Source organism: Gopherus evgoodei, unplaced genomic scaffold (genome assembly GCF_007399415.2).
Source record: "Gopherus evgoodei ecotype Sinaloan lineage unplaced genomic scaffold, rGopEvg1_v1.p scaffold_47_arrow_ctg1, whole genome shotgun sequence".
NCBI classification, from domain to species: Eukaryota; Metazoa; Chordata; order Testudines; family Testudinidae; genus Gopherus; species Gopherus evgoodei.
This window is the reverse complement of record NW_022060068.1, coordinates 1,851,663-1,923,292: the sequence shown is the minus strand read 5'-3', so window position 1 is coordinate 1,923,292 and position 71,630 is coordinate 1,851,663. Positions and strand designations below refer to the sequence as shown.

The following is a 71,630-nucleotide window of genomic DNA, read 5'->3' as shown; positions in this document are numbered from 1 at the left end:
TACTGAGCCCCTGAAACCCACTGTGGAGAAAAGCTCTTGGTGTAAAATAGCCAACACCGCTGGCCCTTTCAGTCAGGGGCTGCGCAAGCTCCCAGTTAAGGGCTAAGATCCCGTCACAGGTCTAAGACCTCTAGCAAAGCCCAGACAGGAAATACCTCTTCTTTCCGGTCTCCTTTGTACAGGGAACAGTAATTGTTAGGTATCAGAGGGGTAGCCTGTTAGTCTGGATCCGTAAAAGCAGCAAAGAATCCTGTGGCACCTTATAGACTAACAGACGTATTGGAGCGTGAGCTTTCGTGGGTGAATACCCACTTCATCAGATGCATGTAGTGGAAATTTCCAGGGGCAGGTGTATATATATGCTAGCAAGAAGCAAGCTAGAGATAACGAGGTTAGTTCAATCAGGGAGGATGAGGCCCTCTTCTAGCAGCTGAGGTGTGAAACTGGTGAAACTGTACTTGGCAAGCCATTCACAGTCTTTGTTTAATCCTGAGCGGATGGTGTCAAATTTGCAGATGAACTGAAGCTCAGCAGTTTCTCTTTGAAGTCTGGTCCTGAAGTTTTTTTGCTGCAGGATGGCCACTTTAAGGTCTGCTATTGTGTGGCCAGGGAGGTTGAAGTGTTCTCCTACAGGTTTTTGTATATTGCCATTCCTAATATCTGTTATAATGGTTAGAAATACAGATAGTTGGATTTGTGCTGCCCAGGGGAAGTACCTGCTGGGTGTGAAAGTGGGGAACCAAGACATCTTGACATACTTATGTACAGGGCTGGGGACGAGCCAGTGGTCTTGGTACAGGTAGGTCCCACTGACATGGGAAAAGGAGGAGAGAGCCCTGGAGACCAGATTTAGAGATTGAAGTCCAGGACATTCTCTGAGAAGCTCCCAGTTCCATGGGCAGGGCCAGTTAGACAGGCAGAGCTGCAGGGTCTCAATGCGTGGAGGAGACAATGGTGTTGGGAGGAGGGGTTTAGATTTATTAGGAACTCAGAAATCTTTTGGCAGAGGAGGAGCCCATGCAGGAAGGATGGGCTCTGTCTCCACTCAGACCAAAGCAGAACCAGATTGCTGGCATGTAAAATTAAAAAGGTCCTAGAGCAGTTTTTAAACAAAGTGCTGGTGGAAAGCTGACTGGTGTGGAGGGGCACATGGTTTGGACAGGGGACGTCCCTTAGGGGAGGAACTATTAAAGGGGATACTCTGTATCCTAGGAAAGAGGAGAGGACAGAAGCTGATAAAGTACAGGTAGGAACAGAATAGAAATAGCCAAATGAAAGCGTCCCATTCAGTTCCATCACATGAAGGCGAACTAAATAGTGACAAATTGCAGATGTGCTTATATTCAAATGCTAGAAGTTTAAATACTAGGATGGGTGACCTAGAGTGCCCAGTATTAAATGAGGATATTGATGCAATAGGCATCATAGAAGCCAGTTGGAATGAGGATAGTCAATGGGACATGGTAATACCGGGTACAAAACACAGGAATGATGGAGTACGTCGTGCTGGTGGGGGAGTGGCACTATATGTGAAAGAAATCAGAGTCAAATATAGTAAAAATCGTCAATGAATCAAACTGTACCACAGAATCTCCAGGATAGTAATTCCATGCTCTAACAAGAAGAATACAGCGGTAGGGATATATTACCGCCCACGTGACCAGGATGGTGATAGTGACTGTGAAATGCTCAGGGAGATTAGAGAAGCTACAAAAACAAAAAACGCAACAATAATGAGGGATTTCAGCTATCCCCATATGGACTGGGTATATGTCACCTCAGGACGGGATGCAGAGATAAAATTTCTGGACACTATTAATCACTGCTTCTTAGAGCAGCTAGTCCTGGAACCCCCAAGGGGAGAGGCAATTCTTGACTTAGTCTTAAGTGGAGCACAGGATCTGGTCCAAGAGGTGAATATATCTGAACTGCTTAGTAATAGTGGCCGTAATATTGTAACCCTTCTGCCCCTCTGAGTTGGCAGCAGCAAGGGCCGGGTTCAGTATCCAGGGGTTCCATTTCAGTAACGCAATGCAAAACCGGCTCGAGCCCCCACCCAGTGACCTGGGACAATTACATACCACCCACCAGGCACCTCTAAGAGGCAATACTTCTCTTGCAAGCACGGAGTCTGAGTCTAGCAAAATCTTTTTAATAAAGGAGGGAAACAATGTGGCATCATATTGGGGAAACACCACAAACAGGATTCACAACGTAAACCATGACCAAAAGACTCACCAAATAAGTTTTGGCAATGTCCTTTTGCCCTTATGGTCTTAAGTCCAGTCACCCCAAAGTCCAACAGCCCAAAAGTCTCTGTCCCTGATCAGTGCCGCCCCAGAATTCAAAAGTTTATCTGCAGAGTTTTACCCCCCCTAGCCTGGGTGGAAATGAGGGGGGGCACACAGAGTGTTCAGGGGCACCTTACGTGGGCCGGGGCCGACTGCTCCACATCTCCGTGGAGTTCTGCTGCAGCCTTCACCACGACCAGCTCCACTTCACCAGCTGTGCTGCTCCTCCAGCCGACCCGTGAGCTGCTCCAGCCATCCCTGCAAACCGCTCCACTCCGCTCTGCTCACTGTACCATGGGCCGTTCCAACCATGCTGCAAACTTCTCTGCCAGCCGCTTAGCGATAGATCTTCAGGCTCCCCCACTAGTTAACACAGCACTCAATGATTTCAGCTCTTAGTAGGGGAGCCCCAGTGCTGGTGCATCATTGGCCCAACGAGAATTCAGCTCAGCAGCCTCTAGATGAACTCCTAATGGAATCAAAATTAGCTCTGCTCTTCAACAGTGGAGAGAGGAGGATGTGCAATTGGCCACTTTAAGGTCTGCTATTGTGTGGCCAGGGAGGTTAAAGTGCTCTCCTACAGGTTTTTGTATATTGCCATTCCTGCTATCTGATTTGTGTCCATTTATCCTTTTCCATAGAGACTGTCCAGTTTGGCCGATGTACATAGCAGAGGGGCATTGCTGGCATGTGATGGCGTATATTACATTGGTGGGCATGCAGGTGAATGAACCGGTGATGGTGTGGCTGATCTGGTTAGGTCCTGTGATGCTGTCGCTGGTGTAGATATGTGGGCAGAGCTGGCATCGAGGTTTGTTGCATGGATTGGTTCCTGAGCTAGAGTTACTATGGTGCAATGTGCAGTTACTGGTGAGAATATGTTTCAGGTTGGCAGGTTGCCTGTGGGCGAGGACTGGCCTGCCACCCAAGGCCTGTGAAAGTGAGGGATCATTGTCCAGGATGGGTTGTAGATCCCTGATGATGCATTGGAGGGGTTTTAGCTGGGGACTGTATGTGATGGCCAGTGGAGTCCTGTTGGTTTCTCTCTTGGGTTTGTCTTGCAGTAGGAGGCTTCTGGGTACACGTCTGGCTCTGTTGATCTGTTTCCTTATTTCCTCGTGCGGGTATTGTAGTTTTGAGAATGCTTGGTGGAGATTTTGTAGGTGTTGGTCTCTGTCTGAGGGGTTAGAGCAGATGCGGTTGTACCTTAGTGCTTGGCTGTAGACAATAGATCGTGTGATGTGCCCAGGATGGAAGCTGGAGGCATGAAGGTAGGCATAGCGGTCGGTGGGTTTTCGATATAGGGTGGTGTTAATGTGACCATCACTTATTTGCACCATGGTGTCTAGGAAGTGGGCCTCCCATATAGATTGGTCCAGGCTGAGGTTGATGGTGGGGTGGAAGCTGTTGAAATCGTGGTGGAATTTTTCCAGAGTCTCCTTCCCATGGGTCCAGATGATGAAGATGTCATCAATGTAGCGTAGGTAGAGAAGGGGCATGAGTGGACGAGAGCTGAGGCAGTGTTGTTCCAGGTCGGCCATAAAAATATTGGCATATTGTGGGGCCATGCGAGTGCCCATAGCGGTGCCACTGATCTGGAGATATATATTGTCATCAAATTTGAAATAGTTGTGTGTGAGGATAAAGGCAAGAGCTCAGCAGCCAGTTGTGCTGTGGTATCATCAGAGATACTGTTCCTGACAGCTTGTATTCCATGTGTGTGTGGGATGTTTGTGTAGAGAACCTCTATATCCATGGTGGCTAGGATGGTGTTTTCTGGTTAGAGACAAAATGACATCTTTTTAAAAACTGGAAGTCAAATCCTAGTAAGGAAAATAGAAAGGAGCAAAATCTGGCCAGTCGAGTATAATTAGTGAGGCCAAAAAAGAATTTGAAGAACAACTAGCAAGACACAGAAGTTAACAGCAAATATTTTTAAGTATATCAGAAGCTTGCAGTGGGGCCACTGGACAATCGAGGTGCTAAAGAAGCCACTCAGGGAAGACAAGGCCTTTAAGGAGAAGCTAAATGAATTCTTTGCATCTATCTTCACAGCTGAGGGTGTGAGGGAGATTCCCACACCTGAGCCATTCTTTTCAAGTGATAAATCTGAGGAACTGTTGCAGATTGAGATGTCAATAGAAGAAGTGTTGGAACAAATTGGTAAAATTAAAAAGTAATAAGTCACCAGTGTGATGGGTTTGGTCATAGAAACCCCCTTGGGACTGTCAACTGATGTGCTGGAATTACCTCTGAGCTTGTTTTCCCTGCCATCTTGGGACTCCAGAACCCTGCCTTGTTGAGCCAGACACGCTAGCCTGCTGCAGCACAGACTCAGGGTTTGGGCAATGCCCCCAAAAGCTGCTGACTTTAATCAAAAACAGTTCAGTGGGTCACCTCTCCAGCACCCAGACACTCAGCTCCCAATGGGATCTAAACCCCAAATAAATCTGCTTTACGCTGTATAAAGCGTATACAGGGTGAACTCATAGATTGTTCACCCTCTATAACACTGAAAGAGGGACATGCACAGCTGTTTGCTCCCCCAGGGATTAATCACTTACTCTGGGTTCATTAATAAACAAAAGTGATTTTATTACGTCTAAAAAGTAGGATTTAAGTGATCTCAAGTAATAACAACCAGAACAAAGTAAGTCACTAAGCAAAATAAAGCAAAAACATACAAGTCTCAGCTAATACATTAAGAAACTGATTACAGGTAATATCTCACCCTGAGACGTTCCAATAAGCTTCTTTCCCAGACTAGACTCCTTCCTAGTCTGGGCCCATCCTTTCCCTGGTACAGCCCTTGTTAGTTCCAGCAGACGTCTCAGGTGGTAAGCAGGGGCATTCCCACGACTGACAGCCTCCTTTGTCCTGCTCCATCCCCTTTTATAGCTTTGGCACAAGGCGGGAATCTTTTGTCTCTCTGAGTCCCCATCCCACTTCTAAATGGAAAAGTACCAGATTTAAGACGGATTTCATTATGAAGTGACATGGTCACATGTCCTGTGAGACCCCAGCCTCCAGTCTTCCTGGGCTGGCGCCCACGTACACAGGAAGATTTGCAGGTAAACAGAGCCATTTACAGGTCGTTGATTCTGAAGCACCCTTAATGGCTTCCACTTAATATGTTTACATCAGTGATACAAGTTTATATCTTATTCTCCTAACTCCAGACATAGAAATACTACATGCAAACAATCAATAGATTATAAGCTTTGTAATGATACTTACAAGAGACCTTGTCCATAAAGCATATTCCAGTTACATCATATTCACATTCATAAGCATATTTTCATAAAGCATATGGAGTGCAACGTCACAACCAGGACCAGATGGCATTCACCCAAGAGTTCTGAAGGAATCAGGTATGAAATTGTAGAACTACTAACTATGGTATGTAACCTATCGCTGTACCAGATGACTGGAGGATAGCTAAGGTGACATCGATTTTTTAAAAAGGCTCCAGAAGTGATCCTGGCAATTACAGGGCAGTAAGCCTAACTTCAGTACCAGGCAAATTGGTTGAAACAACAGTAAGGAACAGAATTGTCAAACACATAGATGAACACAATTTGTTGGGGAAGCATCAACATGGTTTTTATAAAGGGAAATCATGCCTCACCAATCTACTAGAATTCTTTGAGGGGGTCAACAAACATGGGGACAAGGGTGATCCAATTGCTATAGTGTATTGTGATAAACTCAGGACAGACAGCTGCAAGGGAGGGGTAGGAATCAGTCCCAGAGGGTTAAAAGGCCCTCCTTCTTATCAACTGGGAGGCAACTAAGGTCAATCAAGTTCAACTGAGAAAGGGTTACCAAGGTAGCAATTAGAATCAGCTGAGGGGGAGCTACCTGAGGTTAATTAGTATCAGCTGATTCCAACTTAGGGCTGCCTGAGACCTTTTTAAACCCTTCCCTAGGAGGAAGGAGTCGGGAGGGCAGAGAGAGAAGGAGCCCTGCTGCCAGGAGCATAGGAGCAGCAAGACAGCGAGCCTCACCAGGAGGAGAGGCAGTACTCTCTCCCACAAGGGAGTAAAAAATACTCTAAATAGGACTAGTGGAGATACGGGGAGCAGATTTCCCCCGTGTCCCAAGGGGGACCGCATTACCCAAGCCTGTCTCACCAGGGCTAAAAGCAGCAGATGCTGGGGAGACTGAGAAGTTGCCTTGCCACAGTATGTAGAGACTTTCAGAAAGCTTTTGAGAAGGTCCCTCACCAAAGGCTCTTAGGCAAAGTAAGCTATCACGGGATAAAAGGGAAGGTCCTCTCGTGGATCAGTAACTAGATAAAACACAGGAAACAAAAAGTAGGAATAATGGTCAATTTTCAGTGGAAAGAGGTAAATAGCAGGGCCCCTCAAGGATTTGTACTTTGGTCTGTGCTGTTCAACATATTCATAAATAATCTGGAACCATTAGGAAAGGGATAGATAACACTGGTCTACAATTTTTGAAAAGTCGTCTGCTTCAGAGATAAAATGTGATATTTATTATGTATTTTGATGTGCTGAATTCAAATATGACAATTAAAACAACTGATTGGCTACTGTTTCTAAGATATTTAAGTTTTTACATTTTATGTCTATGTATATTGTGTAGATAGTAGAGTTTTAATCATAAATTGTAAACCTAGGTCTTTTCATGTGTTTATGGTTGCATTACATGATAATATTTCACCTGTCTGTAGATTGCCACGTACTTTTAGGGGTGAAAGAAAAATGCAGAGCTGTTATTTACCAGGGTGCACGTGGCAATAGACTGTATAGGTAAGGGATGCAAGGAGGGTCTGGGTCACGATGCAAACTGCAGGCACGCACACAACTAAAATTAATTAATTAAAAGTTTTATTGGGGATAGTTACAAGGGGTAGGGGAGCAGTGTATGATTAGCTAATAGGGTTAATGGAACTTAAAACATACAATGGCTAAAGTATTTACTATTAAACAATATTTATAAACAAAGATGCAGTAAACAATATTTATAAACACAGATGCAGCATTTAGTAATAACCAATACTTACAAATACAAATCAACTCATAACGACCGGCAAACGTAGAAACTCTGCTTAAAACACGTGAGCTGAGAGAGGCTTTGAGGTGATCAGGCTCAGTTATGGGTGTGCACACGGTACACAGGATTTGTTTTTCTTTCTCCTCTTCTGCCTGCACATGGCAGACCAGCCTAAAATACTCACTATGACATCATAGAAGTGTCATAGGGGACGGGGTCCAAAAACTGTTTGTGTTCGTTTCTGATTGGTACAAGCAAAGTTTACACCAAGTAGGGGAGCAGGTGCCTGAAAGTCTGGCTTCACCCCCAAAAGGTGAGGAAATGCATATAGTTCAGAATGCCTTTAACACTGACTGACAAAGGAAGAGGCCAGGACAATACCGGTATGGGCATCTTTAGGATGCAGACAGGAACTTATCTTAACATGCCCCCGTGCCCTGGCCGAAATAGTTTGGCCGAAAACCTAAACTTCCGAGTCCGACTCCTCATTCCCACCTACGAGGGGATGCGCTTCGGGGGTGGAAGCGATGTAGGCCGAGGCAACAAACTTGTGAATGCAGGCTTTAATGAAGGCACATCCAAGACAGAGAAGAGCGAGCCCAACCAGAAGGGACACAAACAGGGATTGGAAATAGGATTTGTAGGGCGCAAGGCCAAACCAATCGAGCCATGACCAAAACTGGAAGGACTCTCGTGACTCTTTGACAGTAGAGCTCAACGTCTGCAGGTCTTTAACAATTGAGGACAAATTAGGAGAAATAGAAGGCAAAGAAACACAACATTTATCAGCAAACTCGGGATATACTTCAGCAAATTTAGTACAAAATGAGGGAGATTGTAACAAATATTGAATCATTAATCTATTTTGAATACTATACTGAACAAGGGAATTTAACTGCTGATTAACTAAGGAGAGGCCTTTGGCCGTAGTATTAGCAAGCATTTCAATAGCAAGGGATTGAAACAGCACTTGAACATGTAACATCATGGTTAAAACTAACAACAGAGGAGGCGAGGGAGGAAGCTGCTGTTTGCAAACGAGTCCAAAATGAGTGGGTACTACGACGGTGTCGGTGGCTAGATGGCAAGGTATAAATACCTCCCCCCTGTAGATACAGGGTGCCAATGGTGCATATACCCCGGGGGTTGGGAGGAAGCACAGCAAATGCGACATTACCGAAAATCCAAAAATGACCGGGTCTTAAGGAAGAAATTGTGGTATGGCTCCACCTATTATTATTCACGGAGAAAAAGCTGGATGCACGATTGATACATGCAGCCTCAGCATGATGCATATGCTGGGCATGGAACAGATACGTATGTGTTATGGAGGTATAAAAGGTTCCAAAAAGAATGTTATCATTAAGACGATAAGAACAATTAAGGGGATGGGGGTAGGTGTAAGTAAGAGTGGGTTTAGTTAGGGAGCTATTAGCATAAGAGAAACTCCACATAGAACAATTCGAATAAGTACCCACCCAAGTAGGGGCTGGGGTTAAACTATTACCAACAAAAACCCAACAATGAGATGCTGGAACTCTAATACTATCAATTAAAGGAAAGCTATGATCACTTCGATCTGAAGCATTAAGAACTGGAAACACATAAGAATTAAATTGTGAAGAACAATTATTCCAAACACTAGAAGCAGCCCATTGCACATAGGGGGAAGAACAATTTACATTAGACAAATTAAATGAAGAAAAATTATAAACTATTGGTACAAATTGAAAGGGTAATGGATATTTAGGTGAGAACTGAGTAGAGCAAACAAGACAATCTTCTGGATTCAGCGCTGACAGGGACTGGTTTCCGCTGACCTCCTGCACCCAGTAGGCGGCGAGCCATGTTTGTAGTCCACCTTCTCCTAAGGGTTCCGTGGGCAAAGATGTTGTGAGGAAGGGCAGTATAACCTGTAAAAGAGAATAATAGGAGCCCTGCTCAGGGGCATTAGTTTGTTTATTAAGAACTACATTTGCCGAGCCAGTTATGATGAACTAGCTTGTTACCGGGGGTACTTGTAGCCACTAAGTAGGTGTTAGGGTACTTGTCGGCCCGGAGAATGGTGGTTTTTATAGGTTTTCGATGGCCAGAGGCTTGGGGTTCTGTAAGCCAAACCAGTTGGCCAGTGTTAAACATGGGGAACCAAGGCGGCTTAGGTGCAGGTGAAATGTGAGGCCAGCAAGAGTAACTTTTGTTGAGTGCGATAAGTACCTGGGGTAAAAATGAGCTCCAGTTTTTAAAATCAGGGTTGGGGTTTGCTGTTCGCAACATAGTTTTAAGGACTGCGATTTTTCTCTCTACCACACCATTGCTTTGAGGATGATATTTAGTATGGATGTGAAGGGAAGCCCCCATCCGAAAATGAGCTGTTTAATGCTTTTGCTGGTAAAGGGTGGTCCACCATCTGCTTGGACTTCAGTGGGAGTGCCCCAGGCAGCTGCTGTTTGCTTAAGAGCCACAGCGACAGAAGCAGCATTGGTTTTATTAAGAGGAACACAAAAGGTTTGTCGAGACCCCAGATCGACAGTAACTAAAGCTTTTGGAAAACGACGAGCACCTGGCAAGGGTCCTATTAAGTCAACTTGCCATGTACTACCTGGGGCAAAGTGTTCTGCAGCGTATGCAGAGCGCTCATATCGGGGACGATTCATAGTTTTTACCTGCGCACACTGCAAGCAGGACTGAACAATGAGCTCGCACTGACTGCGGCTAACGTCAGGCTTTTGGTTAGAAAAGCTAGATAACAGGCTGTACAATTTTGTGGGTGGTAAGTGTCCCCATTCTTCGTGGAGCCAGCGCAACAGCGGGTCTGCCTGTACGCTGGGATTTGCCATATGAACTTGGGAGACCTCTCTCATTCTTTGATCAAGACTGGAATGCAGGGGGTTAGAGTCTGGTCGATGGGAGGGACAGTGCGTAACGAACCAAGGGTGAGAGAATTTACGAATTAGGGCAAAAATTTGGTCCCACAATTTAACAAAAGCTGATGGAGAGGCTTGCTCAATTAAAATGTCTAAACAAAATTGAGAATCGATACCTAAAACAACTTGCTTGTTGGCAGAGTGGGCATTAGCAACATGTTGGGCAGCTAAAAGAACGCCCTGCACCTCGCATTCTTGTGCGGAGCAGGAGGGGGGCAGCAACTGCACATTAAAGTGATTACATGTGGAACAAAGAACTCCTGCCCTAGGGGATGGTGAGGTGCCCCCGTCAGACACAACCCAGGGATTATATTTTACTTCAATGCATAATGGTTGGTGAAGGGGGGGGGGCTAAGATGTTATCGCTGGGAGTTAGGGTCCATGCCTGCCAAGCTACCTCAACCTGGAAACATAGAAGCTGCCAGGTGCGAGTGGTGCCATGAAACTCGGGTGGAGGGGTACTTGTAAGCCACGGGATTAAATGAACACGTGGTCCAGGCAGGGTGCCTGGGATAGGGAGTTGGGACCAGTGACGCGCACTGGATGCAGCCAGTAGCATTTTTCCCACTAGACCATAGTTGTACTGGGGTCCAGACAGGCGATGGGCCCAATTGTAAATAGCATTACCATGTTGCAGTACAGTGAACACTACATGGTGTTTTGTAATAAACAAATTGATGTTGAGGGGTTCTCGGGAATAAAAACGGGCGAGGTGGGGGTTAGAGGCGAACCAGCCAGCTAGTTTCTCTCAGCTTTGTTGTGCTGATGCGTTCCATACTTCTCGGGAGCGTTTAGAAGAGGGAGAGTTTTGTAGGATTTCTAGGTTAAAAATTAGCTGTGCCGGGATATATTGGCGGTGATAATTAAGGAGACCTAATAGCTGCTGAAGCTCTCGTTTATTTTGTGGAGGGGCTTCTGTCCAAGGGTCTAATACACTGGCTGGGGCTTGGGTGGGAGTGGTGGGAGTGAATTGGAGTCCCAAGAATGAGAATTGCTGGCTGGCCTGCAGGTGGCTCTTTGTTTTGTTAATTTGCCACCCATCTGCTTCTAATGCATCAATTATCATTTGGGTGGTACTTTGAACTGCTTGTGGATTGGGCCCACAAATGACAATGCCATCTACATAGGTTAGCACATACACATCCTGTAGGGGTTTTACCTTTTGTAATGTAATATTGAGATGGGATGATGCAAGTGCAGGAGAATTACAGAACCCCTGTGGGAAAACTTTCCATTTATATTGGACGTCCTTAAAAGCAAAGTTTAAGATTCCTTGTGTGTCCTGGAGTGGGTTTTGGTAAAACATATCTTTTAAATCAAGAGTACATGCCCAGTGATTACTTGCATCGCTTAGTTGCCGCTGTATTTCGGGAATGGTGGCAGAGCTGGAAAATGCGATAGGCTTTACACGGCTGTTAGCTTGTCTGTAATCAATGACAAGGCGATATTTAGAGGGATCGCCGGGCTTGGGAATACCCCCCCCCCCGCGGACAGAAAGGTGGATGCAGTGACCCTTTCTATTTTTTTTTCTTCTAGAAGCTGAGTGAGCAAAGCTTCAATAAGGGGAAGCCCTTCGGATTTTGTGGGAATAGGGGAAAATTTCCATGGCTGGGAGTTAACTACTTCGGGGGTGTAGGGGGAATGATCGCCTACGGTTATAGGGAGGGCTTGCAGAATTTGATCATGCAGTTTAAATTTTTTAATATCTGAGACACCTAGCAGATTTTTTGATCCCAACAAGGCTTTTATTTTTCTTAGGTATTTTCCGTGGGCAATTTTAACCCCAACCACGGGTTTTTCTTGTACTGCATTGAGACCTTGAAGAAACATAAAGGAGCCAGTAGGACAGTGGGGAACGTTGGGCTCAGTAACGCTAACTTGAGCTCCAGTGTCTAATAAAAAGGAAGTGGGGTTGTCACCGTTAACTAACAGGGTGGCGTATGGGCGTTCATCGGTGGGATCTTTAATTTGGGCCGGGCAGCATCCGGCCCCTATTCGTTTTTTGTCCTAACATAGTCCTCCCAATTTTTCCAGCCTAGCTGTTCGGCTACATTTTGCTGCTCTGGGTTTGACATTTTACGCAGGGCTTCTTTGGGGATCCCTTTGTTAAGAAGGAAGCCGAATAGTGCCCGTTCAGCTTTAGTTCACTCAGGATATTTTTGGGGATTAAACTGACTTTTGGAGGGTTTTTTGGTGGTGAATCAACTGGGAGAACAACAGGCGGGGGTGGCAGTAACAACTTAATTTTACTAACCACTTCAAATAACGTTAAGATGGGTCTGCGAACGGCAGCATGCAAGTGCAGCATGGCACCGGTGTCAGCTCCAGGGGCAGCTTCTAATGCCAAATTAACCGCCTCTGCTGAGACAGGAATTTGGGTGGGATCAGTAACGTGTATAAAGGGTGTGGCCACCAGTTGCTGTTGAATAGTTAAATTAAGTGGATTTTGTATTGGATCCCACAGGGCTATGGAAGCTCCTGCGATTGCCCATATTAGATCATATGGAGTAACTAAAGTTCCTGGAGGGATATATAATCCTTTAAAACTGCCTTTCATTGCTAAAATGGCAGCTGCCGGGGTGGTAAGTGGCCAAATGCGATTATTTAATATAGGGTGACCCGGGAAGCCTCGTGCCCAATTGGCCGTTTTGGCTAAGGTGCCGGCCTCATCGCGGTCCACCAATTCTGCTCCATGTTCTAAGGCTAGCCGCCCGACCCAAACCATGGGTGCCTCGTCGGCTTTTCGTTGCGTTTCCTTTAAAAACTCTTTAAGTTCGGCCTTAGTACGTGTTCGCAGTTCAGTAACCTGCGTGGTGTTTCCTGTTTGTGCGTCTATTTTAGTTTTAGTTATTGCAATAGGCAAAGCTTGTGCTACGGTTTCAGATTCTGCAAATTCTGGGGCTGTTGGCAAAGCTGGATACAGAGGAGTTTTAGGAGCTTCATATGGGGGTGGCAAAATTTTCCGAGAGGGACTTGGGGGCGGGGTTGTGATGGGCTCTATCTTTTCTGTCTTCTTCTCATTAATACCTTTAGGAGAGCCTGGAGCTGCCTGTTTAGCTGCAAACGTTGTGCCTCCATGGAGGACAGAACACAGAACGAGGGCCTTGCATATCATGCTAAACAGGACAGTGGAAACATCCTCAGATTTATATTGATCGGGTCGCAGTTTTTTGGTTTTCTTAATCAAATTTAATTCTTTTATCATTTGGCATAATAATTTATGTGCCGGATCAGCAGGTATTACCCGAGGTGGGGGAATTAATTTGGAAACGGTGCCTCCAGATTTTTTAACAATGCGGCTACATTCTCTCCAAAGTTGAGGGGATCTGCAGCACCGAGGTTTTCCACAGTCTCCGTGCACTGAGGCTGCAGGGAACAATCGGCTGGTTGACTCCGAAAGCTCGGGTGGCACCGAAGGAGGCATCCCATATCTGCCAGGGTTAATGGTACAGTATAACCTTTTAGAGTTTTGCTCGAGCCAAGAGAACAGATCCATTCTATTTTTGGATTAGTCGAATTTTGGCTAGTAAGAAGGTGAAACTGCAAATGTTGGAACTGTTCAGTTTCATTATCTGCGCGATCTGCAGTGTGCCATGGGCATGGCCCAACCTCCGTGCATCCTGTTCGTGACGCCATGTAGATTGCCACGTACTTTTAGGGGTGAAAGAAAAATGCAGAGCTGTTATTTACCAGGGTGCACGTGGCAATAGACTGTATAGGTAAGGGATGCAAGGAGGGTCTGGGTCACGATGCAAACTGCAGGCACGCACACAACTAAAATTAATTAATTAAAAGTTTTATTGGGGATAGTTACAAGGGGTAGGGGAGCAGTGTATGATTAGCTAATAGGGTTAATGGAACTTAAAACATACAATGGCTAAAGTATTTACTATTAAACAATATTTATAAACAAAGATGCAGTAAACAATATTTATAAACACAGATGCAGCATTTAGTAATAACCAATACTTACGAAAACAAACCAACTCATAACGACCGGCAAACGTAGAAACTCTGCTTAAAACACGTGAGCTGAGAGAGGCTTTGAGGTGATCAGGCTCGGTTACGGGTGTGCACAAGGTACACAGGATTCTTTTTCTTTCTCCTCTTCTGCCTGCACATGGCAGACCAGCCTAAAGTACCCACTATGACATCATAGAAGTGTCATAGGGGATGGGGCCCAAAAACTGTGTGTTCTGATTGGTACAAGCAAAGTTTACACCAAGTAGGGGAGCAGGTGCCTGAAAGTCTGGCTTCACCCCCAAAAGGTGAGGAAATGCATATAGTTCAGAATGCCTTTAACACTGACTGACAAAGGAAGAGGCCAGGGCAATACCGGTATGGGCATCTTTAGGATGCAGACAGGAACTTATCTTAACACTGTTCTGTTTATGTAACACTTTAAAAATCAGCAAAAGGGTTATATAAATAAATTTTTTAATGAAACAAAAGGCAAAAAACTATTATGTACATAGTTTAGTCCTATTCAGTGTCTACTCGGCGCTTCTTGGCTTGTCTCTTGTATTCATTAAATGGAGCATCTCTTGTCACTGTCCAGCAGTAGTCTGCAAGCATTGATGGGCTCCATTTGCCCTGACAGCCTGCCAGGAGATTCCACTGCTGTAGTCTGGAGCCCAACAGCTCTGCCTTACTCTTGGGTAGTTCCAAATCCCTGACAAGGTCATTCAGTTCACCTTGTGTTATGAGGTGTGGTTCAGAGGAGGAGGATGGGAGAAAATGTGCGTCCTGTGACATTGATGGTTCAGGACCAGAAGTTTCATCCTCTTCCTCTTCCTTGTCTGACTCAAGTGAGAATGATTCTGGTGCATCAGGAACCGGCAGTCCTTCTCCGTGGGGTACTGGGCGTATAGCTGATGGAATGTTTGGATAATGCACAGTCCACTTTTTCTTCTTTGACACACCTTTCCCAACTGGAGGCACCATGCAGAAGTAACAATTGCTGGTATGATCTGTTGGCTCTCTCCAAATCATTGGCACTGCAAAAGGCATACATTTCCTTTTTCTGTTCAACCACTGGCGAAGATTTGTTGCACAAGTGTTGCAGCATATGTGTGGGGCCCACCTCTTGTCCGATCTCCAATTTTGCAGCCAAAATAAAGGTGATAGGCTTTCTTAACCATAGTGGTTATACTGCGCTTTTGTGATGCAAAAGTCACTTCACCACAAACATAGCAGAAGTTATCTGCACTGTTCACACAAGTACGAGGCATCTCTGCTCACTTTGGCTAAACAGAAATGTGTCCCTTTGCAAAATCAAACACTGACAAATAAGAGAGCACGACACTGTATGATTTCTAGAGCTGATATAGGGCAATTTGTTCAGCAGAGTGATGTAAGCTTCGTTATGATTGCATCATCCGTGACTTCTAGGAATACCATGATGCAATTCATATCATGTATGATGCAATACCAGCTTCAGATTGCATCATTCATTGTTTTGCCTAAAAAGCAAGTACTGTCCAAACCCAGTCATAGATTTATTCATAGATCCAGTCAAAGACGTATTTTAGTCATTTCTGGTTTAAATTGAGATCCCTTCCCTTTATAACTCACTTATCCTCTGCCATTCCCAAGTCAAGGGTCGTATATACTGACCCAATAGCATATCTTGAAAACTAGAGCCAATCAACAATTTTAAGCATCATTTTTTGTTCTCAGTGACCCAGAATTAGTGAAGTTGGACTACATTTATTTCAGAAGCATTTTGGCTGTAGAGCAGTGTAATTAGACAGAAAATATCATAACGCCACTACATAAATCCATGGTACGCCCACATCTTGAATACTGCATGCAGTTCTATAAAAAACAATAAATAATAATAAGTATTGTTATTATTATTAATTATTATTATTAACAGGATGGTCACCCTATCTCAAAAAAGATACATTAGAATGGGAAAAAGTGCAGAGAAAGGCAACAAAAATGATTAGGGGTATGGAACGGCTTCTGTATGAGAAGAGATTAATAAGAGTGGGAGTTATCAGCTTGGAAAAGAGATGGCTAAGGGGAGATATGATTGAGGTCTATAAAATCATGACTGGTGTGGAGAAAGTAAATAAGGAATGTTATTTATTCCTTCTCATAACACAATAACTAGGGATCAATAAATGAAATTAATAGGCGGCAGCTTTAAAACAAACAAAAGGAAGTATTTTTTCACACAACACACAGTCACCCGCACAGAGGATGTTGTGAAGGCCAAAACCATAACGGGGTTCAAAAAAGAACTAGATACGTTCATGGAGGATAGATCCATCAATGCCTATAAGCCAGGGTGGGCAGGGATGCAACCCCATGCTCTGGGTGTCCCTAAACCTCTGACTGCCAGAAGCTGGGACTGGATGACAGGGGATGGCTCACTCAATGGCTGCCTGTTCTCTTCATTCCCTCTGAAGCATCAGGCACTGGCTGCTGTCAGAAAACAGGACACTGGGCTAGATGGATCATTGGTCTGACCCCGTGTGGCCATTCTCATGGTGTGTCGCCATTTGGTGTCTCTTGTCTTGCCCCTCGATTGTCAGCTCTGTGGAAGAGGGACTGTCCTTATGGTCTGTGTTCGTACAGCACCGAGCACACTGAGGTGCTGGTCTATGGCTAGGGCTGCTAAGTGCTAGTCTAACATAAATCATAATATTCCCAGAACAACAACTTTTAGACAGTTACAGATTCATCCAGCCCCATTCCACACAGGTGCATCTTCCACCACACTCAGATACAAACATACCCTCAAAACAACCTTAACTCTGCTCCTCTCGTGACACAAGTTGAAAATTTCAGACAATCTTCTTCATCCACAACAAAGAATTTCAAGTCACCAGTGACTACAATCAATCAGAATACTGTACTCTTGGCTGTCCAGTCATCCTGCCACCTGTAAATCCACACAGAAAGACCTACTTCAATCCATGCTATCCACAGATAGCATAGTGAAAGCAACCATGCATCACTGTTTGTTTACATGCCATGTGCCCTAAGCACACACTAGTTGCATGTACAAACCTCTCCCACACACAATGAACATATAGAAATTTAATGAAAATATTAAAAATTGGCGTGGTGCCTGAAATTTAATTGATGCATGGTACTGAGTCAGTTGCAAGCATAATAGTAAGATGATTGTATTATTATGGTTACACACCTGTAGAAAAGAGAACAACATACCCTACACATGCATTGTGCAGCAACGCGTCAATATTACATACGTTGTTAAACATTTAAAACACATGGGTAACATTGCACCAGAAATCCAGCAATTAAATGACAATGATTATCCATAATGTAACATTCATACATGACAATGTAGGTCATTAGCAAATGCGATGTAGTGGGTTGTCAAGGTTTTTTCCCCACTTTGAACTTTAGAGTACAAGAAGGGGGGACCTGCATGAACACTTCTAAGCTTAATTACCAGCTTAGGTCTGGTATGCTGCCACCAGCCAGAATTTAGTGTCTGGCACACTTTCTGTTGCCCCACAACCTTCCCTGGGGAACACCGATCTGAACCCTTGGGTCTTAAAACAAGGAGAAATTAACCATCCCCCTCCTTTTCCCCCCAGACTTTCCTCTCCCTGGGTTGCCTTGAGAGGCTTTACAACGATCCAAACTCCTTGGATCTTAAAACAAGGAAAAATCAATCAGGTTCTTAAAAAGAAAGCTTTTAATTAAAGAAAGAAAAGGTAAAAATTATCTCTGTAAAATCAGGATGGAAAATGCTTTACAGGGTACTCAGATTCATATAGACTAGAGGGCCCCCCCCCCCCAGCCTTGGATTCAAAGTTACAGCAAACAGAGGTAAAAAATCCTTCCAGCAAAAGAAACCTTTACAAGTTGAGAAAACAAACATAAGACTAATCCGCCTTGCTTGGCTATTACTTACAATTTTGAAACATGAAAGATTGATTCAGAAAGATTGGGAAAGCCTGGAATGATGTCCCGTCCCTCTCAGTCCCGAGAGCAAACAACGAACAAAACAAAAAGCACAAACAAAGACTTCCCTCCACCAAGATTTGAAAATATCTTGTCCCCCTATTGGTCCTCTGGTCAGGGGTCAGCCAGGTTTACTGAGCTTCTTAACCCTTTACAGGTAAAAAAGACATTAACCCTTAACCATCTGTTTATGACACGGATATTAACCTGCAACTGCAGAAGTGAAGCATACATCAATGAAAGGTGCCAAAACTCTGTTAACATCGTGCCCATAAGTAAGCCCAATGGCCTCTGCCATAACAATGACACACAGCACAGCGGTCCCTAAGAAACTCCTGCAATTCACTAATATCTGCAAAGCACTTTGAGCAGGAAACGCACTGCAAGGGCAAAGTTGTATGAGTTGTCACATCAGTACCAGCCGTGTCTGCTGGCATGTGTGACACAGCTGAAAATCTTGATAGCAATGACCCCAGTCCTGGGCCTTGCTGGGATCCTGCAACTCCCAATAACTTGAATCATGCAGGTGTCAAGGCCCTGGGTGCATCTCCACCCAGCACAGCGCTCCTTGCCTAGAAACCTTCAGGTCAAGGACCCCTAGGATTTTTAAAAATTAGCATCTGATTTGCATTAGCCACCAACCATGTTAATGCTCCATAATGGAGGGGCCTCTAAAACATTTTCCCAACATGTTCTATATGGAACGTGCCCTGGGAAGCTGGCAATAGCTTTTCTCCCCTTCCTGATCCATCCTGGGGTTCAGATCTCCATTAGTCTGGGCTGCAGAATGGAGCGGGACCCACTGTATTGTTGGAATTGTAAACCCACCTCCCATTTCAATGTCCTCCCGAGAATACTGTCAAGGGGGGGTCCCAGCAGGTCAGACTGGGCACCTGAAAGCTCATTCGAGGAAGCTGTCTCACAGAAGCTCTTTAACTAGCCTCAGAACTTGCATTACCTCTCTCTCACGCAGGTTCACTGGGGACGTCCATGATTTCTCCTCTGGCTGCGTTTTTCTCATGTGCCTCCACCGATACAGTCCCCTCTCTTCTCGTGTCAGTTCTTTGATGTGCTATAAGCTATGCCCTCATGGACACTCGTTCCCTGCAACGAGTACATAACCCATGCTAGGACAGCGTGCGTCTCTGCTCTCTATTAGCTTGTCCATAAGATGTTTATGAATCCGCTGTGTCTGCCAGATGAGTGCCCTTTGGCTGACTTCTGCGGGCTTTGACTCCTGCTTAGTCCTCTAGGTCAAGTGCTAGATGCTCACGCTTTTAACACTGACAGACCTGGGTTCCTGCAAACCCTGCGGTAGCCCCAGCAATCACACAAGCTCTAGTGCAGCGCCTCGAGCTCTCACAGACTCCTGATCCCGGAATCCTTTCCCCCATGGAGCACATGCTCTCAGCACAGACATTCGCCCTCTCTGGTATTTTATAAAGGTCTGTTTCTGAGTGCAGCTTCTCAGCCTCCCCAGTGCATGGCATTTCTGGGGCCTTTTCCAGGCCTTCAGACCCCGTTCCCTGAAGCTCTCCCCACACTGAGAACAGGTGGGTGGTCGCTCTCTCTCCTGTGGGGACCCTCTGGGGCGTCACGAGATCTTTCCTGTCTTTGAAGCCATCCTTTGCACCGAGCACGTGGGAATGACGTCCTGGTGGTGTGGGCTGGCCAGTGGATTGCAAGATGTCCCTTTCCCATCAATCTCTTCACACACTCATCGTGCAAATGAAAAGCCAGACCATTTATTAAGATGGCGTAACTGCGTATTACTGACACCTGGAGTCTCTCGCTGGACTATGGCATGGCTCAGTGGCCCAGAGGAGTGGGTCTCACCAGGCTCCTATCTTCACTCTTTGCCTTTCAGGAGACCGCCTGCGGCAGGACCAGGACTGCTCTTGGAACTGAGACTGAAGAAGCGACGTGGCGGTACCCTCCTTCCTCACTTCCCAGCACAGCCCCCTCTGCCATGCCCTGACTCCGCTCGCTTCTTCGGGCACAGAGACTGCGGGGTCCCCAGCACCACCAGCACCTGTAACAACGGCCCCACTCAGCACCTCAGCTGCCCCCACACCTGGAGCCTGCGCAGGGGGATGGGAGTACACGGGCTCCATACCCCTTGGAGGCCACATCTTCACACCGCCTTTAGGGGCCAGCACTCAGCCCCAAACAGGGAAGCGCCTGAGACAGTTAATGGCTGATACACACATTGGGGTGTGAAATAATATCTACTGCCCCTGTGTGACCCCCTGCAGGTCCTACCCAAGCCTGTCCGCATGCATTTCTGTTGTGGGGGTGACTCTGGTTCCTGGGGGTCACTGGCTGATGCAAAGCAGGGAGGGACCACACAGGAGTGGAACCAGCCAGCATGACCTCAATGCGGGGGTCTGACATTATGAGTGTAATATAATATCTCACTGAAAGGTGACGGGGCCAGAAAGAGTTAATTAACTCACCTCACCGACTGACCTGACCCATGGTTGAACCTTAAGAACTGGTTAGCAAGATATGTAAATGAACAGAGCTTTGAAATGCAAGTCTGCATTGTTAGAGGTAGAGGGGGAGATGTTTGCTCAGGGCTTGTGATGTAAGCAAACAAGTCTTGTCTATTGCTATAGTTTTAATTCAAAGATCAAAAAAGGAATATTAACATTTAAGATGATACTTGAGTGAAATAGTATTATTGTCTATGTGTCTCTTTGAAGGTTGTGGTAACCTGTATCTGAACTGTTTAATGGATAAATTACCCTGTGCTAATTGCCAGGATGTTTGGAAGAAGGAGTTAAGCCTATTGTTTTCTCAGGCCAAAAAGCTGCTGGAAATGTATAAGAACCTGGGACACGATCCTTCTTCATCTCAGATCTGCTTTGGGTTTCAAGAGGGGGAAACCTTAAGCCACAAGGATTGAGATCCCCAGTCACTGACTGGAGCCACCCTGAATATGGACATTGGACTATAACCTGTAGACTATTTCTAAAAGGACTTTTGGCAGCTACAAGCTCATCTCTGCTACGCATCTGAACCTCAAGAATTGAATTCAAGTCTGTCTGTAGATTGATCTTTTAACCATCACTCTCTCTCTTTTCTTTTTTAATAAATTTTAGCTTAGTTAATAAGAATTGGCTGTAGCGTGCATTGTGGGTAAGATCTAAGTTATAATTGGACCTGGGTGTGTGGCTGATCCTTTGGGATTGGAAGAACCTTTTCTTTTATATGAGGAGATAAGATTTTCAGGAATCATCATCATATCTGACAGGTGTGTCTGGACGGAGGCCTGAGGCTGGGCACTGTAAGGGAATTGCGTGGTTTAAACTTCTAAGTGACCAGTGAGGTCCTATAGAAGCTGTTTTGTGCTGGTTGGTAAATCTAAGTATTGAAATAACCACCAGCATTTGGGGTTTGTCTGCCCCATTTGGTTTGCAGTTCACCTTGATTGAGTGACCTCAGCTGGCTGCCAGCACCATCACAGGGGGTGTGTCTGAAATAAATGGAGAGAGAGGTTTGTTTTCTAATTACCCTGCCCCCCTCATCTGGTCAGCCAGGGTGGGTGAGGAGCAGCCCAGATTGGCCGGGAGGCAGAGTCGGGATTTCCATCTTGCTGCTGATACCCAGGCATAGCCCTGATTGCAGACTGAGTGAGGACATCAGGGCATGGCTGGATCTTCTCTTTCCTTAGCCAGCCATGCAGGACTGCACCCACCCCACATGCTGCACCGAAGGGAGCTTCAGCCGTGTAAATGCAGGAGGGTCCTTCTTTGGAAAAGGCTCTGGAGACAGGACACTCACATCATAATGGTCTTGTGGTTAAAGATACAAGACGAGGCTCAGGACACCTGGATACTATTTCTGGCTCTGCCACTGACTTGCTAGATGACCATGGGAAACTCACATCACCTCTCTGGGTCTCAGTTTCCCACTTGTAAAATGGAGATAATACTCATAGCAGTCAGAGGAGAGTGGTGACTTGTGAAGCTCTCGTATTCACATCTGTCGAGTGCCCTGAGATGCTTGGCGGGAGAAGCAGAGTTATTTCCCTTAGAGCTGGAGCTGTGAAGATTGGATCCAGATTAACCTGTGAGCTTCTCCAACTGTTGGGAGTCTGCAGCAGAATGTGCGTTGGGTGGTCCCTGTAGAACCAGGGCTGAGCGACGTGACGGAATCATGGTACCATGTGAGAACAGACTGTGGGCTAGATCAGGAGAGTGCTGGAATGGTTCTGTCTCCCCTGCCTCCCCCCAGTCAGGCCAGCTGTGTGTAGGTGGTGCTAGCAGCAGTGGCAAAGGCTGGTTAACGTTCTGCTAACCTGGCTGAGCCCCTTTCTATGCAGCATCAAAGTACCAGGTGCACTGCCTGCACGTGACTAATGCACAAGTCGCTTACTGGCTGATTGCACATCAAACTGCAGCTCTCAGCTGATTCGGAGCCACCCCAGTTCTAAAACCATCTCTGAAATCTGTCCAGTGACATCTCCGCCTTGCCCTCAGCTCATCCGGCCAGACCCAAGCACCCCCACGGGCAGAGCCTGCCCTCCCCCGTTCCCCTCAGAGATGTTAAAGCCAGAAGGGACCATTCAAGCAGCTAGTCCAGTGGTTTTCAACCTTTTTTCATTTGTGGCCCCACACAAATTCCGAATGGAGATGTGGACCTCTTTGGAAATCTTAGCCTGTAGCCCCCCAGGGGTCCAAGAACCACAGGTTGAAAACCACCAAACTAGTCTGACCTCATGTATCTCACAGGTCATTAAACATCATCCAGTTACCCCTGTATTGACTCAGTAACTCACATTTTACTAAATACAATGCAGTAACTCGTATGTGATTGTCTATCTCCCACAAGGCAGCCCGTCTGGATCTGGAGACATGAGGAACTAGAGAATCCACCACTGCCTTGATCCTTTGTTTCCAGGGTTAATCCCCTCACTGTTGCAAATTTGTGTCTCATTTCTCATTTGAATTTGTCTGGCTTCAGCTTCCAGCCATTAGTTCTTGTGATGATTCTGCTGGATTAAAGAGCCCACTCGTACCCGGTATTTTCTCCCCAGGAAGGCACTTCCAGGCTGTAACCAAGGCTCAGGCTTCCCTTTCAGGAACAGATGGAACTCTTCCAGTCTCTCGCATTTTCTTCAGCTGAGTCATGTTTGTGGCTCTTTTCTGCCCAACATCCTTTTCGAAATGTGGACACCAGAACTGGACGCAATATTCCAGCATGAGTCTCACCAGTGCTGTGTACCAGGGTATAATCCCCTGCCTGCTCCACTCACCACTCCTCTCTTAATACATCCAGGGATCGCATTAGCCCTGTTTGCCAAAGCAACACGCTGGGAGCTCAGGTCCAGTCTCTTGTCCGCTCTCCCCCCAGACGCTTTTCAGAGTCAGGCTCCACTCCCACACCTGTAGGTGGGTCCGTGTTCCTTGTTCCTACCTGTATAAGACTTTGCGTTTGGCTGTACTAAAATGTGTTTGGTTTGAATGGGCCACTTTACCAAGCGATGCAGATCGCAGTCTGACTGCCCTGCTGTCCTCCTGCCAACCTCTCTCAGCTACAAATTTTATCAACCAGGATTTTATATTTACTTGCAGATCACTGACTAAAGTGTTGAACAGTGTTGGGCCTCATACTGATCCCTGTGGAACCTCACTAGAAACACCCGTTTGCTGCTGATTCCCCATTGAGGACTACTTTTTGAGATCTGTCAGTTAGCTAGTTCTTAAACCAGTTAACGTGCTCTATTGACATTGAATAGAGCTAGTTTTAATAAGAATGCCATGTGGTACTAAGTCAAATCTCCTCCAAAAGTCTAACATTTACATAGTCATTTGTAATCTCACCAAAGAATGAAATAACTTAGGTGCATAGAAGAGAAACAAAATGATTAGGGGGATGGAATAGCCTCCATACGAGGTGAGATTAAAAAGACTGGGACTGTTCAGGTTAGAAAAGTGACAACTAAGCATGGATATGATAGAGGTCTACAAAATCATGGGTGGTGTGGAGAAAGTGAATAGGGAACTGTTACTTACCCCTTCACATAACAGAAGAACCAGGAGTCACCCTCACCTAAGGAAATTAATAGGCAACAGGTTTAAAACAAACCAAAGGCAGTTTTTCTTCACACAACGCACAGTCAACCTGTGGAACTCCTTGCCAGAGGATGTTGTGAAGGGCAAAAGTATAATTGTGTTCAAAAAAGAATTAGACAAGTTCATGAAGGATGGGTCCACCAATGGCTGTTAGTCAAGATGGGCAGGAATGCAACCCCCTGCTCTGGGTGTCACTAAACCTCTGACTGCCAGAAGCACCTGGCACTGGCCACTGTCAGAAGACAGGACACTGATGGATCATTGGTGTGACCCAGTGAGACTGCTCTTATGAAGCAGGTTGTTGGACAAGACCCATGTTCCACAAAGCCAGGCTGTCTGGCATTAGTTGCATTCCCACCCTTTAATCAACTCAATCCCTCATCAGCTCTTCCATTATTTGGCCCAGGCTCAGCAGTGCAAGCAGGGCAGTCTGGTCTGGTCTGGTCCGGTCCGTTGTACCTGCAAGATATTTATAGCTGGGACGGAGAGCCGGAAAGAGGAGCAGCAGAATGTGGGGCTACTGGGCAGGCAGTGGAGGAGAGGTTGGCGTTCTGCTCCTTTCCCCACTGCAGCTCCCGCGAGAGCCCTGACCCACAGTGGGAAAGGAGAATGTCAGGCCATGGGGCAGCTCCACTCTGGCAGCTCCTCTGGCACGGCGGCTGTACCAGCCCCCAGCCCTGTGCTCCGGCTGGGCTGGCTGCTGTGCAGACAGAGGAGACCCTGTGGGGAAGGGCTGGGGGCGATACAGCCGCGCCGGAGGAGCTGGCGCGTGGGGCTGTCCAGTGGCCCCACATTCTGCTCCTTTCGCCGAACATGGGGGGCCCGGGCAAGGTGGAGTCACACGGAGGGTCATGTGCCCCTCATGGCTCCCTGCGTGCTGGTAAGAAATGGATTCCACATGCACCACGGCCCAGGCTTGATATCAGGCTAAACTAGTTACAAGAGCAGTTTGCTTTACGGAAAGTTACACCGGGGAAATATTTGATGTCACTGTAGCTGCAGTTTAGAAGCTGGAAATAGAAAGAATCAGCATCATGCAGCCAGCCGGCTCTTCACCGACTCCCACTGCTCCACTGGCCCCAGGACCCACGCAGCCAGCGTCCGAGGGGTGCAGTAGAAAGCTGTGTGACTGAACACTGGCACTAGCCCTCCCCCCACTATAAAATCTCCATGGCCCACCTGGTTTTCTGCACATAAAAGCCAGGGTGAGCATTATGGGGTAGCAAGCCAGGCGACTGCCCAGGGCTCCATGCCACAGGGGCCCCCATGAAGCTACATTGCTCAGGCTTTGGCTTCAGCCCCGGCTGGGGGGGCTCAGGGCCTGGGATTCAGCCCTATGCAAAGGGGCTTTGGTTTTCTGCCCTGGGCCCAGCGAGTCTAATGTTGGCCCTGCTTGGTGGCCCCCCAAAACCTGCTTGAGGCCCCCTTGGGGGCCCTGGACTCCTGGGTGAGAACCACTGGGCTAGTTTATCTTTGGGCAGTGCTGGGCCTGGCCACCATCTGCACTTTTCCGGACTGGCCTCCATGCCCGTTGTACAGGGAAGCAGACCTGGACTCCTGCAAAGCAGCCTTTCTCCCATTTCTTACCTCTCACTGGCTCCTGCCCCTCAGCTGTGGGGCAGAGACTGGGATCTGCGCTACCGCCAGCCACCTCCTCGCCCTTCCCGCTTGTCCCTGGAGAGAACGGCTGGTGAGGGCCCCCCCCGACACACTTACTTTTAGTTGATATTATTTTAATTGTTCTTTTGAAGGAAAAAGAAAGCAAAAGCTGGACCCCGTACAGCCGTTACAGCGCGACACCGTTCCCAGCGCTCTGCACAATACAGCGCATGCAGAACTTCGGCTAAGGTACGTTCACTGAATCCCACCGCAGGCCTCGCTTCCGGTCTCCTCACTGAGGCTCCTCTTTCAGAGAACAGAGCTGTGTTCCCTGACTCGGTCCCTTTTCGGATAGGGCCCCCTCCAGCCCGGCTGAGCCCCTCCGCCGGCACCGCTCTACACTGAAATTTTTGTGTTGACTTCTGTGTTTGATGGCTGGCCTTTTGCTGGACAGACTAGTCTCCTGTGAGAATACGCCACACAACTTATTAAAGGGAAACTGTCAACATAATAAATACATCAAACTCTGCTGCAGTATTAACGCAGCAAAAATGAAACCATCCCCTTTGGCTCCTCATGAATGAGACTGGTTTCAGGTCACATTTTGCACTTCACTCTGCTTGGGAAGTGCAACCACACAGCTTGCTTTGCTAGAAGCTTGCCTGCTTGTGGTCCATTTCACTTCCTGTCCTCATGTAACACAGTGCTGCGCAGCACTGCAGGGGATTGATTAAACCCCCCAAACTGGTTCATTTAAATTAAAAAGCAACAGGGACAAGGGTTCATTCCTGTTGGGTTTTACAAAACCTTCACCCAACCTGCATTTTGTATCTACATCTCCTCACAGCAACCAGCTGATTATCAAACCCGCAAGGGCCCAGGCAAGAAGCCACCACAAATCCTGCACAGCAGAAACACCTGCAGCAGACGGACGGAAGTGTCTAGGCCAGCGATCCTCAGAACGTAGTGGTTCAGAAGCCAAAATTAACAATCAGCGTGCCCCAAACGCCCCAGCAGTGTGACCGACAGGGGAAATACTTGTTTGCTGTGAGAATAATTACATATAAAACCAAGGTACTAACTTAGAGCAAGCTGATAACTGAATTGGTTAATTACAATGTAAAAGCATCCTGATCGGTTAACAATTCAATCACACGGCGTTTTAATATCACACGCTGCAAAGAGCCACAGCAGACCCAGTAAAGAGCCACTTGTGGCTTGCGAGCTGCAGTCTGAGTATCTCTGGTCGAGGTGATGGGTAATATCTGCAGATTAACTCTCTTGTAGCAAACACTGGAGAAGCAGCGACATCAGCTGTCAGTCCAGCCTCGGGTGGCACCTCCACAGGTCACAAGGAGATGGTGGTTACCCTAGGATCTCACACCCACACCCACACCTAACGGGCCCAATCTGACTCCTATTCAAGTCAAATCAGTGGGACTGGATTATCCCTCAAGGGATCCAACTCTGGAGCAGCATAGAGAATCCACTGCTGTATGGCGATAGGAAACTGGCAGAAGAAATAAGGACAGGAAATGGACACACCAGACACTTGAGTTCAGGGCACAAGAGAGATATGGATGGGCAGGGGCAGTGTGCCAGGTGGAAGGAGAAGTGCAGGATTGCCCGGGGTTGGCATGTGCCTCAGAGAGTATCTGCCATTTTTAGAGGCTTTTATAGTATTGATTAGAGAGAAAAATCTACCCCCCTTTTGTGCGAGTATTAACATGGATTTTATCCAGCATGCTGCATCATTCCATAGGGACGTGCATGTGACTACGAATAGCATCTTAGTGCTAATACTTGCTAATTTAAAATGGTCTGTGATTTATACAGGAGACATGCAGCAAGGATAAAATCAAAGCAGACCCAGCAGACCATTGCTAATTACATCACTAAACAAATGAAAGAAAGACAGCTTGGCCACAATTTTCTGCCAAGATCTGATCGAGTGGTGTAGTGAGTTCGCATATTACTCAGACTTCCTCAGTTCCACAAAGTACATCGCAGAACACTTCCTAATAGACTATAGCATAAACAAACCGAAATGCTGTGCCTGAATAAATGAACAATGTCCATTACAAGGCAGCGGCCTTGCCCTTTGATTATATGCTGAGCGTCTCATTTGCAAGATTCAGCAATTTTCACAGACACTTGTGCAAAGCAGCACGGTTCTACTCTAATTAGAAAGCTAGCATACGCAATGGGGCACTTATTTATATTTTGGTAAAGATATTTTAGTGTATTTACTAGGCAGCCAAACAACGTATACATTTAGGAGACCAATCGAGTTGCTTGTAGAAAATTTGTACTCTGGAGAGGAGACTGACACGTCAGCTGTTTTTACACAAGGTCCCACATCAAGGATGGGCCTGGAGAGTTGAGTGTGTGTCACAAACATCACTTTTGCACATCCAGGTTGGAAGGTAGCTTCCAAGGAGGCTTTTCTGTTGGCCTCTGAAGACACGTTCTCTCACAGAAGCAGTTCTACCTAATCTACAGCTCACGGTCTTTCACTCCTGCATCTTGTCAGCTCCCAGCTCCCAAACATAGTGTTTGCCACGTTCCACCCGCTCAAATGATTCTATCTCACGTGTGGCTCCTCTGATGTAACACAAGGCGTTTGCGCTGCATGAACCTCTTCCCACACTCATTGCACACAAAAGGTCTCTTTCCAGCCGGGGTTCCCTGGTGGGCTCTAAGAGGTGGCTTCTGGCTAATGTTTGCCCTGCACTGCAGGGTGCCGGTGAAGGGCGCTTGCTGGACCAGGGCCTGTGGGCTCCGACTGGTACCTGTCCTGGTGCTCTTCGGCAGCGCCTGCTCAGTGTGAGTTCTCTGGTGTGCCAGCATTATCCGCTCGTCCCGGAACCGTTTCTCGCATTCTGCACACTGATACGGCTTCTCCTCTGCCGGGACCTTCTGGCGGCAGAAACCCACGTCATCCTCCAGGCCTTCCTCCCCTTTGCCACGGGGCCTCTTGCCCCTGTGCACCCTCTGGTGGCTTTTCAGGTGCTGCTTCTGGCTGCAGGTCTTCCCGCACTCGTTGCACTTGTAGGGCCTCTCCCCTGTGTGGATCCGCTCATGGATGATGAGGGTTTTCTTGTCCTTGAAGCTCTTCCCGCACTCGGGGCAGGCAAAAGGCCGCTCCCCCGTGTGGATGCGCTGGTGGCTGATCAGATGGTGCTTCTGGCTGAACCTGTGTCCACACTGGGCGCAGGAGAAGGGCTTCTCCCCGGTGTGGGTGCGCTGGTGGCTGATCAGATGGTGCTTCTGGCTGAAGTTCTTCCCGCAGGCTGAGCACTGGAACGGCTTCACTCCCCTGTGCACTTTCTGGTGAGACACGAGGATCTGCTTGAGCCGGAAGCTGCTCCCGCACTGCGGGCACAGGAACGGCCTCTCCGCCGTGTGGGTGCGCTGGTGCTTTCTGAGGTCTCTGCTCTTGTTAAAGCTCTTCCCACACTGAGCACATGTGTACGGCCTCTTGGGTGCCTGAGGGCTTCTCTGGTGCCTGAGGAGCTGCAGCTTCTCAGGAAGGCTCCGCCCTCTCTCGGGGGCAGCATCCTTCTTTCCCAGGTGGGTTTTCTGATGTCTCTTCAGGTCCCCCTTGGATGGGAAACCCTTCCCGCACTCGGGGCATTTAAAGGGCCGCTCCCCCGTGTGACTCCTTTCGTGGATGGTCAGGGCCGTGTTACTCTTGAAGCTTTTGTCGCACTCTGGACACGTCGGGGGAATCTTCTTTAGCGAGGCTTTTTGGGGAGGAGCCCGTGAGGGTTTGTCCTGAGCACTCGCCACCTGGCTTTGCAGCTTCTGGCGGGATTTGCTTCGAGCCAGGCCGCTCTTCTTCACACACTGCGGTGGGCCGCTCCCTTCCTCCAACTTTCCCGAGAACGCACTGGGCTGTTCCGGAGTCTCTGTGTCTTCCTCCTGCTCCTCCTTTTTAACCCTGATTCCATCATCTAGTAGAAAGAAGACAGAGGGAAGAGTGCAGATAGTATTTCAGGTGCTGAGGATGGAAAAAACCTGCCCATTCAACAAGACCCCCCATCCCAGAGGGAATCCCAACAGGTGCCCAGTGAGAATCTGTGAATGAATCTGCTGGGAAGTTCTGCTATTGGAAAATCCCCTCTCTTCCCACAAATTACAGAGACATTCCCATCACATCCAAGTTTCTACCGCCCAAGAACTAGCCAGTGGAAGCCAGCTGCATTCACTTAAACAGGTCTGGCTCCCATGACGGTGACCTGAAATATAACCCCCGCCGAGACACAGATTCTGCTGTCAGTCATACTGGTGCAGCCCAGTGACTTCAGCAGAGCTATTCTGGCCTAAGAAAGCACATTTTGGCCACTACGCCCAGCCTGCAGAGGCCGTCAGGATTATAAACTGGGGATTCCTGCCAGCCATGTTTCTATTTTATTCAGCCTAGGTTCTGACCCCACCCTCCCCAGTGCAGAACGTGAGCTCACAGGAACGCAAACTCTGGAGTGGCATTGTAAGCCAGTAACTTTCTCAGTGCGGGAGAGGGAGGGACTCAGGCTATGAGTTAACGAGTCCTGTTGGGAAGTCACGATTGGCACCAGCCATGGAGGAATTCTGGCTACACATGAACAGAGCTAGGGACGCTCTTCCGACACGCGCAGGCTTCAGCACGGTAGGAGCCCCTCACTGCCTCTAAGGAATGTTACTCTTAGTCCAACGCCCTGTCCATTAGGCCACCCTTCGAATGTCCAACTCTTCTCTGTCTAGCTCAGATGTGGGCAAACTACAGCCCAGGGGCCACATCCAGCCCTGGACCATCCTGTCTGGCCCCTGAGCTCCCGGCTGGGGAACCTAGTCCCCGGCCCCTCCCCCGATGTCCCCCCCCCACGCAGCCACCGCGCAGGCCACGCTCTGGCCCACTGCTCCCGCTGGGCTGTGTGGGGAGCAAAGCTGGCTCTGGCTGTGTGTCATGGCTGCGAGCTCCTGCTGCTGGTAAGGGAATGGGGAGCAGGGAGCGTTGAGTAAGGGAGCAGGGGATCCTGGGGAGGGGAAGCTGGGGACAAGGGGGTGGTTGGATGGGGCAGAGGTTCTGGGGGGGTGGACAGGGGATGGGGAACAGGGAGGGTTGGGAATGAGAGTCCTCGGGGGCCTGTCAGGGGGTGGGGATGTGGATAGGGGTTGGGAGGGCAGTCAGGGGACAGGGAGCAGGGGGGGTTGGATAAGGGGGTGAGATCCTGGGGGGAAGTTAGAGGCAGGGGGTCCCAGGAGGGGGTGGGAGTCCTGGGGGGGGCGGTGTCAGAGGGCAGGGGTGTGGATAGGGGTCAGGGCTGTCAGGGGACAAGGAGCAGGGGGGTGGATGGGGGGTGGGGTCCTGGGAAGGGGTGGTCAGGGGTCAAGGAGCAGGGGGGTTGGATGGGTTGGGGATTCTGAAGGGGGCAGTCAGGGGGCAAGCAGTGGGAGAGGCGGATGGAGGGGGGGCCAGGCTGTTTGGGGAGGCACAGCCTTCCCTACCTGGCCCTCCATACAGTTGCGCAATCCCGATGTGGCCCTTGGGCCAAAACGTTTGCCCACACTGGTCTAGCTCCCCATCCTTTGGGATTCCCCCCCACTACTCACCTGGCCAGAAGCTTTGGGGGGTCCCCCACTCTCTGGGATGCGGAGGGTCTCCAACACATGGCTCCTCTTCTTGCTCAATTTTACATATGATCTCTGGTTTGACAGCGGGCCACCCTGTTCCAGGGACGGAGAACAGTAAAGTCGCATGTTTATATTCATGTAATTAGAGTCTGGAAGAAGGCTCCTCCATCCTCATCGTCACAGGTACTACCCCTCGCTCAGCTCTAGCTACTCCAAATTCCTGGCACATGCACCTTTCACGCTGCTCTGTCCTTACTGCTCCCTCCATCTATCTGGCCCACTTCTGACTCGTGTCTTGTGTCCCGCTGCCCCTACACACCTCGCCTGCTCCAGCTCTCGGTCTCTAGTGCCATTTCTCAGTCTTCTTTCCTCTATAGGGCTCCTTGCCCCTTCCACTGTCCCATGTTTGACCTTGTCTAACGTCAGGGACTGTGTCTCATGGTATGTCCGTGGAGTGCACCACACGCTCACGGGCTGCTGTGAATCTTTAATGACAGGGTTGTATATGAGCCAAATTTTCAAGCTTAGGAGCCTGAAGTTAGATGCCTAACTCCATATTGAGGCCTCTAGATAAGAATGGCCCAGCTCCTGGGAGAAGGGCGAAAGGGATCCTCACCCAGCGAGGTGACCAGCTCGTAGTTGTCCCTCATCACGTCCCGGTACAGCTCCCTCTGCCATTCCTCTAACGCCGCCCACTCCTCCGGGGTGAAATAGACTGCCACGTCCTCGAACGCCACCTGCAACACAAGCCGCCCGGCTCACCCTCTTGTGCTGCACAGATAGCCAGAGCCTACGCTGGGGACTGCAGTAGGATCCAGATATGGGCAAAACCCCTTGGCCTAGTGCCACGCAGTGTGCTCCCTGCTCCCCACCAGGCCTGTCTGCCAGGAACGGCATTACGTGAGAACTGACAGCAAGGAGGTGAGCGCAGCGGGGCTGCTGGGGAAAGGATAAAACAAAACTGCTTGCTGGTTATTTCAGTAAATCTCTCTGCTTTGAATCTGCAGCAAGACACAGGGGCAATAACTAGCTCCTGATGCGTGATGGGCCCTTCAGTCTTGGGGGGGGGGCTGGGGTGGGTTGAGAGACTGAAACGCATCCCGTAATCCTGCAAATCAAGGGCTAAGACAAGAATGGGCAAGTGAGAGAAAGCATCAGCCTGCACAGTAACGTCAGTCTAGATAGCCCCTCTGCATTGCGCACCTCACTGGGCCGGGGTTCAGCCCTCCTGGGTTGGAGGCTATGGAATGATCCAGGTCAAAGGGACAAGGGTAGGGGAAGGGGAACGACCTTGAATCACTGGAGACGTGGGCTGACCAAGGGAAAGAGCAGGAATACAAGGATAGCTAGGAGCAGGGTGAAGGGATCACATATGGGGCGAGGACAGACACACACAGCGCTGCAAACCTCGCAGCCCCCGATCCAAGGGAGAGGGTAGGAGCACGATCTGCTCACGCAGGACAGTATGTTTTAAACACGCCTTGTCTATTAAAAGGTTCTTTTCAGGCCAGCAGCTCAGTGGTTTCTGACAGCACCGAGAACAATTCAAGGAGCAGCCTGCAAAACCCAACATGAGCTAGAACCAGATCGGACTCTCGATCTGGACACTGAGCTGTCAGACACGCTCCACGCTGGCCCTGCACCACCTGCCCAGGAATCAGTCACACTGCACAAGCAGCCCTCGCGGGTCCCGGGTGTCCTTCAAGGAGAGTGAGTCACATTTTAAAATGACTTCCCGAAAGCAGCCTGTCCTCAGCAGGCTGCCAAACCGCCCCCACCTTTCTCAGCTGTTATTTTTAGAGGCAATTTTAACTCTTGTGAACATAAGGAATTAGCATGGAGCACCAGGAATAATGGGGACAGGAGTGATGCAATTTATTCTATGTGGCGCAGCCGGACTGGTATGGCCTCTCCTGACCAGAGACGTCTGTTACCATGTCCCCAGGAGGTGGTCTTAGAACGAGGGCAAACATCCGCCAGGTGCCTGCCTGGGACACCTCACTCAGTTCACTTGTGACCAGGGCAGACGCCAGGTTTCAAGAGCAGAAAATCCTGCACCTAAACCATCTTCCCTGTCTCCCAAGCAACATGTCCTGGAAAAGCGGCGAATGCAGGCGCCAGGGGAGAGCGGAGACAAGGGATAGGAGTAAAGAGCTGCACACTCATAGGTGCTGGATCTAGGGATCCTGCTGCACCCTGGGCCCTGGCTGGATGTGGTTTCCATCACATGCAAGGTTTACAGTTTGGTCCAATGGCTCTCAGCTGCCCCACTACACACATTGTTCCAGCCCCCTGAGCACGCTCTGCTGAGCGAGGCTGGCAAGGGCAAGGCAGGAATTCCTGTGCCATCCTACAGTGCCCTGCTCCCTGCGGGCAGAGCCGCCTTCAGCAGCCCAGTCACACAGGGGCCTCTGCTAGGAGCAAAGTTTAGTATTCAAGCCATCCTAAGACACCCACACTGGGGGGAACAGAGCCGCCACACACTGGGGCAGAGCAGAGACCCTCCCATCCCGGGCCTATCTGCTACCCAGAGAGCCCCCTTCCCTGCAGCCCCTGTCAATATATAGGGAGGTGTGAGAAGCGAGAGCCCGCCATCCCGGGGCTATATATGGGCAGAGAGCCCCCAGTCACCCCAACATCCCCCCGGGCCCAGCAGAGAGCCCTGCCCCACTGCAGTCATTCTCCTGGCCTGTGTCTAGGCTCTGGCAAAGCAGACACCCTGCCCCCCGGGCTGTTTGCCCACTGTCCCCTCTGGGCCCTGGAGAGCAGAGACCCCCGGCCAATCTTGGGTGTCTAGGGCCAGCCTTGCTCCGTGGGGCTACAGGTCCTGTCTCTGCCCCAGCTGCAGGGGGAGCTCCCTGTTTACTCCCCACCCCAGCACTCAGCCCAGGATCCTGCTCTGGGGCTGGTTCCTCCAGCGGGCAGCGCCCCCCGGGGGCCCATGGGGCCAGGTCCCCCCGCTCTCAGCGCCGCCCGGGGGCCAGCACCCTACCTGAGCAGAGCCCGCTGCGGCCATCCCCCTGGCCTCCGGCCCCTTGGCCCCAGGGCTGGCGGGGCGCAGGGATCGGGGCCAGGCTGAGCAGGGCGCCTGTCGGCCCGCGGGCTGCGCTCCCCGCCCGGCTGATTGTAGCGCCCGGCCGGCCGGGCCGAGATGCTCCGCAGCCAGCCAGCCCCCCGCCTCCCGGGGCATTGTGGGAGATGTAGTCCCGCCTGATTGACAGCTCCGGGACCCGGCGCGGGGGCGCAGCGCAAAAGCCGGGGGTGGGGGGAGCCCGTGTCCCGCTGAGCCGGGGCCAAGCCTTGCCCTGCTGCCGTGTGGACGCAGCCCGAGCCGGGAGCTCTGCCTCCTGCCATCTAGACCTGGCAGCAGGGCGGGAGCCCCGCCCGGGTCAGTGTGGACTTTCCAGCCCAGGCTTCCAAACACTGAGTCCGCAAGCCCGGTTTCACTGTCCTGTGCAGACATACGCCGGGGGACATGGGGGGGGCTGTCTGCGCTGCAACCCCCCCTTCCCGCCCCATGGCTCCGAATCTCAGAGCCCAGGTCTGCAGTCGGGCTTGTGCTCCTGCACTGAGGGAGCTGTGTAGACATCCCCCTCGGGCCCTGAACTCCTGCAGGCTCAGAGCCCCAGCGGGAGTGTCTGCAGGGCTCTTTGTAGCTGTAGTGCCAGCCCCGCCAGGCTGAGTCTGACGAGCCAGGCTCTGAGACTTGCTTTTCCAGGTATGTTGTGCAGTGTAGACCCACCTGCCCATTCCTGCGGCAGGGCACTGGCTATGTGAGTGTGTGCTGGCTGTCAGACTTTCCCAGCTTGATGTGCTGAGGCCTATGGGATTGCTGAGAATGGGCCTCTGGCCCCCAGGGACCTGGGCAAGGTGTCACCTCCCAGCTCCACCCCTCACCGACTGCTGTGGTACATTTGCTTGGATCCACTCTGCCAATTCTTGTGATTTTACCGCTGCTCTAGCAATATTTGGTGCTTGTTCTGAAAGCCCCAGCTCCTGGAGCCCAGTGAGTACATGAAAACCTCAGCTTTGATTGTTTAACAAGTGTCAAGCCCTCATGGCTGCAGAGAAAAGCCTGGAAACGTGGCCCCAAAGACAAGTAAAAAGAACCACAGATTTATTAGCTTGAATATCTCATGATTTTCAAGCCACTCTTGTGATTTTGGGTGCCCTGACTCATGATTGTTGGATGTTTGGATTTGGCGATACTATAGCTGAGTGTTTATTTGCTGTATTCTCTCCACTCAGCCCCCATCCGTCTCACACACTCACCTCCTCCCACGGACGTCTCCTGCCGAGGGCTCAGTGGCTGTCCAGCTATGGGTCGCTATAGTCTCCTCATGCCCAGGCCCTACAGGGAAGGTGACCTGCCCCCTCGAAAGCAGCCTTCTCCCCAGTTCGTTATCCTCCTTTGGTTCCTGTTCTGCCAGGTCTGTGGGGCAGAATGAAGTGATACCCCCTGTATTAATTCCTCAGGCCCCACCTCGCATTTCCCATGTGTCCTGCTGGTGGGACCAATTGGGTCCCAGCTTGGAGCTGGGGTGGGTGCGATCTCCTCTCATTAACCTGAAGTGTGACTCCTAAATAGACCATTGAATAAATAAAACACACACTCCCACACCACCACCACCACTGCTGATCAGCAACAAAGGGCCAGGGGGTTAAGCAAGCTCAGGCTTGGCACGGAGTGAGGTTTTCAGAAGGACCAAGGTGCCTAATTCCCAAGTGTGGAGGCTTTGCCAAAGGAGGCTGTCAGCCAGCCCCCAATCCAGCAGCTGGTGACTGGGGGAATTAATAATCCGATTATTAAACAAAAGGAAAACTGTGTCTGGGGTAAAGGCCTCGCCACCCGAGCAGGACAGGGGGATTTCTGCCTGTCCCATGTCCTGGCCGCCTGCATCTCAGCAGCTGCCCGGCCATGTGCCCCCCACTAGCTCTTTTGGTTCTTCTTCTCTGCCACATCCAGTCCGAAGCAGCAGCCCAGGGAGACGTGCTTCTCGCTGCCCTTTGGCAGCGGCTTGGGTGATCATTTGTTTCCGAGCTCCGGGCTGACTGCCCAGGAACCTTTCTGCAGCCACGTGCCACAGTTCGCCCTTCGTGATCTCTGTGTGCCACAACCCTTTGAAATGAGGTGCCACAGACCCCAGGACCCCTTGTAGCCAAGACACAGCTAAAGGAACGCTGCCCCCTTCCAGCCAAGCTTCTCAGCTCCTTCCCAATCTCATTCCAACAGGGCACGGTGTGTTTATTTGGGGAGTATGAAATGGACACGAAGTGAGGCTGACCCGAGTACAATGGCGACCATTTCTTTCTACTCTTTCCTGTGGACCTGAAGCCAGCCCAGCCTCTGGGAAGATAGCTACCCCTGGGCTCTGTGGGTAAGCAAGTCCTCAGCAAAGCGTGGGGGTGAAGGGAGGCTGCAGACGGTTGTCAGAAGCAGGAGAAAACTGAAAGGGGTTACAATGGATTTGGGGGGAGAGGGGCAAACACTGAGGGGGATGCAGGGGAACAGCAGGGGCAGAAGAAGCCTGTGAAAATGAGCCAGATGGGAAGGGGAGCTGGTAATCATGTGAGGGGGGCAGGAACTGAATTTATTTAAACAAAGAATTTCTCCCCTCATTCCCAATGGCCACTGTCTCTATGACTTTGTGGGACTGAAGACATTTCTTGCCCTTAGCCAAGATGGCTGTCACGTCCCTGCATTTGTCTGCAGATGGCAGAGGCAGCCCCTAGCAAAGATCAGCCAGTGCCCAGTGACGTGGAGTGAAACTGCCCCTTAGGAGGGCTGGCTCAGGGTATGGGATGGGATGCTACACTCTATGGTACTGTTCAGTTGTTACGTGGCGCTGTGTGTGGCCACAAAATGAGAGGAGAAATCCTAAACCTCCTGCAGGAAGGACATCGAGAATTAACGAAATGCCGTGAATGGGCCAACCAGGCAGTGCGGTGGCCAGGCAGCAGCGAAGACATAAAGAATCTTCGGGTGAACATTGCAAAGCAGTGGGCTTGTTCTTGAAGTGTGGTACCCAAAAACTGGACACAATAGTCCAATTGAGGCTTCACTAGTGCCAATTAGAGTGGGACAATCGTCTTTTTTGTCTTACTTATGACACTCCTGTTAATACACTCTAGAATAGTGAAAGAAGCAAAGAATCCTGTGGCACCTTATAGACTAACAGACATTTTGGAGCATGAGCTTTCGTGAGTGAATACCCACTTCGTCGGATGCACTAGAATAGTGATTTTCAAGCTTTTTGAGCTGAGCCCCGCCCCTTTTGAGTTACAATTTTTGGTCACGCCTCCCAATCCAGACAAAAATAGACACATCCAAAAGTATGTTTGATAGCCTACTCATAAACATAAGAGAGACCTTAATAGAACTTTAATTAAATTGCATACACCTGTAAGTTTCAAATGTACAGAAACTTAATGTGAAAGGTGGGCCCATTTCTCGTGGACAGCTTATCAGTTTGTGGGGAGATTTTTGAAACTGACAATCTGAGGTTGTCCTCCACTTCCAATCTTGAACGGTACTTTGTCTTTGGCACAGCCAGTGCAGAGAAGTCAAGATATACCAAGTCTATCGCTTCCCCCCATCCACAAGGCTTGTTACCCTGTCACAGAAAGCTATCAGGTTGGTTTGACATGATTTGTTCTTGACAAATCCATGCTGACTGTTACCTATCACCTTATTATCTTCTAGGTGTTTGCAAATGGATTGCTTAATTATTTGCTCCATTATCTTTCGGGGTACAGAAGTTAAGCTGACAGATCTGTAATTCCTTGGGTTGTCCTTATTTTCCTTTTTATAGATGGGCACAAGATTTACCCTTTTCCAGTCTTCTGGAATGTCTCCCGTCTTCCATGACTTTTCAAAGATAATTGCTTATGGCTCAGATATCTCCTCAGTCTCTCCGTGAGTATTCTAGGATGCTTTTCATCAGGGCCCTGGTGATTTGAAAACATCTAACTTGCCCTCAACCGACCCCAGATTTTCAGCACAAACTCTGTGCACTCCATTTTGCAGCATGCCAGTTTGCAGGACAGTCTCCTTGTCCTGAGGATTTAAGTGCAGGTTGACTCTTCAAATCCGCTCTTTATTGGGATGGGCTGTATCTGAGAAACCTGTTGACCAAATGAACTCAATTTGCCCCATTAGCTCTCCCCCTGATCCTGATGTGGCACAGCTATATTATGGAGGAGTGGAAGTGCCATTGCACCAGGATTTCCATTTTAAAAGGTGTGAAAAAAGTGTACAACAGTTCAGTCCTTTGGGTCAGAATATCAGTATTAAGTGTTTCTTGTAGGTTGTGCTCTGCTTGATTTTTCTATAGCAGTTCATGAGGGGGAGTGTCATTCGAGGCTTGCTATGACTGTTTTTAAAAGGGCCATGTGACATATATAGTGCCTGACATTTCCTTCAGATCCCTAGTCACTGAAATGACAGCAGGTTGAGGGCTGGAAATCATAGGTGGGGGCCCTTGGCTTGTGATGTACTATTGTAGAAAGTAGACATTTCTTTTTTGTATTTATTTTTCATGCTAAACTTAAGTAACGTTTTTGACTGAGGAGAATGTCATGGTGCCACACTATTCACTTGGAAACAATTCTACAAAGAAATCTCACAGCCAGCGGATTTTTAAAAGGTTTTTAAAGATTTTTGAGACTGGATACTAGAGGGAACTAAGCAGTAGAGAATTCACAATAGGGAGTGATCTCTCTCTCTCTCTCTCTCCAATCTAAATCTTCTTCTCCAAATCTGCCGGCTGGCAGCCGGCCTTTACACTGCCTCTCCTCTAACACACCTTTCTATTCTTAGACACAGTCACCTCATTCGCACAGGCCTAGGATCAACCTGCTTCAGAGCCATGATTGACAGCTCTGACCTTTGAAACAAGTAGAGAGGGGAATGAATGGGCCCTGACCAGCCAGCTGCTAGGTTACCTGACCTCTCTGTCACCCGTACTGCACATGCAGAGCTCTTCTTGTTTCCCTCAGAGTGTGATCCTGCCAGTCAGGGTGACCAGGTGACAAGAACGAAATATCGGGACACATTCCTGAGGGGGGGGCAAAGTGTGTGGGGGGGAAGCTGGAGTGAAAAATATCGGGACAAATGGTGTCCTGACCATACATCAGTCAGGACCCGGGACGAACAACTAAATATCGGGACAGCGCACACACCCCCCCCCCTCTCTTTGCCAGGGCACCATCTTGGAAATTCTGCTCTTCATGCCACTTCACTGAGCTTTTCCCCTGTCTCTCAATACTGAGCACGCTAAAAATCAGCAACTTGGAGAGGAGCAGCTCCTGTCTGTTCAGAACAGAGATCAGGCACACGGAGTGGGGCTGGAGAAGACCTCTAGTAACAGTCTCCTCTGTGATGGTTTGATGATATCTATCATCTCACCATCACTTACTAGTGAATTTACTGGGCATCTGACATTGGCTTAAGGCTCCTACTTAGGACTGAGCAGATGTTTCTTCTCGTTGACACAATACCTTGCTGCCCCTGATTTTACTTCACTCGAATGAAGTCTAGGCTACCTGAGGTCTCTTTCTGATTCAGGGCCCGTAACTACCACCTACACTTAAAGCATAGAAGGTTACTATAATAGGGTGCAAAGACTGTATGTTTGCTGACTTTGACCTCACAATACATTGAAGGTGGCGGCAGGAATCAGAACTCTGTGTGTGTGTGTGTGTGTGTGTATCAACTTTGGTTTTTTATGAAAAGTTTGGTTAGTTTGGCCAAAACTGAGACAAACTGCCACAAGTGTTTAACAATTACATTACACAGATATTTATGAAATAAACAGTAACTTAACAATTATTTGACTAAACCTTAGGTAGAACCACTACACGAATAAACACATTTTTAACAATTACAATAATTAACACATAATTTAACAGTTAAACATTTTAAAATAAGACATATATATGAACCTGAATGACAATTCTTAACATTTTAACATAACAAAAAACTGTTACATAAATTTGTTTATAGTTAATCATGTTTAACAAATTTGCCTTCAATGTCCAACTTGTCCTGAACTGATTGTAGACCTTTTAACAGACTCTTGTCAATTTCTATTTGTTTCTGGGCAATTTGTATTTTGAATAGCATTCTTTTGGTCTAGCAACATATTATTATTATTACAGATATTACACAAATAACTTGGATTACAGTTATCCATACCGTGCGCTGTAACATTTTGTTGAAGACTCCATTGGCAGTAGGTGACCACCCCAGTAGTGGTTCCTATCAACTATGACATCCGGTCTTTTGGATAATTTCAGCTTTTCTCATGATTTTTTGGTTAGCAACTTTAGTTTTAGTGTAATATCCCCTACTTGTCTTTCTAATTGCCTACTGATTTGTAAAATTGAAGTCATGTTTTTCAGTTGGATCAATATGTTTTCTGATAGCCCCAGATTTACCTTTTCAAGATATTTTCGAAATTGTAATGTGATTTCTTTATCATAAATCCGTAGTGAGAACAGAGTATGTTCATGGTCCCACTTCTATTTCTTGAATGCTTTGATTAGTGAACCAACTACCTGTTCGTACCGTGCCTATAAGTGTGACATTTTCTGTTTCAACTTTTATACTGCTGGGTTCTCTAACATGAAAACAGACTTTTCCTTCGCCCAAATATTAGAAGCTTTCATCTCCTTCTAGTGTCACAAGTAAATTACATTCCCCTTGTATATCATTACATTTTGAATGTTTAGTATGCTCTTCCCCATTTTGACAATTCCAATCGCATCTGTCTACATCCATCGATCCACATTAGTGTGAAGTTAGGCTGTTTAATGGCCCAATTCCATTCTCTAATGGGATACCACAACTTAGAATCCCATTCCCAACCAATAGTAATTACAGGATAGGCTTGAACTATTTCTCCATTTATAGAACTTAAAACCCAAATTGCACATCCTTGTCTAGTATAATGAGTAGAACTGACCACACTACCAGTCCAAATATTTACTTTCCCCAGGCATGTTTTCAGCAGCCCATACGTTTAATGAATTTGGCCAATGCTGATATAAGTGACAATTTCTTTTATATCTTCAATTACTGCATGTGCCCTTTGTTAACATGCCATGAGCCATGACACATACTTTTAAGTGTGTCTAAAGCTTGTGCTGCCAGTTGTATCAGTTACAGCCTGACTGATCTTAATTGCCATTTGATTGTTTAAAGTGTTAGCCCAAACTTGTGGTTTCAGAACTGTTCCTGTTGCTTCTGAAACAACAACAACTCCTAATCTGCTCTTTAAAGCTCCTGCTTTTATTCCAGTCACTCTACTTGAGCAGCTGCAAATGCTCCCAGTACAGTTCCTGTGTCTCTTCGTTTCTTTTATCATTGATTTCCCTGTTTCCACCAAACTTCAGGCATTTCACATTGATTCATAATCGATGACGTATAGTTGGGATAAAGAACTGCAACTGAAGCATTTTTGAAATTGACATTTACTTTAGTTAGTGATAAGGTTGCGTTTATTAAAGTTACCTTAGTTTGAAATGGGCCTGATTGTGTTATGGGTAAATATTGTGTTTCTAGGTTTTTTACTACATTTGTAGTGGTAGAGGAAGTACAGTGTGGGGTGTATATGTGTTTTCAGGTCCTTCAGTGTTAGGCATAATTACTGTATGGTTTATAAGTGGGGAGCAGTAACTTGCATCAGGATCTGGGCTCAGAAACCAGTAAAGTTGTGATGCACAACAAGGACTGATTTCTTAAGGTAAATATACTTCTAACCAACAAATTCTGGTTACGGTTACATCTAATTCATCAAATGTAGTGCCCCTCACCAGGAGATTGGTAGGCTGTGGAATTTTCCAAAAACGTTGTGTCCCACCCCTCACACAACACCAAAACAATAAATAAACTCCTCCTTGTCTTGGTACACTTTGCTTTGCATACCTTTCGACACTAGGAGGGATCCTGTTAACTATACCAAATCGCCTCACAACTAACATTTCACATGGGCTGGTTGCTGTTTTAATCATTCTATGCTTTGTCCTTTTGATAGTTACGTTTGATGGTTTCCCCCACTCTTTCCATGGCCACCTCAGCAACGGAAGTTACTTTGAGCTTCTTTGAACTCTTTGCTGTTTATTTGCTTGTGCCAAAATATTGTTAGAAGCATTGCAGGTTACAAGGTGGCTTTCCTGGGTCCTTTTTGTAGGTGGGACATTCTCCAAATACACACCAATACACCAGAATCAAGCAAGCACAAATGCCAACCTCAGCCCAAACAAATAAAACTTCATCTTCTATCATTTGGAATATCTGTTTTCTGTAACATAAAGAACAAACATTCTTTCCTCCCTCTATGGTTCAGAGTTTCATTTTATATTACAATAGAACCAACAAATGTTACTATATGTAACAAAAATACTTTATTTTAATGGAACAAAAATATATGTTAACAAAACACACTTACTTATTTGAAAATTGTGTAACAATATCATTTCTCCTTTTTATAATAACAATGTTTCTCACAAACAAGAATTTTGACATTTTTTTACAAAACCCGACCTTTTCCCATAATACTTTACACTTTATGTCAATTATGTGTCCCCGTTGATAAACGATGGCTATCCTAATTGTACTGTACTTCCCTTTAGTTAAGAGTCTGAATTTTGATGTGGATTTTTAGTTCCTGATTGTAATTTTACAGGGTCGCTCACTAAGATAAACTTTTTTTGTTTATTTTGGCTAGTTCACATCATGCTTCAGAGCCAGACAGTCACCCATTGTTAGGGCAAAATTCTCCTTCTGCAAAGGCCTTGATCCAAAGCACTAACTGGAGCTGGGGCAGGGCATGGTGCCAGTCAGAAGGCAGGAGTTGTGCCCATTTCTCTGCCCCAGACCAGTGAAAATGTGCAGATTAAATAACTTTGCACATAACCACCAGGGAGAGATTTCCAAAGTCAGTTGTGTCCAAACCTCCTGGGCAGTTACCCGGGAGAGACTTGGCTCCACAAGGACAATGCTCAGATATGGGTGTGTGTTGTTTTGTTCTATAGCACCGGTGGTGCACTAGGTGCTGCAAAGTTTATGAAAACTTGTTTATAGGGTTAACCCTATATTCCGTTGTGTCTCTCCAAATTCCACTGAAGTTAGTAGCAATTTGAGGGTGGGGGCAAGCACTCTTTCAGTGACAAAATAAAGCTGGGAGTGCTGGGATTGCAGCTCCTGCCGGCGAAGTGCTGGCCACACTTGTGCTTTTCGTCATTACAACTTTTGTCATTCAGGGGGGTATTTTTTTCATACCCCTCAGCAACAAAAGTTTTAACGATGAATAAACTCACAAACCATCAACACTCAGAGAGCTCGGGTATTACAAAAAGAAAAGTGTTGTCAGCACCAGCATTTTGGAGGAAACCTCTCACTGTGGCACTTACACTGGTGCAGCTTCGGTTTGGGCAGTAACAGAGCGAGCGCTCGTACAGCTGGAACATGGGTTTCTAACCCTGATCTGAGACATTTCCCTGTGAACATCTGATACCAAAGCAATTCCCTCTGAAGGAGTCAAACTACATTTTTTGTTATTTTTATAAAAATGTTTTCTTTCCCCCAGATTCCAGGGGTCAGATTCTGCTGTCAGTTACACTGGTGTAAATTGATGTCAGTGCAATAAAAGTGGGGTAAGTCAGAGGAGAATCAGGTTACTGAATCTTAAAAGAAAATGTTATAAAAACGAGAGACACCAACCCTGAATCATAGCTCAGCTACATGCTTTGTTTAAACTGGCAATTTCATTGGTAAGCTGCCGTCAGATTTTATCTAAACCAGCTTTTAACAATATCCAGTTTTCCTTTCACAATTTTTTTGAATGCAGACTATTTTTTTCCAAGGTTCTCATACATATTCTTCTCTCCTGGCAGCAAAGCCTCCTTATTGGCAATCTTTCTTATAATCTCAGCTACTTCCCTCAGCGATTTTATCCTTTCTTGGTACCCAGGCTTTAGTTCCTGTTGTTCTGACGTGATCAGCAGGTCAATGTATTCCGGAGTGGACAGCGGGTTGGGTTTCAAAGCAATTGCTTGCAGACGCTGGAGGCTGCGAGATGATTTATCAATAAGCTTCATTGATATCTCCTCCACTGCAGCGTATTCCTGAGACAGCTTCTCAACCACACTCTGTGTCGATAACACCTGGCCAGATGCCTTCTCATACTTTTCTTTCAGTTGTGCATAGGTCTGTTTCTCTGTTACTACTTGATATTCCCACTTGTACTTCTGACAGAAATGACCATTCCAGACACATGTACCAGGGCAAACTGTGCAATATCCTGTATTCCCATCTATAGCCGCACACCCGCGCTTGCCATCATCATTAGGGATTCCACAGGGATAGTGACACGTATAGTGACATCGCTGGCAGTTTGTTATGTAGTTACCTGTACCAGAGATGTTCTCCTGCACTGGCACTGTTTTCTCAAAGTCTTTATTGGCCTCCATATCACCCCGTGCTGTTCCAGAGATTCCTGCGTCTTTCTCAGTTCTTCTAGCTTCACCAGACCAGCTTTGAGAACTTCCTGCGTTAATGTTAAACTTCTGGTTTCTAATTTAAAGAAAGACTCAAAAAATGTCTTCATGCTCATGGCTCCCATTTTCCAGAACATTTCATCAAAATTAAAACTGCCCTCGTCAGCTCCAGCATTACAGGCAAAGAGTGCAGAGTTATTGAATTTGAAATGAACAGGGTTGCCCTTAGCATCTTTAGCACAGGGGACATCAGCTGTATTAATGGCCTGTAGAACAGGGGGCGTCTGTCCATCTGCGAAGGTGATCAGGATTTGTATATTGTCTTTTATATCCTTCCCAAAGATAGAGAGCGCTGAGTCAAACACGTACTTCTGGGCGTGTGTCAAACGAGCTAGTGAGGCCTGAACTACGACACAGACAGCGTCTATGTGATCAGTGGCCTCTCAGGTGGAGAAAAACTCTCGAATCTGCCTTGCTACCTCTTTGTCTTGCTCTATCCCTCTGGTGTTGCCAAATCCTGGGGTGTCTTTTTAGTCAGGGAGTAGGGGATGGATTCAGCCATGGAGCCTCCATGCTGTGAGATGGAGTGACTGCAGGTTTGGGTGTTCGAGACACCCGTGATCCTAGAATCATAGAATATTAGGGTTGGAAGGGACCTTAGGAGGTATCTAGTCCAACCCTGTGCTCAAAGCAGGACCAATCCCCAGACAGATTTTTTTGCCCCAGATCCCTAAGTGGCCCCCTCAAGGACTGACTACACAACCCTGGGTTTAGCAAGCCAATGCTCAAACCACTGAGTTATCCCTCCCCTCCTGTGTGAAAGATCTGGGAAGAGTGGTAAGGTAATCAGGGCTCCCACAGACATGTCTAGGAGAGACATGTACGAATGCTGACAGGGCCAGGCCAGTGCTATCAGAATGACCTGAGCACGGTCTCTTGAGCAGGACCTTGTGGATGAACAGGATCGGCAGGAAGGCCTATAGAAGAGCCTGTTCACAATTGAGGAAGAACACGTCCGCTGTGGAACCCGGGCTGTGATTCTGGAAGGAGCAGAACTGCTGATACTTCATAGAATCGTAGAATATCAAGGTTGGAAGGGACCTCAGGAGGTATCTAGTCCAACCCCCTGCTCAAAGCAGGACCAACCCCAACTAAATCATCCCAGCCAGGGCTTTGTCAAGCCTGACCTTAAAAACCTCTAAGGAAGGAGATTCCACCACCTCCCTAGGGAACCCATTCCTGTGCTTCACCACCCTCCTGTTGTCAGAGGTGTTGTCAGAAGCTACCAGTGTGGTGCTCTGCTCTCTCCTTGTTGGTATCACTCGGCTGCGTGCGTGTGTTCCCTCTGGGTGCTGCCCCAGCTCTGCGCAGATAGCTGACACAGCAGACCTGAAGAGAACCCCCAGTGACCACAGAGCCTAGTAAGGTACGAAGGCACGTCGGCCAGGTTTATTGCCGTATTGGACACAACGATAGTTCCCCTAGATTGTTACTCTAGTAAAAGGCATACTACTAATATGTGCCCATGGTCAATGGACTCGGCTCAGTTAGTGGTGGGACTTTCCACTGCCCCCTCGGCCGGACAAAGACATCGCCCCAGGGATGCATTCTTATACACAGGTACAAACAAGTTACACATCACTCGTGACGTATTGAGGTGCAACCCTTCTACGTAGTAAAGTACAACCCCTCTACGTGGTAAGGTGCCGCCTCTCACCTTGTACATGTTGGTTCGATCAAAACAACAGTCTAGATCCATCCTCTTTGGAACCCCCTTTCAGGTACTGAAAGCAGCTATCAAATCCCCCCTCGTTCTTCTCTTCTGCAGACTAAACAATCCCAGTTCCATCAGCCTCTCATAAGTCATGTGCTCCAGACCCCTAATCATTTTTGTTGCCCTCCGGTGGACTCTCCAATTTTTCCACATCCTTTTGTAGTGTGGGGCCCAAAACTGGACACAGTACTCCAGATGAGGCCTCAACAATGTCGAATAGAGAGGAATGCATGCGTCCCTCGATCTGCTGGCAATGCCCCAACTTATACAGCCCAAAATGCCATGAGCCTTCTTGGCAACAAGGGCACACTGTTGACTCATATCCAGCTTCTCGTCCACTGTAACCCCTAGGTCCTTTCTGTTGAGTTGCATGGTGAAGAGGTCGATCAGGGGACACCCCCACCTCTGGAAGACCGAACATGCGACATCTGGGCAAAGGGACCACTCGTGAATGTGGAACAACCTGCTGAGATGGTCCGTCAGCTCGTTCTGGACCCCGGGGAGGTACGATGCCTGTAGGTCGACTGAGTATTTGCCACAAAAGTCCCATAGCATGAGGGCTTCCTGGCATAGTGGAGAGCCGTGTGCACCCCCCCGTTTGTTGATATAGAACATTGCAGTCATATTATCCATCATGACTGATACACATCGACCTGTTAGATAAGGGAGTGTAACGGGGTGTTCCCCCACTCCTGCCTGGAAGGGTTTAAAGAGAGCCCTGGGAGAGGGCTGTGGCAGGGGAAAGCTACTAGGCTGATTGGGGAAGAAGCTGCAGCTGGGCCACACCCTAATCAGGCCTCAGCTGGCCCTATAAAGGCAGGGAAGCCAGGGGTAGAAACACAGGCCTGGTCTGCACTACGCGTTTAAACCGATTTATGCAGCGTTAAACCGATTTAACGCTGTACCCGTCCCACTACGAGGCCCTTTATATCAATATAAAGGGCTCTTTAAATCGGTTTCTGTACTCCTCCCCGACAAGAGGAGTAGCGCTAAAATCGGTATTACCATATCGGATTAGGGTTACTGTGGCCGCAAATCGACGGTATCGGCCTCCGGGCGGTATCCCACAGTGCACCACTGTGACCGCTCTGGACAGCAATCCGAAGTCGGATGCACTGGCCAGGTAAACAGGAAAAGCCCCACAAACTTTTGATTTTCATTTCCTGTTTGCCCAGCGTGGAGCTCTGATCAGCACGGGTGGCCATGCAGTCCCAAATCCAAAAAGAGCTCCAGCATGGACCGTACGGGAGATACTGGATCTGATCGCTGTATGGGGAGACAAATCTGTTCTACCAGAGCTCCGGTACAAAAGACGAAATGCCAAAGCATTTGAAAAAAAAATCTACAGGTTACACAGTGCTGCGTGACAAGCATAACGGGAAGCCAGAGACTCAAATGGACGCTCATGGAGGAAGGGAGGGGGTACTGAGGACTCCAGCTATCCCACAGTCCCCAGCAGTCTCCAAAAAGCATTTGCATTCTTGGCTGAGCTCCCAATGCCTGTAGGTTCAAACACATTGTCCGGCGTGGTTCAGAGAATAGCTCGTCAATTTACCCCCACACACACGTGAAAGAAAAGGGAAAGAAATCGTTTCTTGACTTCTTTCAATGTCACCCTATGTCTTCTGAATGCCGCTGGTAGACGCGATGCTGCAGCAGTGAAGAGCAGTATCTGCTCCTCTCCCCTGCCCAGTGGCAGACGGTGCAGTAGGACTGGTAGCTGTCCTTGTTATCAACCCGTGAGTGCTCCTGGCTGGCCTCAGGTGAGGCTGGCCGGGGGCGCCTGGGTGAAAATAGGAATGGTTCTCGGTCATTCCCAGTAGATGGTACAGAACGGCTGGTAACCGTCCTCATCATAGCAACTGGGGGCTGAGCTCCATCAGCCCCCTCCCTTTCCTGTGTAAAGAAAAGATTCTGTCCTGCCTGGACTGTCATAGCAGCGGCATGCTGGGCTCCTCTCCCCCACACCACTTAATGTCCTGCCTGGACTGTCATAGCACCGGGATGCTGGGCTTCTCTCCCCCACACCGTTTAATATCCTGCCTGGACTGTCATAGCAGCTGGAGGCTGCCTCCCCTTCATTTTATCTCACTTACAAGTCATTGTTTCTTATTCCTGCATTCTTTATAACTTCATGACACAAATGGGGGGGGACACTGCCACGGTAGCCCAGGAAGGTTGGGGGAGCAGGGAAGCAACAGGTGGGGTTGTTGCAGGGGCACCCCCCCCCCCCCGTGAATGGCATGTAGCTCATCATTTCTGCAGGATCTGACACGGAGCGGCTGTGCTCTCTGGTACACTGGTTCTCCAGTACACTTGCCCCATATTCTAGGCAGGACTGACTCTATTTTTAGAAACCGTAAAGGAGGAATTGACTCGGGGAGTCATTCCCAGGTTTGCCTTCGCGCCCTGACCGATCTCAGCCAGGGGCACCCATGATAGCAGCAGACAGCACAGAAGAACAGATAACCATCATCTCATTGCCAATTTACACCGGCAGCAGATGGTACAGAACAACTGATAACACCGGTCAACAATTTTTGAGAAGTCGTCTGCTTTAGAGATAAAATGTGATATTTATTATGTATTTTGATGTGCTGAATTCAAATATGACAATTAAAACAACTGATTGGCTACTGTTTCTTAGATATTTAAGTTTTTACATTTTATGTCTATGTATATTGTGTAAATAGCAGAGTTTTAATCATAAATTGTAAACCTAGGTCTTTTCATGTGTTTATGGTTGCTTTACATGATAATATTTCCCCTGTCCTGTTTATGTAACACTTTAAAAATAAGCAAAAGGGTTATATAAATGAAATTTATTATGAAACAAAAGGCAAAACACTATGGTGTACATAGTTTAGTCCTATTCAGTGTCAACTCAACACTTCTTGGCTTGTCTCTTGTATTCATTAAATGGAGCATCTCTTGTCACTGTCCAGCAATAGTCTGCAAGCATTGATGGGCTCCATTTGCCCTGATAGCCTGCCAGGAGATTCCACTGCTGTAGTCTGGAGCCCAACAGCTCTGCCTTACTCTTGGCTAGTTCCAAATCCCTGACAAGGTCATTCAGTTCACCTTGTGTTATGAGGTGTGGTTCAGAGGAGGAGGATGGGAGAAAATGTGGGTCCTGTGACATTGATGGTTCAGGACCAGAAGTTTCATCCTCTTCCTCTTCCTCGTCTGACTCAAGTGAGAATGATTCTGGTGCATCAGGAACCGGCAGTCCTTCTCCGTGGGGTACTGGGCGTATAGCTGATGGAATGTTTGGATAATGCACAGTCCACTTTTTCTTCTTTGATACACCTTTTCCAACTGGAGGCACCATGCAGAAGTAACAATTGCTGGTATGATCTGTTGGCTCTCTCCAAATCATTGGCACTGCAAAAGGCATACATTTCCTTTTCCTATTCAACCACTGGCGAAGATCTGTTGCACAAGTGTTGCAGCATATGTGTGGGGCCCACCTCTTGTCCTGATCTCCAATTTTGCAGCCAAAATAAAGGTGATAGGCTTTCTTAACCATAGTGGTTATACTGCGCTTTTGTGATGCAAAAGTCACTTCACCACAAACATAGCAGAAGTTATCTGCACTGTTCACACAAGTACGAGGCATCTCTGCTCACTTTGGCTAAACAGAAATGTGTCCCTTTGCAAAATCAAACACTGACAAATAAGAAAGCACGACACTGTATAATTTCTAGAGCTGATATAGGGCAATCTGTTCAGCAGAGTGATGTAAGCTTCGTTATGATTGCATCATCCATGACTTCTAGGAATACCATGATGCAATTCATATCATGTATAACGCAATACCAGCTTCAGATTGCATCATTCATTGTTTTGCCTCAAAAGCAAGTACTGTCCAAACCCAGTCATAGATTTATTCATATGTAACCCTTCTGCCCCTCTGAGTTGGCAGCAACAAGGGCCGGGTTCTGTATCCAGGGGTTCCGTTTCAATAACCCAATGCCAAACCAGCTCGAGCCCCCACCCAGTGACCTGGGAAAATCTTACACACACCCCTAGGCGCCTCAAAGAGGCAATGCTTCCCCTCTCGCAAGCACAGAGTCTCGGTGTAGCAGAAAAGGTTTAGTACATGAGATAAACAACAAACACTAAATTGGGAAAACCCTTCAACTAGAGTTCATAGACCCAACCGTGAGCAAAGACCCACCCCAGGAAATTGGGCTGTGTCCTCTTCCTGGGCTCTTGAGTCCAGCAACCCCCCAAATCACCCACAGTCCCAAAAGTCCCACAATCCAAAAGTCTCTGTCCTGGATCAGTGAAGCCCCAAAGTTCCAGAGTTTATCTGCAGAGGTCCCTCCCCCCAGCCTGGGTAGAAAGGGGCACCTTACGTGGTCTGATGCCAACTGCCCTGCCTCTCCATGGGTTCTGCTCCTGCCTTCTCCACGAACTGCTCCGCTTTACCAGCCACTCCACTCTGCTCCTCCAGCCGTCCTTACAAACTGCTCCGCTCCACCAGCTGCTCTGCTCCACTAGCTATCCCGTGAGCTGCTCCAGTTGTCCCTGCAAACTGCTCTGCTCTGCGGGCCGCTCCACCCATCCTACAGCTACTCTGCTCTGCCAGCCGCTCTGCTCCACCAGCTGTCCCGTGATCCGCTCCAGCCATCCCCACAAACTGCTCCACTCCGCCAGCTGCTCTGTTCCACAGTATAGCTTCAGGCTCCCCCACTAGTTAGCACAGTACTCAGTGCTCTCAGCTCAGTCATTTCAGCTCTTTAGGGATTTCAGCTCTTAGTGGGGGAGCCCCAGTGCTAGTGCACCAGTAGCCCAAAGTGAGTTCAGCTCAGTAACCTGTATCAGGATTCTTAAGGGAATAAAGAATCAACTCTGACGTTCCACAGTAGTGAGAGAAGGATGTGCAATTGGTGTTCCAGGCCCTCCCAAGAGGCCTATACTATCAGGGACACACACCAGACCCCAACCTCTCTCCCTTCAGGTGGTTTTGGAACCCATGTCCCATGTTTAGCAAGTACCACCCAACTGAGGTTGAGTCATCTCTGTCACAAAGCAGTCCCACAGCTCCCCATTCACACAATCAGAGTGACAAACTTTTTTTCCCTGCCCCAATAACAAAGAAATTGGGGATCCCAGAGCTGTTAAAATAACCATCCCAGGCTGCTGTGGGCTTATGCTAAGTGGAGGGTGGATGCCAATGCAAATCTTTCCCCATTCTTTAAAATTCTTGGAATTCTTCCCACACTCCCTACAATTTACCACCAGATGTCAGGGTAGCGCTCATCCTGACTCTGCTTACACATAGATCCAATCAAAGATGTATTTTAGTAATTTCTGGTTTAAATTAAGCTCCTTTCCCTTTATAATCCACTTATCCCCTGCCATTTCCAAGTCAAGGGTGATATATACTGACCCAATAGCATATCTTGAAAACTAGAGCCAATCAATAATTTTAAGCATCATTTTCACTCTTAGTCACCCAGAATTAGTAAAGTTAGACTACATTTATTTCAGAAGCATTTTGGTTGTAGAGCAGTGTAACCATCTCTGCTATCATGCAAAAGCAAATGAATGCTGCTGTGTAGTGCTGGAGTATCGCCTCTGTCCGCGGCATCCAGTACACATACAGTGACTGTAAAAAAAAAAGCTGAACGGGCTCCATGGTTGCCATGCTATGGCATCTGCCAGGGCAATCCAGGGAAAAAGGGCATGAAATGATTGTCTGCCGTTGCTTTCCCGGAGGAAGGAATGACTGATGACATTTACCCAGAACCACCTGCGACAATGATTTTTGCCCCATCAGGCATTGGGATCTCAACCCAGAATTCCAAGGGGTGGGGGAGACTGCGAGAACTATTGGATAGCTACGGGATAGCTACCCACAATGCAACGCTCCAGAAATCGACACTAGCCTTGGACCATGGACGCACACCGCCGAATTAATGTGCTTAGTGTAGCCGTGTGCACTCGACTTTATACAATCTGTTTTATAAAACCGGTTTATGTAAAATCGGAATAATCCCATAGTGTAGATGTACCCCAAGATGGCTTCTCTCTTTTCAGTATTCCTTGCAGATAAGATCACTGCGTAACCACAACAGGTACAGGCCACAGCAGATTTGAGGATCCATACCAAACCCAAATTATATACCCCAGAAAGTAATGTGGGCTTGAGGCTTTGGGGATCATAGGAACTGTGATGGGATTCTTTGGAACTGTAATGTCAAATTGGAAGGATGTTGAAAAACCTAGAAGTCATATTAGTTATGTGTTACAGGAAGAGACCCACAAGGGTGTCGATCCAGTGCTGCAGGGAATACAAGGATTATCAAATAAGGAAAGATTTAGAGTGTACAATATGCATGAAAGAGCTTGATTGTTTAATGAAACTCAGATCAAAATCAGCCAGTTAATTGCACACGAGAATGATCAGGAAAGGAATCATTATATGAGAAAAGGAATTATCTGCTCAGCACATGGTGAGTATTTATGAGATACGATCGCCTTACACCTTACAGTTCTTAGAACTTGGAAAGGGTCCAGATTTAATTGCTAAAATGATATTGGCCAAAATGTTTTCAAGAAGATGGGAAGAAAAAAGCCACTTGTTCAAATCCTTGTCAGAAATTGTCAGGAGGAGCAATTAGAAACATGGGGTCAGTGACACCACATCCAAATCATGACTCTTGTTGTCCCACCAAAAAATTGCATGGGGGCATAATTCTTATGTGCCTTGGCCACCATCTCTTTGCCTGTATTCTATCCAGATGAGGATGGATTCAGCCATTGGCACCCAGTATGGTCAGAACAAAGGGTATCAACAGAACTAGTCGTTATTGTCGTTTATCCTCATGCTCCAGCAGGCTAACTACGTGAAAGGCTCTCATGGAAAGGGTGACCTATCGTGGGGACATATCGCATAGTGACCAATCGTCAAAACCATTCTGATGGTCAGTTGCAGTGTGAGGTCACAACTCAGCATGTTTGGTTCACCCCAAAGGCACAGATATTTTTTGGGCATGTAGCCATGTATCTGTTATCTTCGTTGTATTCTACTGTATGCATCAGAAGATTAGGGGTTTAAGCAAAGGGTATCAAGTACTGCCACAAACACCTCCTGTGGGAAATCAACCCCAAATTATATGTGCTCCCAATCCCATTGCACCTCAGGAGGTACCAATCAACCCAAGGCACCACTCAGTCCCAGATAATCCCTCATGATGAGGTAACACAATACAAAGAACCAAATAATTATGTGGCCTGCACTGACAGCAAAGATGGATCAGGTACTAGAATGCTCCTGTGCAACTATTTGTCCTAAACAGTCAATCACTGATCTGAGTTTACGTGATGGGATCTTTAATCAATAGCCTATCAAGGTGTGGGGCACTTGTAGCCTACAGGGGTAGGTATTTTCTAGGCAAGGCCTAGGTATAAGTTAAGGCACTAATGCAATAAGCCTACCAGCCTCAAGGGCTGGAAGACAAGAGCTTAGCTAAGCTAATCAAGGCGTAAGGCCCCAAAAGCCTTAGCATGAGCATCTAACCAGTAAGTGACCCCACTCATAAGGCAGCAATGGCCCAAGATAGCCCAAGACAGAACGCTGTAATAACCAAGTATCACTAAACTGCTGCCAGGTTACCACAAGATGCCAGTTGAAATCGGCATTATATATTGTAGGTTAGGAACACCAGAAGATGTCCAACCACAAAAATGTCACAGTAACTAACTGACATAAATAAGCTTGAGATAGAAGACCTAATAACTTATGAGCGAAGGGCACCCCAACATTAGCCATCTGAGGAAATACAGCTAAGGGGCTGAAACCCTACTGAATACGCATTAGGCATAGCGAGCATAATCGTGACCCTTTATAAAAGCTGTCTCCTGGCCTGCGTGCCTTGGGAGGTGCCGACCACTGGTGGTGATGACGATGGCGAGGATACTGGATGCTCTCTGCCTCCTTTGCTGGGCGGGAGTGTTTGTATTTTTACTGATTGTTCCAATAAAACTATTGCAGAAGCCAAAGGTTTTTCTGAAGTGCGCACATCAGGGTTCCCAAATCAACAGTAATAGACCTGGTTCTGGGAGTAGACCCAGTCAAAGCACAGAGTGTTACATGAGAATTCTTTAGTAATCAACTTAATTAAAATGCAATCAATAGATCAGGCACCCAAATGGGGACCCCAAGGCAGGCAAAGGGAGATCCCCTTCCTGTGGCCAAAAGCCCAGGATGGGTTCAGCTCCCCTTAGAAAAAATCAGAGAAAAAAATTATTTGGACTTCTCAGTCGGAGCCCAGGCACAGTCATAACCCTGCAGCTTTTTGGAATATGGGAATTCCTCTTTTGCTTTGCTTTTGTTCCTCTTTTTTGTTTCTTGCCTGTTTAGTATATTGCTTCTGATTTGATCTTGCTCGACCAGCTCTGTAATTATTGACGGGTCATTTTGCTGTTTGTAATTCCACAAGAAAGGAATTAGCCTTGTTTAAGATATACACGGGTTAGAGGGAGAATTGTGATTTGAACTATGATTTACAGGGATTAAATGTAGTATCAGTAATCTCTTTAGGTCCAGTTTGGAGAGGGAAAGACTGCCGCTCCTCTCCTCTGCAGGGGGGAACAACTCGATCCACTAAAGAAAGTGTATGAAACACACAGAACCAGGTAATAGGTAAGGGGTTATCAGTCTGGGTGGTAGCTTGGCAGGATCTAGTTCCCAGGAACCCAGGTTGATTTACATGCATTACATCACCCTCCTCCAATCTATCACATAGCGTCCCAAAGCCTAAAAGGAATTGAGCTGCTAGCTGTTAAAACAAGGAACAGATGTCTTTCCTAGGAAAGGTCACAGAGACTCAGTAAATAAAGAACTAGAGAAGGGTGATGTCATTCATGCAAATCAACCTGAGTTCACGGGAAATAGAGCCTGTCAAACTAATTTTAAATCTTTTTTTAATGAGATTACAAGTTTGGTTGATAAAGGTGATAGCACTGATGCAATACACTTAGACTTCTGTGAGGTGTTTTACTTTGTACCACACATCAGTTTGATTAAAAAACTAGAATGAAATAAAATTAACATGACACATTAAATAGATTTGAAAATGGCCAACTGATAGATTTCACAATGAAAGTGCAAGTGGGGAAGTGTCATCAAGCAGGCCTCTTGCAGTGGGGTCCCACAGGGGTCGTTCTTGGGCCTCCACTATTTAACGTCTTCATTAATGCCCTGGAGGAAAACCTGGGGAAAAAAATGGATCTGGCCAAGTTCCCAGCAGACCAGGCAAGAGTTAGTTTGAATACGACTCTAGTGGTTTTTGTGTTAAAGTGTGTCAAGGAGCGCGAAGGAGGCTTCATACCAATAGAACAGAGCTGAGCTATTTATGATCATCCTAACCCATGGGCCTTGATGTCTAATGTAAAAGTGGTAAAGAGAAAGGGCATCCGGGAGTGGAGAGACCAGATGCATTCCTGTACTGAGGCACATCTGGCCCTCACCCATGAAAGATGGGACTTGGAGAGAAAATTGGAAAAGTGTAAGCTGGAGATGAGGCTTCTGGTGGGGGCACCCTAGTCCCAGTAGAAGAATTGTTCAGAGAGGAGCCAGTTGTCCCTCTGGAGCTTATTAAGGCACCGGACACAGGGGCAGGGCTGGTGGAGCCTGGAGCAACCCAGGCTACACCCCAGCTCACCTAGCACCAAGGACAAGTCCAAGTTCAGCTGAAGCCATGTGTTCAGTGTCCAGGAGACTAAAGGCCATAGTAACACAAAGCAATGGTCAAATGAGTAAGTACCAAAGGTCCAAAAGAGGGAACTTCAGTTTATCAGAAGATAATGGGAGTTTAGTTACTAACTGGTCCGAGAGGCCTTGTAACAAAGTAGTTTATAACCCATAATAGAAGATTTCCCGGAACCATGGGTGACAAGTTTGTAGAAATTTTGGTGGTGCCCAGAACCCGCCCCCCAACTCCGCCCCCCCGAAACTCCACCCTCACCAGCCTAAGGCTCTGAGAGGAGGTTTGAGGCGGGAAGTCTGGGGTGCAGGAGGGGTGCTGGGTGCAGGCTTTGGGATGGAGTCTGGGTGCTGGGTGCAGGCTCCGGGCTAGGGCAGGGGGTGGGTGTGCAGGAGGGGGTGAGGGGTGCAGGCTTTGGGATGGAGTTTGGGTGCAGGCTCTGGGCTGGGGGTGGGGGCATAGGAAGGGGTGAGAGGTGCAGGCTCTAGGAGGGAGTTTGGGGGTAGGAAGGGGTGTGTGGGAAGGGGGAGGTGGTGCACCCTCTGGGAGGGAGTTTGGAGATAGGAGGGAGTGCAGGGGGGATGAGGGCTCTGGCTGGTGCTGAGGGGTTCATGATGTAGGAGGAGGCTCAGGGCAGAGGGTTGGGGTGTGAAGTGAGGGCTGTGGGGCTGAGGATGAGGGGTTCATGATGTGGAGGGGCTCAGGGCTAGGGCTGAGGATTAGGGTGTGGGGGAGGAGGGCTCTGTCTGGGGATGAGGATTAGGGTGCAGGGGGAGGAGGGCTTTGTCTGGGTCTGAGGATTAGGGTGCGGGGGGATGAGGGCTCTGTCTGGGGATGAGGATTAGGGTGCAGGGGGATGAGGGCTCTGTCTGGGGATGAGGATTAGGGTGCGGGGGGATGAGGGCTCTGGCTGGGGATGAGGATTAGGGTGCAGGGGGATGAGTGCTCTGGCTGGGGATGAGGATTAGGGTGCAGGAGGATGAGGGTTCTGTCTGGGGATGAGGATTAGGGTGCGGGGGGATGACGGCTCTGTCTGGGGATGAGGATTAGGGTGCAGGGGGATGAGGGCTCTGGCTGGGGATGAGGGTTTGGGGCGTTGGAGAGGCTCAGGCTAGGGCAGGGTAAGGGCAGCCTGCCTTGCCATACGTGGAGGGCAGACACTAGGACTCTGGGGCAGCAGACAGCTGTTCTGCCGGGAGCACGAGCAGGCAGGGGAGAGGCGCCGTGCTGCTTTCTGTCGGGCAGGGATGGCGCGGCTTAGGGGGGGCATGAAGGGGGAGAGGTGGCAGGTGGGGGCTGGGACCTGCACTAGGCAGGGACGCGGCAGGGGAGGGGAGAGACCCGTGGGGGCCGGGGCCCGATCCAGGCAGGGCCAAGGGAGAGACCCAGCTCCAAATATTGCTGGAGCAGGCACCCGGCCCTGAATATTCCTGGAGCCCGAGCACAGCAAATGTATAGAACCTGCCGCCTACGCTGGAACCTGCCAGGCCAGTGATCTTTCCTGTCACGGAGGCAGAAGGATTTATGTAAAATACATGTATGAGATAAGCTACCTTTTAAAAGGATTGCACTAAAAATCTCTGCTTTTAATTTGTAATCCCTGGGTAATCTTCAGCAACAAAAAGATGGCAGAAACCAGTCAACAGTTAAAGCTTTTTCCCCCAAGAGTTGACATGTTATTGTGCACAAAAATAGAAGTGTTTTGTAAAGGGAAATCCTGCCCCATCAATCTACTAGAAGTCTTTGAGGGGGTCAAACAAGCATGTGGACCAAGGCAATCTCATGGCTCTAGTGTACTTAGATTTTCAGAAAGCCTTTGACAAGGTCCTTCACCAAAGGCTCTTAAGCAAAGTAAACAGTCATAGGATAAGAGGGCAGGTTCTCTCATAGATTGGTAACTGGTTAAAAGATAGGAAACTAAGGGTAGGAATAAATGGTCAGTTTTCAGAATGGAGAGAGGTAAATAGTGGTGTCCCCCAGGGGTCTGTACTGGGACTAGTACTGTTCAACATATTCATAAAGGATCTGGAAAAAGGGATAAACAGTGAGGTGGCAAAATGTGCAGATGATACAAAACTACTCAAGATAGTTAAGTCCAAGGCAGACTGCAAAGAGCTACAAAAGGATCTCACAAAACTGGGTGACTGGGCAACAAAATGGCAGATGAAATTCACTGTTGATTAATGCCAAGTGATGCACATTGGAAAACATCATCCCGACTATACATATAAAATGATGGGGTCTAAATTAGCTGTTCCCACTGAAGAAAGATCTTGGAGTCACTGTGGACAGTTCTCAGAAATCATCGACCCAATGTGCAGCGGCAGTCAAAAAAGTGAAGAGAATTTTGGGAATCATCAAGAAAGGGATTGATAATAAGACAGAAGATATCATATTGCCTCTATATAAATCCATGGTACGTGCACATCTTGAATACTGCATGCAGATCTGGTTACCCTATATCTAAAAAGATATATTGGAATTGGAAAAGGTTCAGAAAAGGGCAATAAAAATGATTAGGGGTGTGAAACGTGTATGAGGAGAAATTATTAAGATTGGGACTTTTCAGCTTGGAGAAGGTATATGATAGAGGTCTATAAAATCATGTGTGGAGAAAGTAGATAATCAAGTGTTATTTACTTGTCATAATACAAAAACTAGGGGTCACCGACTGAAATGAATAGGCATCAGGTTTAAAACAAAGAAAAGGAAGTATTTTTTCACACAACACACAGTCAACCTGTGGAACTCCTTGCCAGAGGCTGGTGTGAAGGCCAAGACTATAACAGGGTTAAAAAAAAACTACATAAATTCATGGAGGATAGGTCCATCAATGGGTATTAGCCAGGAGTGGTGTCCCTAGTCTCTGTTTGCCAGAAGATGGGAATGGGCACAGGGGATGGATCACTTGATGATTCCTTGTTCTGTTCATTCCCTCTGGGGCACCTGGCATTGGCCACTGTTGGTAGACAGGATACTGGGCTAGATGGATCTTTGGTCTGACCCAGCCTGGCCGCTCTTATTTTCTTATGTTCTTCTCTGGCTTGTGTCTGTAAAAAAAGGGGAACAGCAAGCACCTAACTTTAAATTTAAATGTGGCTTAAATGAAATTAATACTGAGGTCCCATAAACCCATGTTAAGTAAGAGAGAAGGTTCAGAATGTTTGAACAAGGCTATGTCCGATATCAGTGTAACAGGTAAAGCAAACCTGCCCCTCTAACCTGTAATATATGGTTGGGGGGAGAAGTAGAGAAAAGAGAAAACATCAAACCTTTAGGTAACTTAAAGTTTTATATATTTTTATTGTGCTGTTGCTTGCATGTCTTCACTGGATCCCCTTTGGGGACCATAGGAACTGGAACGCCAATTTGGAATCAGGTGGATGTTGAAAAACGTAGAAGACACGTTAGTTGTGTGTTAAGGAGAAGGCCAACAAAGACCTCAATCTGTCAACACTACAGGCCTCTGTTTTCTTTCCTGCCCTTAGTTCCAGCCATTTGTTTTTCTGTTCATGACTTGTATCTCCTGCCTCCTCCTTATATTCCACCTAGGGCTGTCAAGTGATTACAAAAATTAATCGCGATTAATCGCACTGTTAATAACAGAATACCATTTATTTAAATATTTTTGATGTTTTCTACATTTTCAAATATATTGATTTCAATTACAGCACAGAATGCAAAGTGTACAGTGCTCACTTTATAGTTATTTTTATTACAGGTATTTGCACTGTAAAAAACAAAAGAAATAGTATTTTCAGTTCACCTAACACAAGTACTGTGGTGCAATCTCTTTATCATGAAAGCTGAACTTACAAATGTAGAATTATTTTTAAAAAATCTGCATTCAAAAATAAACAATGTAAAACTTTAGATCCTACAAGTCCACTCAGTCCTACTTCAGCCAATCACTCAGGCAAACAAATTTGGTTATAATTTGCAGGAGATAATGTCACCTGAAATGTCACCTGAAAGTGAGAACAGGTGTTCACATGTGTAATGATGCTGGTTCCGGTGGGACCCAACTAAAAGTGCCAATTATCATAGAATCAAATCTTAGAATCTCAGGGCTGGAAGGGACCTCAGGAGGTATCTAGTCCAACCCCCTGCTCAAAGCAGGACCAACCCCTGATGGATAGCTCAGTGGTTTGAGTATTGGTCTACTAAACCCAGAATTGTGAGCTCAATCCTTGATGGGGCCATATGGGGATTGGTCCTGCTTTGAGCAGGAGGTTAGACTATACGATCTCCTGAGATCCCATCCAGCCCTAATATTCTATTAAATCATCCCAGCCAGGGCTTTGTCAAGCCTGGCCTTAAAAACTTCTAAGGAAGGAGATTCTACCACCTCCCTAGGGAACCCATTCCAGTGCTTCACCATCCTCCTAGTGAAATAGTGTTTCATAATATCCAACCTAGACCTCCCCCACTGCAACTTGAGACCATTACTCCTTGTTCTGTCATCTGCCACCACTGAGAACAGCCGAGCTCCATCCTCTTTGGAACCCTCTTTCAGGTAGTTGAAAGCAGCTATCAAATCCTGTCTCATTCTTCTCTTCTGCAGACTAAACAATCCCAGGTCCCTCAGCCTCTCCTCATCAGTCATGTGCTCCAGCCCCCTAATCATTTTTTTTGCCTCTGCTGGACTCTTTCCAATTTTTCCACATCCTTCTTGTAATGTGGGGCCCAAAACTGGACACAGTACTCCAGATGAGGCCTCACCAATGTCAAATAGAGGGCAATGATCACGTCCCTCGATCTGCTGGTAATGCCCCTACTTACACAGCCCAAAATGCCGTTAGCCTTCTTGGCAACAAGGGCACACTGTTGACTCATATCCAGCTTCTCATCCACCGTAATCTATAGGTCTTTTTCTGCAGAACTGCTGCCGAGCAGCTCGGTCCCTACTCTATAGCATTGCATGGGATTCTTCCATCCTAAGTGCAGGACTCTGCACTTGTCCTTGTTGAACCTCATCAGGTTTCCTTTGGCCCAATCCTCTAATTTGTCTAGGTCCCTCTGTATCCTATCCCTACCCTCCAGTGTTTCTACCACTCCTCCCAGTTTAGTGTCATCTGCAAACTTGCTGTCCACTCCATCCTCCAGATCATTAATGAAGATATTGAACAAAACCGGCCCCAAGACCGACCTTTGGGGCACTCCACTTGATACAGCTGCCAATTAGACATCGAGCAATTGATCACTACCCGTTGAGCCCCACCGATCTAGCCAGCTTTCTATCCACCTTATAGTCCAGTCATCCAGCCCATACTTCTTTAACTTGCTGGCAATAATACTGTGGGAGACCGTATCAAAAGCTTTGCTAAAGTCAGAGAATAACATGTCCACTGCTTTCCCCTCATCCACAGACCCAGTTATCTCCTCATAGAAGGCAATTAAGTTAGTCAGGCATGACTTGCCCTTAGTGAATCCATGCTGACTGTTCCTGATCACTTTCCTCTCCTCTAAGTGCTTCAGAATTGATTCCTTGAGGACCTGCTCCATGATTTTTCCAGGGACTGAGGTGAGGCTGACTGGCCTGTAGTTCCCCGGATCCTCCTCCTTCCCTTTTTTAAAGATGGGCACTACATTAGCCTTTTTCCAGTCATTCGGGACCTCCTCCGTTCGCCATGAGTTTTCCAAGATAATGGCCAATGGCTTTGCAATCACATCCAACTCCTTTAGCCCCTCGGATGCAGCACATCCAGCCCCATGGACTTGTGCTCGTCCAGCTTTTATAAATAGTCCCGAACCACTTCTTTCTCCACAGAGGTCTGATCACCTTCTCCCCCTACTGTGCTGACCAGTGCAGCAATATGGGAGCTGACCTTGTTCATGAAGACAGAGGCAAAAAAATCATTGAGTACATTAGCTTTTTCCACATCCTCTGTCACTAGGTTGCCTCCCTCATTCAGTAAGGGGCCCACACTCTCTTTGACTTTCTTCTTGTTGCTAACATACCTGAAGAAACCCTTCTTGTTACTCTTAACATCTCTTGCTAGCTGCAACTCCAAGTGTGATTTGGCCTTCCTGATTTCACTCCTGCAGCCTGAGCAATATTTTTATACTCCTCCCTGGTCATTTGTCCAATCTTCCACTTCTTGTAAGCCTCTTTTTTGTGTTTAAGATCAGCAAGGATTTCACTGTTAAGCCAGGCTGGTTGCCTGCCATATTTACTATTCTTTCTACCCATCGGGATGGTTTGTTCCTGCCACCTCAATAAGGATTCTTTAAAATAGAGCCAGCTCTTCAGGACTCCTTTCCCCCTCATGTTATTCTCCCAGGGGACCCTGCCCATCAGTTCCCTGAGGGAGTGAAATCTGCTTTTCTGAAGTCCAGGGTCCATATTCTGCTGCTCTCCTTTTTTCCTTGTGCCAGGATCCTGAACTCAGGACAAATTGCTTCTAGCAGGGCAGTTACAGCCAAAGGCTGGGGGTTTTCCACCTCTAAGGCAAACCAAACCAGCCAGACAAAGAGGACTTTGGTCTCACCCCACTGGCTAACCACAAGTCACACAAGCAATTCCCTTAGACACTCCAGTTTCCCAGTATCACCACCAGTGCCACTCGTTATGGGGACAAATGGTTATGAAAACCAACAACTCAATAAAAGAAAAAGGTTCTCCCGATCCCAACGTATCAAGCACCAGAGCCAGGTCAATATACACATCAGATCTTACCCACAAATCACGCTGTTGCCAATCCTTTAGAATCTAAAATCTAAAGGTTTATTCATAAAAGGAAAAAGATACAGATGAGAGCTAAAACTGGTTAAATTGAATCAATTACATCCAGTGATGGCAAAGTTCTTGGTTCAGGCTTGTAGCAGTGATAGAATAAACGGCAGGTTTCAATCAAGTTTCTGGAACATCCCCAGCTGGGATTGGTCATCGGTCCTTTTTTCAGAGCTTCAGTTTGTAGCAAAGTCCCTCCAGAGGTAGGAAGCAGGATTGAAGACCAGATGGAGATGAGGCTTCAGCCTTTTATAGTTTTTTCCAGGTGTAAGAACCTCTTGTCCTTACTGTGGAAAATTACAGCAAAATGGAGTTTGGAGTCATATGGGTGTCACAGAGTGCCCGGGCGATGCTCTGGAACTGCTCCCCATCAAGCCAGTCAGGACTTTGGGGAGCCTCCTCTCCCTTGGAGCAGACTTGTTCAGGACAAGAAGCTCACACGGCTTCACCTCCTGGGTCTCTCCTTGGAGCATTCAGCATCCTCTGCCCCTCCGTGTGCTTCCCACAGCGAGTCCACCCCAGCGGGGTCCTGGGGAAGCTACCGGGTCCTGCACCCCCACTTTGCAGTCAGACGTGACTCTCAGCCAGCCAGTAAAACAGAGGTTTATTCAATGACAGGAACAGGGTCTAAAACAGAGCTTGTAGGTACAGAGAACCGGACCCCTCGGCTGGGTCCATTCTGGGGGGCAGTGAGCCAGACCCCCAGGTCTGCCCTCCACCCTTGACTCCAGCCAGCTCCAGACTAACAACCCCTCCAGCCCCTCCTCTCTGCTCAGCCCCTTTCCCGGGCCAGGAGGTCACCTGATCCCTTTGTCTCCAACACCTTCAGCTGGCACCTTTGCAGAGGGGGGGCCCAGGCCATCAGTTGCTAGGAGACAGAGTGTCAGGCATTTAGGTGCACTGGCCCTTTGCTCTGCCAGATACTTAAGAACTGCCATGGGGACACTGAGGCACCAACGCAGTATTCAGAGAAAACATTAAGAACTTTCCCAGTTCGTCACATCTCTCCCCCCTTTGAGACCGAACTGAGCGAGGTCACTCCAGCCAGTGACCTGGGGAAGTTCGAACCCACCAAGGTTCCCATGGATGCCCCAGCATCTCTCCCATTCCTTGGTGTGAGTTACACCAGGACAGTCCAGTCTCACGCCCTCCCTTAGGTCGGGTGTGCTTGATGGCACTTGCAGGCCGCATGTGGGAAGGTTTATGCAGCCCACACCCTTTGCCACCCCAGTACCCCTGGGTTCAAGGTGGGATTGGGTCTTTTCCCAGCCCTCTGGTCTGTGATTCGGGCTCCCTTGGTTAAGAGCCCCCATCTTGGCCTTTGCCAGCTCTGGGCTTGGGCAGCTGCTTCCCACTTTGTGGCCCAGACACAACGCCTCTGCCGTCCCCCCTTGCACTTTCCAGCTTTTACCGTCAGTCCCACCTCCTTGAGGCAGCCCAGCCCCCTCTTCACCTGGGACACCTGTTCCTCCCAGGTCTGGCTAAAGATGCACGTTATCAGTTTCTGCCAGGGCCAAGTTCTCCATCCCTCTCAGCTTGTCTAGAATCTCCCCAGGCCTAGGCATGGGGTCGGCATCGGACACTGTGATGGCTTTAAGCTTCTGATAGCCCCCATAAAACCAGATCATCCTGTCTCGCTTGGGGATCAGCCCCACGGGTGAGGCCCATGGGCTGTAAAATGGCTGGATCCCATCTAAAGCCAGCATGTCCCTGACCTCTCTCTCCAGGTTCTGGGCTGCTTTCCCAGTGACTCTGAACGGAGAACACCTGATGGGGAGATTGTCTCCCACCTCAGGGAAGACATCCCCCAGGGGGTCTTCCCCTTTCTTCATCCAATCCTCCCCCTTCAGGTCCAGGGGTCCCCTCACTCTCCTCCCATCCAGCAGCTCAAATGGGAAGAACCTTGTGGATTCCTGGGGCACCCCCAGCTGCCTCCCGATTCCCCCCAGTTTTACTTCCCCTTGGGGAGTCCATTCCCGGTACAGGAATCCCTCCTCCTGCAGGACTCTGTCCCTGCAGCCTTCCCCAAGGAGGTTTGCAGCGCTGTGGCCAGCAAGTTCCCTCAGCTTCTCCAAGGAGGGATACTTCCGCAGCTCGGTCTGGGATTCAGCAGCTGGGCCAGGGAGTGGGACCTGCTCCCTCTTGCTGGCTGGGCCTGGGGTCACAGCCCCCCTGAGCCCTGTCCCTGGTAGCTCCCTCCCTGCTGTGTAATCACTTCCTAGCAGCACGTCTGGACCAGGCAAACCTGTTTGGCAGCTGACCTGCCCTGCCCGGGTGTCCCCCCACTCAGCTGGGGTCTCAGCTCCCCCCATGCTCAGCGCTGCCCTTGCTGTCCCAGTGGGGGCAGGCAGCGAGCTCTCTGCTCTGGTCACAGCATCAGAGCCAGCGTGAGCCCCCTCTCCGGTGTGCAGGGGGGCAGGGAGCATCTCTCCCTCCCACTCAGCCCCAGGGGGCTGGTTACAGGTAGGCAGGTATCCTGAGCCCAGCAGCCCCTCTCCCCTGCCAGCCAGGTTATTTGCATTTTCACTGAGCATTTCCATCCTAGCCAATTGGTTCCCTGGATTTGAATTCAAACCCTCGGCCGTTATAGGAGCGGGGCCTGGATCCTGTCCCATGGGGAGACAGTCACCCCCCCAACAGGGCCTCCCAGCCGATATCCTGGAGAACCCCAACTACCAGCCAGCCCGACCCCTCCTCGGTCTGCACAGGGATCTGGGCCATAGGCAGGGCAAGGGGCCTCACCCCAGGGAACTTCACCCAGGTCCCACAGTCCCTCAGCATCTGCGGCTGCACCACCACAGTTCTCTCTGTCCCAGGGTCTCGCCCCTGCAGGCGTGTTTCCCCACTGACCCCTGGGCAGCCCCCTGTGTCTCTCTGCTCCACCATCACCAGTCCACGCTGCTGCTGCTTCTCATGCAGCTTTTCCTCGGGCTCTTCCTTTCTCTCATGGTCCTCTCACTCTCTCGGGCTCTGCTCCCATCCCATCCGTCTCCAATCTCCTGATGGGGAACCCAATCGTGAAGACCCTCGTCTGATTGGGGACCAGACTCCCGGGGATGCCTGGCTGATGCTCCAGCTGCTCTCAGATCCTCTTGTAGCCCCATCTGGGCCAGGAATCTGCTCCTCAGAGCGGTGCTTCTCCTCCAACTGCACGATTAACTGTGCCTTGGTGAATTTCCCCATGCGTAACCCTCTCTTTGTGCACAGGATCACAATGTCCTTCTCAAGGAGATGGTGATAGGCCATCACTTCACCATTCCCAAATGGCTCTGGACTCACAGGCCTGTGTGCTCTTGGCTCCCCCATGGTTTCCAGGAAGAACCCCGGGTGTGCCAGCCCTTCTCGTGATCACCACCTCTTTGCCAGGGTCGAGCTGCAGACTCCTCTGCCCCTGGGACTGCTCCTGCAATCCCCAGGGGAACCCTGCTACTGCAAAATCCTTCTCTCTCCCAGAGTCGAGCGGCAAGCTCCTCCGCCCCTGAGACTGCTCGCTGCAGTCCTCAGGGGGACCCTGTTACTCCAACAGTCCTTCTCGCTGGTCACACACTCCCAGAGGTTAACTGCCTTCTGAAACCGTCCCTCTCTGAGCCTTCAGCACGCCTGGTCCTCATTATCCCTCCTTTGTTTTACTGCTCCCCAGTCACTTACTGCAAGCAGCGCCATTCACGGGGTGCAGTACGTCCCGCCGCTGCCACCAGTTGTCACGGAGTCCCCGGGCGATGCTCTGGAACTGCTCCCCACCAAGCCAGTCAGGACTTTGGGGAGCCTCCTCTCCCTTGGAGCAGACTTGTTCAGGGCAAGAAGCTCACATAGCTTCACCTCCTGGGTCTCTCCTTGGAGCATTCAGCATCCTCTGCCCTTCCGTGCGCTTCCCACAGCGAGTCCACCCCAGCAGGGTCCGGGGGGAGCCACAGGGTCCTGCACCCCCACTTTGCAGTCAGACGTGACTCTCAGCCAGCCAGTAAAACAGAGGTTTATTCGATGACAGGAACAGGGTCTAAAACAGAGCTTGTAGATACAGCGAACCGGACCCCTCGGCTGGGTCCATTCTGGGGCCAGTGAGCCAGACCGCCAGGTCTGCCCTCCACCCTTGACCCCAGCCAGCTCCAGACTAACAACCCCTCCCAGCCCCTCCTCTCTGCTCAGCTCCTTTCCCGGGCCAGGAGGTCACCTGATCCCTTTGTCTCCAACACCTTCAGCTGGCACCTTTGCAGGGGAGGGGCCCAGGCCATCAGTTGCTAGGAGACAGAGTGCCAGGCATTTAGGTGCACTGGCCCTTTGCTCTGCCAGATACTTAAGAACTGCCATGGGGACACTGAGGCACCAGCACAGTATTCAGAGAAAACATTAAGAACTTTCCCAGTTCGTCACAAGTGGCAATGTGCCTGGTAGGGAAAGTTTGGATGGGCCTAGGCAGCCTGGTGAGCTGCTGGCTTCGTCTAGTCAGCAGTTTGAGAAGACAAGGACAGTGGAAGATGAGTGTCCGTGTCCCTTACCTGTTTCCTGTGTGGAGAATTGTGACAGTGAAGGAAATGTGCCTGTGTCTGTCAGGGGTATTGACTTGCCTATGGAAGAAGCTACCCCGGTCTCCAAGCGGTTGTCTGTGAACAGCCCTGTGTGCTGGGACAAGGGAAATGAGATCCCAAGCTGTGTGTCTGGTGAAGCAGAATGTGTCTCCAGCTTTTCTGTGTCTGTGCAGCAGACAGAAGGTGCCTTTCAGCCTGTGATGATTGAGAATAGTGCAGTTGTCTCCGAGTTGGTTGTAAATACAGCTAAAGTCCAGGAAGGGAATGGTCCTAAGTTTGTGTCTGCTGGGAAGAATGGCCCTGTAAGTAGGTTGCATCCAGTTAGTGTCATAGCAAAATCCCAGAGACCAGACAATTCTGGTGCTTGTAGTTTGCCAGTTGCTAATGTGTGGTTGGAGAAGGGTGTAGCTGCTCTGTCTGATCAGGGTGATACCCTAGCCAGGGCACAAGGAGAGCAGAAAGGTGATTTAATTGTGTTACCTACTAACAGTTTGACAACTTGTAGCAAGAAGGAAAGGATTCCTAAACTTGTTCATGGCCAAGGGAAGAAAAATGCTTCTAACCTGTTATCTAGAAAGTCTATAAGTTTGCCTGAAAGGGAGTTGTGTAAAAATCTGCCTGGTGGGCCAGAGGTAATTCTGAATGTAAATGAGACCCAGAAAGAGTCTGTGGTTGCTCAGGAAAGTGTTCCTTTACAGCAAGCCCTAGGTAAAAGGGGTAAGGGCAGAAATTCTGAAAGGGGTGAATTGATACTTAGAAAAGCTCCTGAGGAAAGGAATCCTCAGGGTAATCTGTGCAAGCAGTTTACTGCAACTGAAGGGTGTGAAAGTGATTTAATCAAGGAAGTTTCAGTTCCTAACAGCCAGAAATTTTCTGTTGTGAATGGATCCACTGACTTTCCTCTTGAAAGATCCAGTGTGGGTAGCTTTGAAAAGGTCTCAGATAGAGTAGAAGCTGTTAAAAGTTGAGCAGCCCCATAACCATGTGGCTGTGTGTAGCCAGCTTGTTGGGAAGACAATGGTGTTGGAACAGGACTGTCTCCATGCTGATTCTGTAAGTGAGTAGTCTGTGCTTCAGGATCTAAGGACAGATTCGGTTGCTGGTGTTTCAGAGCTAAATGGTTTTATGTCTGAACGATTGAGGATGCAGGGAAGAGCAAACAATCTCTCACCCTCAGACCCTTTGGATTTGTGTGGTATCACTGTAGGACAGAGTCCAACATTGGAATTGGTAGCAGCTAAGAAGTTAAAAGCTGGTGTTTGTGTTAATGCAAATTACCTGGCTGGCAGAGAGAAGAAGGACTTGCTAATTGCTGTTAGCACAGAGAGCCCACCCCATCAGCCAGTGAATGTGGTTAAGCAAGAGAAATCAGGGTTTGATCCTGCAGGACAAGAAGAAAAGAGAAAACTGAATTTTGCAAAGAGAAGCCAAAAGTTAACTCTAAAATTCCCAAACTCCAATGGTATTGAGCCAAAGGTACGGCATAACAAACATAATTGCAAATGGACACTTGCAATGAATTTGTTGTTATTGCTAATGGTGATTTTTGTAACTAACATGTTGATATTACCAAGAATTGTAAGAATGTACAATGTGCCCAATCCTTTGGAAAATCCCTTGAACGTGTTGAAAGCAGTACATGAGAACATACTTGATGTTAAAAGGTCTTGTTATACTGATGTTTCACTGCTAGTGCCTGTAAACAGTCTTGGAACTTTTCACAGAAGAAAAGACATTCCAGACCTAATGTGCTGTATGAAAAGGGAAACTGAGGCACACTACCATATTGCTTTCATGGCTAAATGCCAAGATTCCTCTACTGTGAACAACATTAATATCTATGTTGATTTGATATTAATTGGGTTCCAAACATTTGCCAGAGCTTGTATAGATAAAATAGCTAGTTTCTTTAGCTCTTGGAAAGATCATATGCGACATACAGGAATCCTGCTGCAAAAGCAGATCCAATCCACTATTATTCTAGCCAAGTTTTACCTTAAGTTTGTAAAGAGATTAATTTATGTTATTGAACATGAGTTTGGTAAAGCATTTCTGTTATACATTGATATAGCTTCTAACTCAGGGCAGGCTGTAATAAGACAGAACCCAGGATGGGGGACTCTTGGGATGCAGTCAGTGATGTTTATGTCATCCCTTCCTGCATCAATTTTGCATTGGGAGTGTGACGTTATTGATATAAACTGGGACCATATAGAACATGGGTTGCAACCAAGGTCCTGTAGAGGCACCAAATCCTATATAAAGGGGGTCATACAAGGTGTCTAAGACCAAGTTATGGGTTACTGGTTATGATTATGCTGTCTGTATGTCTGTATCATTTGTAGTTGAATTTATAAGTATTGGCTGTATACTGTCTGTATTTCAAATTGGTGCTGTAGTTCTGGGTGATACCCCAGACAAGTTGGTGTTAGCTCTGCTTAGCCTGCTTGATGGCCCATTAAGGACCATCAGCTACACAACTGACCCATTGAGAGGAGGCTGATCTGCCTTGTAACTCAGCAAAGTATGCAGGGACTTGCCCATGTGACTCCAGACTCCATTCTGCTGTAATTTTCCACAATAAGAGCAAAGAAGTGTTCTTACACCTGGAAAAGCCTATATAAGGCTGATGTCTCATCTCCATTGGTCTTCAGTCCTGCTTCTTACCTCTGGAGGGACTTTGCTACAAGCTGAAGCTCTGAACAAAGGACTGAATGACCCATCCCAGTGAGGGATGTTCTCCAGAGACTTGATTTGCACCTGCAGTTTACTCCATCACTGCTACAAGCCTGAACTAAGAACTTTGCCATTACTGTATGTAATTGATTCCATTTAACCAATTCTAGCTCTCATCTCTATCTTTTTCCCTTTATGAATAAACCTTTAGATTTTAGATTCTAAAGGATTGGCAACAACGTGATTTGTGGGTAAGATCTGATGTGTATATTGACCTGGGTCTGGGGCTTGATTCTTTGGGATCGAGAGAACCTTTTTCTTTTACTGGGGTGTTGGTTTTCATAACCATTCATCCCCAGGACGGGTGGCACTGTTGGTGATACTGGGAGACTGGAGTGTCTAAGGAAATTGCTTGTGTGACTTGTGGTTAGCCAGTGGGGTGAAACCGAAGTCATTTTCGTCTAGCTGGTTTGGTTTGCCTTAGAGGTGGAAAAACCCCAGCCTAGGGCTCTAATTGCTCTGTTTAAGCAATTGGTCATGAATTGGCACTCTCAGTTGGGTCCCGCCAGAATTGCATCGTCACAGCTGGGCAAACAGGAAATGCAATTCAAAAGTTCGCGGGGCTTTTCCTGTTTACCTGGCCAGAGCATCCGAGTTCGGATTGCTGTCCAGAGCTGTCACAGTGGTGCACTGTGGGATACCACCCGGAGGCCAATACCGTTGATTTGTGGCCACACTAACCCTAATCCGATATGGTAATACCGATTTCAGCGCTACTCCTCTTGTTGGGGAGGAGTACAGAAACCGACTTAAAGAGCCCTTTATATCGATATAAAGGGCCTCGTTGTGTGGACGGGTACAGCTTTAAATTGGTTTAACGCTGCTAAAATCAGTTTAAATACATAGTGTAGACCAGGCCTGAGATGCTGATCCTACCTCATTTTCACTAGCATTCACTATGTTAGATGTGCAATCACCACCAACCTTCTTGGTGAAAACTGAAACAAATAAATCATTAAGCACCTCTGCCATTTCCAAATTTTCTGTTATTGTCTTCCCTGCCTCCACTGAGTAATGGGCTTATTCTGTTCTTTGTCTTCCTCTTGCTTCTAATGCATTTGTAGTATGTTTCCTTTTATGCCCCTAGCTAGTTTGATCTCGTTTTGTGCCTTGGCTTTTCTAATTTTGTCCCTACATACGTGTGTTATTTGTTTATATTCATCCTT

The 71,630-nt window shown here is 48.0% G+C and overlaps 1 protein-coding gene and 1 pseudogene across 1 annotated transcript; both read right to left on the bottom strand.

The window, feature by feature from the left end:
• Positions 1 to 25,999: 25,999 nt before the first annotated feature.
• LOC115642907 (zinc finger protein 436-like) lies at positions 26,000 to 34,666 on the bottom strand. Its single transcript, XM_030546557.1, has 4 exons — positions 34,469 to 34,666; positions 32,093 to 32,213; positions 31,456 to 31,569; positions 26,000 to 29,816 (listed from the first exon to the last, which is right to left on the bottom strand). The coding sequence occupies exons 1-4, from the start codon at positions 34,664 to 34,666 to the stop codon at positions 28,450 to 28,452; spliced, it is 1,800 nt and encodes a 599-aa protein (XP_030402417.1). The 3' UTR covers positions 26,000 to 28,449.
• Positions 34,667 to 40,434: 5,768 nt separating this feature from the next.
• On the bottom strand, positions 40,435 to 47,305 carry LOC115642906 (annotated as a pseudogene).
• Between the last annotated feature and the right edge of the window lie 24,325 nt (positions 47,306 to 71,630).

What these genes read in the sequence shown, in the direction of transcription:
- LOC115642907 (XM_030546557.1), bottom strand. Translation starts at nt 34,666, where the DNA reads ATGCCCCGGGAGGCGGGGGGCTGGCTGGCTGCGGAGCATCTCGGCCCG. An exon ending in CCGCAGCGGGCTCTGCTCAG is followed by an intron (nt 32,214 to 34,468) that starts GTAGGGTGCTGG and finishes CTTGTGTTGCAG; the next exon opens with GTGGCGTTCGAGGACGTGGC. An exon ending in CCCCCAAAGCTTCTGGCCAG is followed by an intron (nt 29,817 to 31,455) that starts GTGAGTAGTGGG and finishes TCTTTCTACTAG; the next exon opens with ATGATGGAATCAGGGTTAAA.